The sequence below is a fragment of the Dendrobates tinctorius genome, unplaced genomic scaffold, assembly GCF_039654945.1.
Source record: "Dendrobates tinctorius isolate UK_male_01 unplaced genomic scaffold, ASM3965494v1 ptg000233l, whole genome shotgun sequence".
In the NCBI taxonomy this organism is placed as follows: domain Eukaryota; kingdom Metazoa; phylum Chordata; class Amphibia; order Anura; family Dendrobatidae; genus Dendrobates; species Dendrobates tinctorius.
The window spans coordinates 5,370,965-5,443,053 of NW_027361900.1; the positions used below are offsets into that span (position 1 = coordinate 5,370,965).

Below are 72,089 nucleotides of genomic sequence, written 5' to 3' on the forward strand. Positions count from 1 at the left end.
AGTGTATAGGGGAGCATCATACAGTGTATAGGGGAGCATCATACTGTGTATAGGAGAGCATCATACAGTGTATAGGGGAGCATCATACAGTGTATAGGGGGGCATCATACTGTGTATAGGGGAGCATCATACTGTGTATAGGGGAGCATCATACAGTGTATAGGGGAGCATCATACTGTGTATAGGGGAGCATCATACAGTGTATAGGGGAGCATCATACAGTGTATAGGGGAGCATCATACAGTGTATAGGGGAGCATCATACTGTGTATAGGGGAGCATCATACTGTGTATAGGGGAGCATCATACAGTGTATAGGGGAGCATCATACAGTGTATAGGGGAGCATCATACAGTGTATAGGGGAGCATCATACTGTGTATAGGGGAGCATCATACAGTGTATAGGGGAGCATCATACAGTGTATAGGAGAGCATCATACAGTGTATAGGGGAGCATCATACAGTGTATATGGGAGCATCATACAGTGTATAGGGGAGCATCATACTGTGTATAGGGGAGCATCATACAGTGTATAGGGGAGCATCATACAGTGTATAGGGGAGCATCATACTGTGCATAGGGGAGCATCATACTGTGTATAGGGGAGCATCATACTGTGTATAGGGGAGCATCATACTGTGTATAGGGGAGCATCATACTGTGTATAGGGTAGCATCATACAGTGTATAGGGGAGCATCATACTGTGTATAGGGGAGCATCATACTGTGTATAGGGGAGCATCATACTGTGTATAAGGGAGCATCATACTGTGTATAGGGGAGCATCATACTGTGTATAGGGGAGCATCATACTGTGTATAGGGGAGCATCACACAGTGTATAGGGGGCATCATACTGTGTATAGGGGAGCATCATACAGTGTATAGGGGAGCATCATACTGTGTATAGGGGAGCATCATACTGTGTATAGGGGAGCATCATACAGTGTATAGGGGAGCATCATACAGTGTATAGGGGAGCATCATACAGTGTATAGGGGAGCATCATACTGTGTATAGGGGAGCATCATACAGTGTATAGGGGAGCATCATACTGTGTATAGGGGAGCATCATACAGTGTATAGGGGAGCATCATACTGTGTATAGGGGAGCATCATACAGTGTATAGGGGAGCATCATACAGTGTATAGGGGAGCATCATACAGTGTATAAGAGAGCATCATACTGTGTATAGGGGAGCATCATACAGTGTATAGGGGAGCATCATACTGTGTATAGGGGAGCATCATACTGTGTATAGGGGAGCATCATACAGTGTATAGGGGAGCATCATACTGTGTATAGGGGAGCATCATACTGTGTATAGGGGGGCATCATACTGTGTATAGGGGAGCATCATACAGTGTATAGGGGAGCATCATACTGTGTATAGGGGAGCATCATACTGTGTATAGGGGAGCATCATACAGTGTATAGGGGAGCATCATACTGTGTATAGGGGAGCATCATACAGTGTATAGGGGAGCATCATACTGTGTATAGGGGAGCATCATACAGTGTATAGGGGAGCATCATACTGTGTATAGGGGAGCATCATACAGTGTATAGGGGAGCATCATACTGTGTATAGGGGAGCATCATACAGTGTATAAGAGAGCATCATACTGTGTATAGGGGAGCATCATACAGTGTATAGGGGAGCATCATACTGTGTATAGGGGAGCATCATACTGTGTATAGGGGAGCATCATACAGTGTATAGGGGAGCATCATACTGTGTATAGGGGAGCATCATACTGTGTATAGGGGGGCATCATACTGTGTATAGGGGAGCATCATACAGTGTATAGGGGAGCATCATACTGTGTATAGGAGAGCATCATACAGTGTATAGGGGAGCATCATACAGTGTATAGGGGGCATCATACTGTGTATAGGGGAGCATCATACTGTGTATAGGGGAGCATCATACAGTGTATAGGGGAGCATCATACTGTGTATAGGGGAGCATCATACAGTGTATAGGAGAGCATCATACAGTGTATAGGAGAGCATCATACAGTGTATAGGGGAGCATCATACAGTGTATATGGGAGCATCATACAGTGTATAGGGGAGCATCATACTGTGTATAGGGGAGCATCATACAGTGTATAGGGGAGCATCATACAGTGTATAGGGGAGCATCATACTGTGCATAGGGGAGCATCATACTGTGTATAGGGGAGCATCATACTGTGTATAGGGGAGCATCATACTGTGTATAGGGGAGCATCATACAGTGTATAGGGGAGCATCATACTGTGTATAGGGGAGCATCATACTGTGTATAAGGGAGCATCATACTGTGTATAGGGGAGCATCATACTGTGTATAGGGGAGCATCATACTGTGTATAGGGGAGCATCACACAGTGTATAGGGGGCATCATACTGTGTATAGGGGAGCATCATACAGTGTATAGGGGAGCATCATACTGTGTATAGGGGAGCATCATGCTGTGTATAGGGGAGCATCATACAGTGTATAGGGGAGCATCATACAGTGTATAGGGGAGCATCATACAGTGTATAGGGGAGCATCATACTGTGTATAGGGGAGCATCATACAGTGTATAGGGGAGCATCATACTGTGTATAGGGGAGCATCATACAGTGTATAAGAGAGCATCATACTGTGTATAGGGGAGCATCATACAGTGTATAGGGGAGCATCATACTGTGTATAGGGGAGCATCATACTGTGTATAGGGGAGCATCATACAGTGTATAGGGGAGCATCATACTGTGTATAGGGGGGCATCATACTGTGTATAGGGGAGCATCATACAGTGTATAGGGGAGCATCATACTGTGTATAGGGGAGCATCATACTGTGTATAGGGGAGCATCATACAGTGTATAGGGGAGCATCATACTGTGTATAGGGGAGCATCATACTGTGTATAGGGGAGCATCATACAGTGTATAGGGGAGCATCATACTGTGTATAGGGGAGCATCATACTGTGTATAGGGGAGCATCATACAGTGTATAGGGGAGCATCATACTGTGTATAGGGGAGCATCATACTGTGTATAGGGGAGCATCATACAGTGTGTAGGGGAGCATCATACAGTGTATAGGGGAGCATCATACTGTGTATAGGGGAGCATCATACAGTGTATAGGGGAGCATCATACTGTGTATAGGGGAGCATCATACTGTGTATAGGGGAGCATCATACTGTATATAGGGAAGCATCATACTGTGTATAGGGGAGCATCATACAGTGTATAGGGGAGCATCATACTGTGTATAGGGGAGCATCATACAGTGTATAGGGGAGCATCATACTGTGTATAGGGGAGCATCATACTGTGTATAGGGGAGCATCATACAGTGTATAGGGGAGCATCATACTGTGTATAGGGGAGCATCATACTGTGTATAGGGGAGCATCATACTGTGTATAGGGGAGCATCATACTTTGTATAAGAGCATCATACAGTGTATAGGGGAGCATCCTACAGTGTATAGGGGAGCATCATACTGTGTATAGGGGAGCATCATACTGTGTATAGGGAAGCATCATACTGTGTATAGGGGAGCATCATACAGTGTATAGGGGAGCATCATACAGTGTATAGGGGAGCATCATACTGTGTATAGGGGAGCATCATACTGTGTATAGGGGAGCATCATACTGTGTATAGGGGAGCATCATACTGTGTATAGGGGAGCATCATACAGTGTATAGGGGAGCATCATACTGTGTATAGGGGAGCATCATACTGTGTATAGGGGAGCATCATACTGTGTATAAGAGCATCATACAGTGTATAGGGGAGCATTCTACAGTGTATAGGGGAGCATCATACTGTGTATAGGGGAGCATCATACTGTGTATAGGGGAGCATCATACAGTGTATAGGGGAGCATCATACTGTGTATAGGGGAGCATCATACAGTGTATAGGGGAGCATCATACTGTGTATAGGGGAGCATCATACTGTGTATAGGGGAGCATCATACTGTGTATAGGGGAGCATCATACAGTGTATAGGGGAGCATCATACTGTGTATAGGGGAGCATCATACAGTGTATAGGGGAGCATCATACTGTGTATAGGGGAGCATCATACTGTGTATAGGGGAGCATCATACTGTGTATAGGGGAGCATCATACTGTGTATAAGAGCATCATACTGTGTATAGGGGAGCATCATACTGTGTATAGGGGAGCAACATGCAGTGTATAGGGGAGCATCATACTGTGTGTAGGGGAGCATCATACTGTGTATAGGGGAGCATCATACAGTGTATAGGGGAGCATCATACTGTGTACAGGGGAGCATCATACTGTGTATAGGGGAGCATCATACAGTGTATAGGGGAGCATCATACTGTGTATAGGGGAGCATCATACTGTGTATAGGGGAGCATCATACAGTGTATAGGGGAGCATCATACAGTGTATAGGAGAGCTGTACAGGGGGGGAGACTCATGACATTATTAAATGTAAAGTGGGCACTTATTGTTATAGGGAACTCAGGTAACGCTGACTGTCAAAGGGGCACAGATGGCGCTCTTACTTTCTAGGAGATAAAATATGGGCACTGTTTTTGAGAGTTGCTTTAGAAATTAGAGGGCACAGAGAGCCACACAGCAGGTACAGTTAAAGGGACACATACAGCAGCAGCGGCTCAGCATTGGGGTATCAGCAGGGTAAGGAGTTTGTGCAGGTAGGGAGTAGTCCCATTGGTGACAGTGCTGAAAACATGAGACATGAAATGAATCTTTGTTGTAATCTCTGCAGACGAGTCCTGGCTGGAAGAAGTTGTCATGTTGGTCTGGGCCAGATGGAAAAGTGAACGATTCCATCAGAAAGAACGTCAGCTGTAAGTCACCATCTGTAGCTGTGCTGTGATCTCTTATACGGTATGTTGTGTAGGACGGGTATCTACCACTCACTATATGGCGGTAATATCAATATTGGTCTTTATTTAGAAATTATATTCAGCAACAGCGCGGTCCTCTGCTGAGGTTCTCCTCCACTATTACTGTGCGTCACCGAGCTGTAATCAAGGTTACCTGGTTGGGGGCTCACTCAGAAGTTTCGCCCCCCTTAACCAAAACCCTAGCTACGCCTCTACTCATTGATCTACTATGCTATAAATTCTCCACAATATGATAAAAAAATTGAAGTATATGTTACAGTGGGAGGAGGATCTGGGGTTTGAACAGTCAATTGATGAATGGTATCGTAGCTGTGACACCCTATCAAGAGGTAGTCACCAGACTTCCCTTGTGGAGACTTCCTTAAAACTATTGCACAGAGTCTATTATGTACAGGAAAAAACTCACAGCATTTTTCCTAAAATCTCGGGAGACTGTTTTGGGGGCTGTGGAATATCTGGTGACATGAGACATATTTGGTGGTCTGGTACGGTGGTTTCTGGGCTTTGGGAGAAGGTGAAGCGTCTGATAGCACAGATGTATGGTGGACCGGCTGATCTGGAACCTTCTACCCTTTTACTGGGAACCAGGCCTTCCCGGCTTCCAGAAAGCTTTCAGAAGCTAGTAAACTACTTATGTATGGCCACTAAATCCACTTTGCGGCAAAGTGGAAGTCGCCCTCACTGCCAATATCTATGGTGAAAGAGAAGATGAGCAACATTATGTTATTCTCATTTGTGGCCCCAGCGTTTCTTGTAGAATAAATCCCTTTCTCACACAGTCCTGTAGTAATGACTTTGTTCTCACGTTTTGTAGGAGGGTTCGTCTGACTCCATCTTATGTTTTCAGTATAAGTGCGAGAGATGAGAGACCGACGACCGCAGTTTTACCGTGTGTGTCCGGCGACAGTTCTACAGTGTGAGAGATGCGGGGTCTGTGACCGAAGCTGGGGGTATACGGGTGTATACAGTGTACATAGGGGTCTGTGACCGAAGCTGGGGGTATACGGGTGTATACAGCATACACAGAGGGGTCTGCGAACGAAGCTTGGGGTATACAGATGTATACAGCATACACAGAGGGGTCTGTGACCGAAGCTGGGGGTATACGGGTGTATACAGCATAGAGAGGGGTCTGTTACCGAAGCTGGGGATATACGGGTGTATACAGCGTACACAGAGGTGTCCACACAAACACGGCTCCGCTCCGTACACCTCGTACACACTCGGCTCCGCTCCGTACACCTCGTACACACGCGGCTCCGCTCCGTACACCTCGTACACACACGGCTCCGCTCCGTACACCTTGTACACACTCGGCTCCGCTCCGTACACCTCGTACACACACGGCTCCGCTCCGTACACCTCGTACACACGCGGCTCCGCTCCGTACACCTCGTACACACTCGGCTCCGCTCCGTACACCTCGTACACACGCGGCTCTGCTCCGTACACCTCGTACACACACGGCTCCGCTCCGTACACCTCGTACACACACGGTTCCGCTCCGTACACCTTGTACACACGCAGCTCCGCTCCGTACACCTCGTACACACACGAGCCTGCTCTGTACATCCTGTACACTCACAGCTCTGCTACATCCACCCTGTAAACTCCTGGCCGCACACATAAACTTCCCCTCATCCAGCACCATGACAACCAGCACAGCAGAGTCCTGCACACACTGAGGCCCCTGATCATGTGACCCCTGACTCCTCCCCTCCTGTGACCTCATCACAGGTCCTGTGCGCACAGAGCAGCTGTAGAAATCTCCGGCCTCGGGGGTCTCACCAGACTTCGCTCTTTTCTTGCAGGGGCCGCAGTGGATTTCATCCTGGATCCATAGAGCTGAATAGAGGAGCGATGTTCCTTCACTCTGATGGGAATTGATGGTGACGTTGATGAGTCTATGAGGAACGTGTTCAGCTGCCGACTCCGAGGAGGAAACTGCTTGTTGTCTGTGGCCTAAATATATAGGTTTTATTAGTAGATGTCAGGGAAGAAAACTAAACCCTGTAAGATAATAAATCTCCTCATATGTTTCCCTTATTATCTCCAGTAATTGTATTATTACACAGGATTCTTATGATGTTACATCGGATCATCTTCTTCTCATTCAGGTCTCTACAATATCGGATCCTCTCGGTGAAGATCTTCTACAGAAGAGAATTTTCCTGATTTACCCATCAAGGATGGATATGGACAGAGACAAGATGGCGGAGAGGATATTACACCTCACCCTAGAGATCCTCTTCCGTCTCACTGGAGAGGTGAGAGATTCTGATGACCTCACATTACATCATTCTTATCTATGGGAATAACAGATGGACAGAACTGGAGAGGTGAGGACTCTGGAAATGTCTGGAGTGAGATTTATTAATGTGTCTCTCCATAACCAGGATTACACAGTGGTGAAGAAGACCTCTAGTGATCGCTGTCAGGACCCTGTGTCTGAGGGATGGGGAAGACCCCTGAGCCCAATCACGGGGCCTCCACCTCACCCCCTGATCCATGAGGACATCAATGACCAGAAGATCCTAGAACTCACCTACAAGATGATTGAGCTGCTGACTGGAGAGGTGACACTGCTGGGAATGCTGGGACATTATACAGTAACACTATGAAGGGATCGGGGGATGACGGTATCATTGTGTGTGTCAGGTTCCTATAAGGTGTCAGGATGTCGCTGTCTATTTCTCCATGGAGGAGTGGGAGTATTTAGAAGGACACAGAGATCTGTACAAGAACGTCATAATGGAGGTTCCCCAGCCCCTCACATCTCCAGGTAATAGACAGGACTAAATACACACGGCCTATAGGTATCTGTATGTAGAGAATGAATTCAGTCCCTGTATGTGTTTCCTCCAGATCTATCCAGTAAGAGGACAACACCAGAGAGATGTCCCCGTCCTCTTCTTCCACAGGACTGTAACCAAGAAGATCCCAGAGCTCCTCAGGATCATCAGGTAGATGGAGAGAAGGTGTCAGGAGATCTCCCCTATGATGTGTAGACGGCTGTGAAGGTCTTGTGCTCAGTCTTGTTTTATCCACCAGTATTATATGTTTTATACTTGTGTAATGAGAACGGTGGAGATGGCAGGATTAGAGCTGATCATAGATGGGACTTCTCCATCTGTCTGTGACTTACAATATTTGTTTCAGGGTGAAGATCTGACCCATATTAATCCTACAGAGACATATGTGAGGGGTGATGAGTGGTGTAAAGAGGAGATTCCCACATATGACTACCCAGGTGAGTAGTAACCACTGAATGCAGAGAAGTCACAGATTCCTCTCAGTCACCGGCTGTGGCTGCTTTATCGGTGGTGTAGTCCGGCCGTATTACCATGATCACCATTTTGCCTCTAGACCACAACATTCTCCTCCACCCAAAACTGTGCAAATGACTTTGGGCAGTGAAAGCCCTTTTCTATAGAACTTACAACCAATTACATTGTTTTTGATCCTAAGGAATTCAGGATACTGCACAATCTCTCCTGAAATGGGGAGCAATATTATTTTCCATAGTGGATCCATAGTAGCTCCAATGGTCCACCATAAATGAGGGCAACTCTGGTTTACTGTTGTGTAATCTGTATTTGTAGTTTTCAGTTAATGAGATTCTCGTGCTCTGGGGCGGGGCTGTGGGTGGGGCTGTGGGCGGGGCTTTATGTGGTGCTCTGATTCCATATTCATCTGTATTGGCTTATGACAGGTCGCTGACCCCTCACTGACCTGCCCCCATTATTACATAATGCATATAATAGCATTGATATTATTGTTGATAATGCCTATAATATTGTAGCTATTGTGAGGCTTAGAAAAAAATTACATCCAGCACAATGTCACCGGCGATGGCGGCGCCTGCGCAGTAGCCTAGCCTCTATATCAACTGTATCAATTTTTTTTGTTAGGAAGTTATAAGGGTTAAAAGTTAAACAGCGATTTCTCATTTTTACAACAAAATTTACAAAACCATTTTTTAGGGACCACCTCACATTTGAAGTGAGTTTGGGGGGTCAATATGACAGAAAATACCCGAAAGTGACACCATTGTAAAAACTGCACCCCTCAAGGAGCTCAAAACCACATTCAAGAAGTTTATTAACCCTTCAGGTGCTTTACAGGAATGATTGGAATGTGGAAGGAAAAAATAAACATTTACTTTTCTTTCACACAAATTTTCCTTTAGACCTAAGTTTTTTTACTTTCGCAAGAGTAACAGGAGAAAATGGACGATACATTTTGTTTTGCAATTTCTCCTGAGCATGCCGATACCCCATATGTGGGGGAAATCTACTGTTTGGGCGCACGGCAGGGCTCGGAATGGAAGGAGCGCCATTTCACTTTTTGAATGTAAAATATGCTGGAATAATTAGCGGTTGCCATGTCGCGTTTGGAGAGCCCCTGATGTGCATAACCAGCGGAGACCACCAACAACTGACACCAATTTGGAAACTAGACCCCCCCCAAGGAAATGTGTGGTGAGCAGTTTGAACCCCCAAGTACTTTGTAGAAGTTAATTACGTAGAGCCGTGAAAATAAAAAATCATATTTTTTCAACAAAAAATGATCTTTTCACCCTCCATTTTTTTTCCAAAGGGTAACAGGAAAAATTAGACCCCAAAATTAGTTGTGTAATTTGTCCTGAGTATGCTGACACCCCATATGTGGGGGGTAAACTACTGTTTGGGCGCATGTCAGAGCTCCGAAGGGAAGGAGCGCCATATTGGAGAGCAGATTTTGCTGGAATTGTTTGTGGGTGACATGTCACATTGTCAGAGCCCCTGAGGTGCCAGAACAGCATAAGCCCCCAAAAGTGACTGCATTTTACCAAATACTTCCCTGAATGAATTCTTCTAGTGGTGCAGTGAGCATACTGACACCACAGCTGTTCCATAGAAAATTATACCATTGGGCAGTGAAGAAAAAATAATTGCTGTATTTTTCGGACTATAAGATGCACCCCAAATCTTCAAAAGGAAAATAGGGGAAAAAAATGTGCAAAATGGGGGGTCCGTCTTACAGTCCGAATTCAGCTTACTAGGGGGGATCAGCACAGGTGCAAGAGTGGTCACAGACATTGTTCGGTGGTCCAGGCTGGTGCGGTGGCCTCCGGAAAATCCCATCCCAGGCTGAGGCGGCAGGGGTGCTCTGTGCTGGGGTGGTGGCAGCGCTCTGTGTTGGGGTGGGGGTAGTGCTCTGTGCTGGGGTGGCGGCAGCGCTCTGTGCTGGGGCCACGGCAGCGCTCTGTGCTGGGGCTGTGGCGCTCTGTGCTGTCTGGGGGGCTCTACCGCTGTTTTGTCAAAGCCGGAGGCCACTGCAGCTCTATTGTTGCGATGCGGTGGCCTCCGGGAAACTGGCAGATGGGGGCGGTGAATGCTCAGATTAACAGGGGCGGACCTACCGCCCGTGCAGACCGTGCATTGCACGGGGGCCCCGGGGGAGAGGGGGCCCCTCCAGCACCGCATGGCTAGTTATGTCAAAATTCAAATTAGCCATGTGTAGTGCAATGAGGAGAGCAGCGAGCGCTGCGGGAGGCAAAGGGGCCCCTGTGAGGCAGGGGAGCCCGCGTGCCCCCAGCACCGACTCCACCCCCCTGATCCCCACATTGAAGGAGGCAATGATGGAGCCTGGAGGAGAGAGCGTCAGCTGACGCTCCCTCTCCCATCATTCCCCACTCTGCCTCTGACTCAGCGGGGGCGCGATGACGTCATCGTGCTCTCACTGTGTACCATGCAGAGAAAGAGAGGAGACAGGAGCCAGGAGCAACGCAGGCACGAGGAGAAGGGGAGGAGGGTGTTGTTTTTTGTTTTTTTTTATTAAATCAGTGTTAGTACTGGACTGTGGGGCCATATACCATGCTGGGCTGTATTATACCATGCTGGGGGGGCTATATACCATGCTGGGCTGTATTATACCATGCTGGGGGGGCTATATACCATGCTGGGCTGTATCATACCATGCTGGGGGGGGCTATATACCATGCTGGGCTGTATTATACCATGCTTAGGGGGCTATATACCATGCTGGGCTGTATCAAACCATGCTGGGGGGGCTATATACCATGCTGGGCTGTATTATACCATGCTGGGGGGGCTATATACCATGCTGGGCTGTATTATACCATGCTGAGGGGGCTATATACCATGCTGGGCTGTATTATACCATGCTGGGGGGGCTACATATCATGCTGGGCTGTATTATACCATGCTGGGGGGGCTACATACCATGCTGAGCTGTATTATACCATGCTGGGGGGGGCTATATACCATGTTGGGCTGTATTATACCATGCTGAGGGGGCTGTATACCATGCTGGGCTGTATTATACCATGCTGGGGGGCTACATATCATGCTGGGCTGTATTATACCATGCTGGGGGGGCTACATACCATGCTGAGCTGTATTATACCATGCTGGGGGGGCTATATACCATGCTCGGGGGGCTATATACCATGCTGGGCTGTATTATACCATGCTGGGGGGGCTACATACCATGCTGGGCTGTATCATACCATGCTGGGTGGCTATATACCATGCTGGGGGTGCTATATACCATGCTGGGCTGTATTATACCATGCTGGGGGGGCTATATACCATGCTGGGCTGTATTATACCATGCTGGGCTGTATTATACCATTCTGGAGGGGCTATATACCATGCTGGGCTGTATTATACCATGGTGGTCTGTAATGTACTGTAAGAATGTTTCTAGAAACTTCTAGAAGTCTCTCCTTTGCTTATCAGGACATTGCAGCCTGCCGTGTAGCTGCAAACCCCCCCTTCTCTTCCCACACACACACACCAGTGTCTTCATGTGCACAGCCTGTAAAACCTGAAACCGTCCATTTCCTGTGAGCTAGGAATGTTAATTAGCTAAGTGAAAAGATGGTCCTTTGTTTAAAACCAGAGGCTGCTTACAGGTATAGGAAATATTAAAAGACGCCTAGCTTGCACTCCGCTCATGACAGAGATATAATAGTCATATTTCCTTGATCTGAGTGGACCCAGCTTCGCTACGGTGCCTCATGCGTAGTTCTCGGACCTCCAAAACCTGAAATATGGATTGCTCCCAAATAGAGGGTCTTAGTTATGGCATGCTTGGTGTTTTCGGATTCTATTCGGTAAATCACAAACAATGATGCCATATATGTGTTTGTGCGGGCTTCCCTCGCTAAGATATGATCCTCATAAGTTTTGTAGCCAAATCATAACTTGAAGAGAGGAAGGTGGGACCTTCCCAGACCGCCCATTTCGTGAGGTCATAGACCCAAAAGGATAAGGGATTCCCTCCCCAAAACTCAGGCAGAGCAGCTTAAGTCCTCGTGCCAGAGAGACGTGCCGATGAGCGGCGACGTTTGGTTAAGTGCCCCTCCCCCCAGCCGCATGGGATGCCTAACGCCAACTGACCACATGTGAGTGTACTTTCTTCTTTCATCCATTTTGTTTTATACTTGTCTATTGTACATATTTTGTGTCTCAACTTTATAGCAACTTTTATCTGTATAACCACTGACCACATTTTGGGAATAAATCGTAAAATTATCAGTTTGTCTCCATGCTCTAAGAAACGAACTATACGCCTTCTTTAGATAATCGCTACTAATTTAAGGGGTTTGCCACGGACCCTCTTAATTTAAGACTGTGAATTAAGTAAACTGTGGATGGTGGCAGCGCGATGTGTGCGATTGATTAGGCTAGTTGGCAGTCCAGAAGGGTCTTATATTGCAGAAGGGGGGCTGTGGCCACAGCACTGATAATTCCCTCACTGCAGTAGACTAATTGCCCGTGCACAACAAGCAGCCCGTCCGGCGACTAATTAACCTAGGTGCAGTTCCCTGACTGACCTGAGGGTAAGGGGGGCGCCGGAGAGCTGCGAGTTCCAAAGTGGAACTGAGAAAGTGGGATATACATAAATCCCCGCAGTTCTTGGAAGGTTTTTAGTAGTGGTGGGGCATCCAAAATACCCCCCTGCAATAAATTGTTAGAGCGAGATTAGCTTGCTGGGTATTTTTGTCACATGGTGCCAGTGGTGGGATAACTAAGATAAGCCCCCACTGTGCCTGTGATAGCCGTGTGCCGGCAGTGTGTCGCGTCCCTCCGTCCGCTGATACACCCATGTCAGTGGTGGGATTGTGACATAGTGGTGACACAGGGTCCGCTGACCGTCATGTTTTGGTGGCAGCGGGACCACCGTTTGTCACAATTTGGTGGCAGCGGTGGACTGTTCATCACGTATTGGTGAACAGCGGTGGGCTGTTCGTCACATGGTCTATATACCATGGTGGGCTGTATACCATGGTGGGCTGGGCTATATACCATGTGGTGCTGGGCTATATACTATGCGGCTGTGTTATATACCATGGGGGTACATTTTACATTATATTCTATAAGGGGAGGCTGTGTTATATAATATGGGGGGCTACATTATATTCTATGGGGAGGTGGGCTGTATTATATTCTATTTGGGGCTACATTATTTTCTATAGGGGGGCTGTATTATATTTATTATATTCTGTGGGGGCTGCATTATATGATATGAGGAGGACTACATTGTATTCTATGGAGGGGCTACATTATGCTATATAAGGGGCTGCATTATATCCTATGAGGGGGTTGCCATATATTCTATGGAGGGGCTGCATTATACTATATGGGGGGGCTGCATTATATTCTATGGGGGGTTACATTATGTTCTATACAGATATTATATCCAGCCCTGCATAGCCTCAATATTAGATAACAACAAATAACTTTGTTGCCCTATGAAGGGTTGGGGGGGCCCGAAAAATTTATTGCACAGGGACCCACTACAGTCTGTGTCCGCCCCTGCAGATTCAGATCTTGGCAACGATATCTCGGGACGAGATCTGAATCTGAACATGCGCCGCCCACAGCGGCCATTCCATTTTTCCAGAGACCACCGCATCGCAGCAATGGAACTGCAAGGGTCTCCGGGCTTTGACAAAATGCCAGCGGAGCCTTCCACGCAGCACAGAGCGCCGCCGCAGCATTTGCAAGTATTTTCCGACTATAAGACGCACCCCCTTTTCCCCAAAAAATTTTTGGGGAAAAAGTGCGTCTTATCGTCTGAAAAATATGGTACATTTCTACCCAGATTTTACATTGGAAAATAGATAGATGGGTAAATGGTCACTACACCCATAGATGAATTCGCAGAGGGGTGTCATTTCCAATTCCCAGAGGGGTGTCATTTCCTTTTTCGGAAATGACACCCCTCTGGGAATTCATCTATGGATATAGTGACCATTTTCATTACATGGATGATTTCCAGATACACGTAGTGGAAATTTTAGAGCAAAAATTGCAAAAATGTCATTGTGGTGCCCAATATATTGTGCCCAGCTCGTGTCTCTGGAGACCTTCCCCCACCTACCCCCGGAAATTGTTAAGTCAGCTCTACTCAAATGTGTCTGTCACTAAATAAACCAAATGCTTGAATGTCAAAACGGTTCAAAAACGTGATTCTGTGTGGAAGATTGTAAAGCCGTCATGGAGGCATAAGGCTGGCAATGATGGGCATTGTGGGTAATAATAGCGGTATCATGCCTCATTCCTCTCTAGGAACATACACGACATCTTCTCTGGGGGTTCTTTCTTGTTTCAGTTACTGGGATGAGTGCAATAAAATGTCGCTCAGTGAGTCTTCTCACATCTTCAGATTCTACAGGATTGGCAGGGACAAAATTTTCAAAAACAAGATTTTCAGTGACCTTTTCCTGATAATCAAGGAAAGTATCTGCATTTCCGGCTTTTTTGTATAACACAAAAGAATTATATGTGGCCACCTGAAACAAATACATGACTAACTTTTTATACCAGATCTATGATTTTCTTGATACCTGGTATGGCTGTAGAACCTGATCTTCAAGGTCCACACCCCATATATTTGTTGTAGTCAATGACAGACACAGGTTTTGGAGTAGTGGATCCCTGTTGGTCTGCAGTGGCCCTTGCGGCATCTGTGTGGATCGAGCTCAGGATAAAAATATCATTTTTATCCTTATACTTAAGGGCAAGCAGCTCTCCATTGTGTAAAGACCCTGACTGCCCCTTTGGGAACCTTTTGCTGACCAATGATTGTGGAAACCCCTGACGGTTTTTGTGAATGGTCCCATAAGCCCCTATGTTATGTTCAGCCAGACTTTTAAATAGGGGTATGCTGGTGTAGTAGTTGTCAACATACAGATTGTAGCCTTATTGTAAAAAAAGGCTCAGAACGATTTTCCCGATGTCCCCAGATAAGTAGGGCATCCTGGTGGGTGTAGTTGGCTATCTTTCCCCTCATAAATGTGTAAAGCTGATGTGTATCTGATTGAACGCTCGCACATTTTATAGAGCTTTATTCCGAACCTTGCCCTCTTAGAAGGAATAAATGGCTTGAGGTGCAGTCTTCCTTTGAATTTTACAAGGGACTCATCAATGGAAATGTTTTCTGTTGGGGTGTAAAGCTTTAAGAACTTTTCTGTCAAGTCTTCGATGATGGGTCTGATTTTGAATAGTCTGTCATGTTCTGGGGCATTTCTGGGCAGGCACTGACTAGTGTCGTTAAAGTGCCAAAATCTCATGAGCATTTCATAACGGGTCCTAGGAAGAATGGCAGAAAACATAGTGGTGGCTTGAACAGGGCGGTTGGACCAATAGGACCGAATGCTCATTTCTTTAACAAGCCCCATAGCGAATGTGAGTCCTAAAAATGTTTTTATTTCTAGGACATTAGTTGGTTCCATAAATTTGACCTAGCATAATAGGATCGTGGATTCTGGCTGATGAATTGGGACACATATAAATTTGTAGGACAATATGCTCTAGCAAGCTATCTGTCAGAAACAAATTTAAAAAAATAATTGGTCCAAAATGTTCCACCTCCACATTTATACCAGGAATGGCATTACAATGAGGGATGAATGGAGTAGCCGAATCCGAAGCCTCCCATCTGGGAAATGCTACAGCAAGAGGCAAAGCCCCTTGGACATTGGTGTGCGCCAATTCCCGAGCACTAGGGACAGCGCTAGTACTGGGCATTGTTCCCTGAGTTGGAGACATTTCTCCAGAAGCGCTATTTGTCCTCCTTGTTGTACTGGTCCTTGTGTGTGAGGATGGACCAGAATCACTGCTCATTTCTGAGCTATCACTGTCGCTGCTACTAAAGCCCTCAAAATCCACATCGCCATCTGACACTGCACTTTCTTCACTGTCAGAGCATAAAAGTGCATAAGCCTCCTCTGCACCATAATACTGACCGGCCATTTTATTCATTATTTTTTTTCCGGAAATAGAAAACTCAGACGTGACCAAATTATTGGGGAGACAATTGAGAAAAGCCTAATTCTTTACCCTATCCCTAACTTTAGAATAAACCCTAACTTTAGCCTAACACTAACCCTAACTATAGCATTAACTGTAATCTTCCTTATCTGTTTTTCCATTGACAGATGATGGACCTGAGTGGGGACTTGTTTTTGTGAGATGAGAATTGGTATTATTTTCGCCTACATAACATTGATTGGTTTCTTTTTATTCGATATTTGGGAGGCAGAATGAACAAACAGTTGAGCACCGCACACTACTGGTTCATCCAACAAGGTTTTCTATGAGACTGTGAACTGTCATTGTCTTGGTAAATAATTAACCCCTTTCTGACATCAGACATACTATCCCGTCCATGGGACCCGGGCCCCTATGCCCATGGACGGGATAGTACGTCTAGCGCGATCAGCGGCGCTCACGTGGTGAGCGCCGCTGATCGCGGCCGGGTGTCAGCTGATTATCACAGCTGACATCCGGCACAATGCACAATGTGTCAGGGGTGGTGACAGACTGCCCCCGACACGTTAACCCCTTGCACACTGCGATCAAACACGATCGCGGTGTACAGGGGGTTAAAGGGAAGCATCGGCAGGGAGGGGGCTCCCTCCGTGCTTCCCTGAGCCCCCCACAGCAGCGCAATGTGCAGCGCTGCTGCGGGAGGCTCCTTTCCTGCAGGTCCCCGAATCCAAGATGGCGACGGGGACCTTCGGGGGCCTGCAGGAAGCTGGCTTCCTCAGTGCCTGCAAAGCGCAGGCAAGGAGGAAGCCTGCAGCACTGGCTGTGACAGATCGCTGATCTGTCACAGTGATCTGTGATGTGACAGATCAGCAATCTGTCACATGACAGTAATGTCCCCCCTGGGACAATGTAATAAAGTTAAAAAAAAAAAAATGTAAAAATAATTTAAAACAAATCGCTAAATAAATTAAAAAAAATATATATATTCCCTAATAAATTCATTTTTTGGAAATAAAAAAAACAAAACAATAAAAGTACACATATTAGGTATCGCCGCGTCCGTAAAAACCCGCCCTATAAAACTGTCCCATTAATTAACCCCTTTAGCGAACCCCTTAAAAAATAAAAATAAAAAACGAAGCAAAAAATAATGATTTGTTATCATACTGCCGAACAAAAAGTGTAATAACGCGCGATCAAAAAGACGCATATAAATATCCATGGTACCGCTGAAAACGTCATCTTGTCCCGCAAAAAACGAGCTGCCACACAGCATCATCAGCGAAAAAATAAAAAAGTTATAGCTCGCAGAATAAAGCGATGCAAAAATAATTATTTTTTATATAAAATAGTTTTCATTGCATAAAAGCGCCAAAACATAAAAAAAACCTAAATGAGGTATCGCTGTAACCGTACCGACCCGAAGAATAAAACCGCTTTATCAATTTTATCGCACGCGGAACGGTGTAAACGCACCCCCCAAAAGAAATTCATGAAACGCTGGTTTTTGTTCATTCTGCGTCCCAAAAATCGGAATAAAAAGCGATCAAAAAATGTCACGTGCCCGAAAATGGTACCAATAAAAACGTCAACTCGTCCCGCAAAAAATAAGACCTCACATGACTCGGTGGGTGAAAATATGGAAAAATTATAGCTCTCAATATGTGGTGATGCAAAAACTATTTTTACAATAAAAAGCGTCTTTTAGCGTGCGACAGCTGCCAAACATAAAAACCACCATAAATAGTAAATCAAACCCCCCGTTATCACCCCCTTAGTTAGGGAAAAATAATAAAATAAAAAAAATGTATTTATTTCCATTTTCCCATTAGGGCTAGGGTTAGGGCTGAGATTAGCGTTAGGGGTGTGTTGGGGTTGGAGTTCGAATTGGGGGTTTCCACTATTTGCGCACATCAGGGGCTCTCCAAACGCAACATGGCGTCTGATCTCAATTCCAGCCAATTCTGCGTTGAAAAAGTCAAATGGTGCTCCTTCCCTTCTGAGCCCCGACGTGTGCCAATACAGTAGTTTTCTCCCACATATGGGGTATGAGCGTACTCAGGACAAATTGGACAACAACTGTTGGGGTCCAATTTCTCCTGGTACCCTTGGGAAAATAAAAAAATTGGGGACTAAATGATCATGTTTGTGGAAAAAAATGATTTTTTTATTTCCACGCCCGGGCGTTATAAACTTCAGTGAAGCACTTGGGGGTTCAAAGTGCTCACCACACATCTAGATAAGTTCCGTGGGGGGGTCTAGTTTCCAAAATGGGGTCACTTGTGGGGATTTTCAATAGTTTAGGTAGATCAGGGGTTCTCCAAAAGCACATGACACCCGCAGACCAATCCATCAAAGTCTGCATTCCAAAACGTCACTACTTCTCTTCCGAGCCCCGACGTGTGCCCATACAGTAGTTTTCTCCCACATATGGGGTATCAGTGTACTCAGGACAAATTGGACAACAACTTTTGGGGTCCAATTTTTCCTGTTACCCTTGGGAAAATAAAAAAATTGGTGACTAAACGATCATGTTTGTTGAAAAAATAAGATTTTTTTATTTTCACGCCCGGTCGTTATAAACTTCTGTGAAGCACTGGGGGGTTCAAAGTGCTCACCACACATCTAGATAAGTTCCTTAGGGGGTCTAGTTTCCAAAATGGGGTCACTTGTGGGGGGTTTCCACTCTTTAGGTACATCAGGGGCTCTCCAAAAGCAACATGACACCCGCAGACCATTCCATCAAAGTCTGCATTCCAAAACGTCACTCCTTCCCTTCCGAGCCCCGACGTGTGCCCATACAGTAGTTTTCTCCCACATATGGGGTATCAGCGTACTCAGGACAAATTGGACAACAACTTTTGGGGTTCAATTTGTCCTGGTACCCTTGGGAAAATAAAAAAATTGGTGACTAAACGATCATGTTTGTTGAAAAAATACGATTTTTTTATTTTCACGCCCGGGCGTTACAAACTTCTGTGAAGCCCATGGGGGTTCAAAGTTCTCACCACACATCTAGATAAGTTCCTTAGGGGGTCTAGTTTCCAAAATGGTGTCATTGTGGGGGGTTTCCACTGTTTTGGTACATCAGGGGTTTTCCAATCGCGACATGGTGTCCGATCTCAATTCCACCCAAAAAAGTCAAATGGCGCTGCTTCCCTTCTGAGCTCTGCCATGCGCCCAAATAGTCGTTTACACCCACATATGGGGTATCAGCGCACTCAGGACAAATTGTACAATAACTTTTAGGGTCCTGTTACCCTTGGGAAAATAAAAATTGGGGGTGAAAAAACCTTTTTTTGGAAAAAATATGATTTTTTAATTGTACCGCTGTACGTTATAAACTTCTGTGAAGCCCTTGTGGGTTCAAAGTTCTCACCACATATCTAAATAAGTTCCGTGGGGGGTCTAGTTTCCAAAATGGGGTCACTTGTAGGAGGTTTCCACTGTTTAGGTACATCAGGGACTCTCCAAACGTGACATGGCGTCCAATCTGAATTCCAGCCAATTTTGCATTGAAAAAGTCAAACGGCGCTCCTTCCCTTCTGAGCTCTGCCATGCGCCGAAACAGTGGTTCCCCCCACATATCAGGTATCAGCGTACTCAGGACAAATTGCACAATAACTTTTGCAGTCCAATTTCTCCTGTTACACTTGGTAAAATAAGAAAAATTGAACCTGAAGTATTTTTTTTGTGAAAAAAAGTTAAATGTTCATTTTTTTTTTAAATATTCAAAAAATTCCTGTGATGCACCTGAAGGGTTAATAAACTTCTTGAATGTGGTTTTGAGCACCTTAAGGGGTGCAGATTTTAGAATGGCGTCACTTTTGGGTATTTTCTATCATATAGACCCCTCAAAGTGGCTTCAAATGTGATGTGGTCCGTAAAAATGAAATGGTGTTGCAAAAATGAGAAATCGCTGGTCAACTTTTAACCGTTATAACTTCGTAACAAAAAAAAATTTTGGTTCCAAAATTGTGCTGATGTAAAGTAAACATGTGGGAAATGTTACTTATTAAGTTTCTTGTGTGCCATATCGCTGTGATTTCAGGGCATAAAAATTCAAATTTGGAAAATTGCGAAATTTTCGCCAAATTTCCATTTTTTTAACAAATAAACGCAAGTTGTTTGAATGAAATTTTACCACTAACATGAAGAACAATATGTCACGAGAAAACAATGTCCGAATCACCGGGATCCATGGAAACGTTTCAGAGTTATTACCTCATAAAGGGACAGTGGTCAGAATTGTAAAAATTGGCCCGGTCATGAAAGTGCAAACCACCCTTGGGGGTGAATGGGTTAAAGTTTTTACATAGCTTGCCATTTTTATGGACAGTTTAAGTAGAAATGTTCAAAAATATAAAACTCAATGATATTTTATTAAAAAAATTGTTTTTTATCTTAGCAGTTGACTGTACCAGGAGATCAGAGGGACAGCTGACATCTTCAGTTTTTAAATCAGATGATCTTGAGATCCTACAAGATACAACTGAAGTGATTGATATTACTCCAGATATAGCATCATCCATTCACAGCAATGATCTGTCATCTGATCCTATGAAACAGGTCCCATCTTCTGATTCATTACTGACTAATAAGAGAAATCAAAGTCACAAAAGAGGCAATAAAAAACAAACTGCTCCTAAAGGAAAGAAGTCATTTTCATGTTCTGAATGTGAGAAATGTTTTAACCAGAAATCACAATTGGTTAATCACCATAGAACTCACACAGGGGAGAAGCCTTTTACCTGTTCAGAATGTGGGAAATGTTTTAACCAGAAATCACAATTGGTTAATCACCATAGAACTCACATGGGGGAGAAGCCTTTTTCCTGTTCAGAATGTGGGAAATGTTTTAACCAGAAATCACAATTGGTTAATCACCATAGAACTCACACAGGGGAGAAGCCTTTTTCCTGTTCAGAATGTGGAAAATGTTTTAACCGGAAAGAGCATCTTATTAGTCACCAAATAACCCACACAGGGGAGAAGCCTTTTTCCTGTTCAGAATGTGGGAAATGTTTTAACAATAAATCAGTTTGTATTAAGCACCAGAGAATCCACACAGGGGAGAAGCCTTTTTCCTGTTCAGAATGTGGGAAATGTTTTAACAATAAATCAGATTGTGTTAATCACCAGAGAATCCACACAGGGGAGAAGCCTTTTTCATGTTTAGAATGTGGGAAATGTTTTGCACACAAATCAAATTTTGTTACCCACCAGAGAACTCACACAGGGGAGAAGCCTTTTTCATGTTCAGAATGTGGGAAATGTTTTAGAAATAAATCAGATTCTGTAAAGCACCTTAGAACTCACACAGGGGAGAAGCCTTTTTCCTGTTCAGAATGTGGGAAATGTTTTAACAGGAAATCACAACTGGTTAATCACCATAGAACTCACACAGGGGAGAAGCCTTTTTCCTGTTCAGAATGTGGGAAATGTTTTAACCGGAAAGAGCATCTTATTAGTCACCAAATAACCCACACAGGGGAGAAGCCTTTTTCATGTTTAGAATGTGGGAAATGTTTTAACAATAAATCAGTTTGTATTAATCACCAGAGAACTCACACAGGGGAGAAGCCTTTTTCATGTTCAGAATGTGGGAAATGTTTTAACAATAAATCAGTTTGTATTAATCACCATAGAACTCACACAGGGGAGAAGCCTTTTTCATGTTCAGAATGTGGGAAATGTTTTAGAAATAAATCAGATTCTGTAAAGCACCAGAGAACTCACACAGGGGAGAAGCCTTTTTCCTGTTCAGAATGTGGGAAATATTTTAACCAGAAAGCGCTTCTTGATCGCCATCAGAGTAGTCACACAGAGGAGAAGCCATTTTCATTTTCTTAATGTGTGAAATATTTTACTTGGAAATCAACTGTTAATAAACATCAGAGACATCACATAGTGGGAAGCCTTTTTATGTTCATAGTGTTGGAATAGTTTTAACCAAAATTGAATCTTCTTAAATTGGTTGTCTCTTGTCATTCCTCATGTTTGCTGATGAAAGGATAAAACTAAACCTTATTAATTCCAAATGTAAAACTATACCCATAATTCACCCCCTGAAGGTTAGAAAGTGACTAATAGAAAAAACATATACCCCATGTCTCAGTATATAGGGTGTTAGGGCTGGCGGAATGCAACAAATAATAAAAGATGGTAATGAGGTGCGTTTGCAGCCCGGGGTCATCCGTGCAGAGATGGTAGACTGCTGCTCGGTAATGGCGGACAGAAACTGGCGGTATAGCGAACACACACGGGTTAACTTCACCCGGTGAATAGGAGGTGAACCCTGTAGCTTCACAGGGCCGCGATACTGCAGAGTGAACACTAGTGTTTTGGTCACAGGACCCTGCCCCAAGGACACGGGGTTAGAGTCCCTCTAGACCCACCAGTGTTCGGCGCCAACACTGCAACACCAGGGAGAGACCCTTACTGAACACTGTGCCCTGTTAACAGCCACAGGGCACAGCTGATAGATCAATACCGCACGAAGTACGTACAGCGCAGCTCTGGCGAACGCCACTAACCAGCCTAAGCTTTGGTCTGGAAAGCACATTAGTGGCGCACAGCGCCGCTCAGGCTGATGTCGCTGAACGTGCGGTACCGTAGTGCCTAATGTAGTGTGGCGCAGAGTGGCGCTAACATGTGATTGGAGCTTGGAGCACTGCGGCGCTAGGCAGTGCCACTACCCGGCGCTGACTCAAACTCTAAACCCTAACAGCATACGTATCAGAGGGAAGGGGTTTCATAATGAGTCAGTCAGCGTTTCACAAGCATCCATCATCACACATACCATTACAAATTACAGACTATACTAGCCTTTTATAGCAGCGTCCTTCCGGGACCTTCCTGATGGTCCAATTCGAGCTGGAGAAGAACCTGAGCGTGTGACCCCCGACCTCCAATGAGAGGACGTCCCACGGGCATGCTCAGAAGGCTGCAAAAAGGACTTAGCCTCTGGAGCTGCTTGCTGCTGGCTAGTGCGGATTGCCAAAGCTGACCCAGAGGTGGCAGCAGCAACCAACCTGACAGCACTAGCCTGAGCAAGACGCTGAGAACGACGTCTCTAATGAGCAGCCTCCTCTGCGGCTGGGACTGAATGGGAGACCACAGAAGGCAAAGCTCGAGATTCCCCCTGTGCAGGGGCAGGAATCCGACACCTAACATTGGGTGAGGTGACGTTTACACACTCACTCTCCAAGCCTCTCATTTCTACGGGTTTCATCGTTCTCACCAAAGGCAACTCATCAGGAGACTATTTAATATTGCCCTATATTCAAACGAGACTAGACAAAAAAAAACTAAAATCATGTATCATGGTATCCGAAACAGTCAGAAAACTAGCCCCATATTGGCAGATCCCAGACCTCAGACTATATACTGTGTAAGTTTATAAGCCCCTCCAGTGTCAGGAATAGATAGTATGAATATGAATTTACCAAATGGCTGCAATGAAACAAAGAGTGAAAAATGTAAAGGGGTCTGAATACTTTCCATACCCACTGTATCAGTAAAAATACCTCCTCTTTATTAGGTAAAGTATAAAAGAATTGCTCCATTTTCCGATACCCATCACGTCTCCATTTTTCATGATCTTGGGTTGGGTGAAGGCTTATTTTTTGTGTGCCGAGCTGATGCTATTAATGGAGACCATTTTGGTGCAGATACGATCTTTTGGTCTTTCCTTTATTGCTTTTTAATGCAATGTTGTGGCCAAAAAAAGTAATTCTGGCGTTTTGACATTTTTCTCGTTATGCCATTTAGTGATCGGGTTAATTCTTTTTTATAGTGATAGATCTGGCGATTCTGAACGCGGCTATAACAAATATGTGTGTGTTTGATTTTTTATTGTTTTATTTTGAAAGGGGCAAAAGGGGGGTGATTTGAACTTTTTTATATTTTTTTAATAGTTTTAAAAACAGATTTTTCTACTTTTGGGATTGTGAAGACATACAGCATTGTATCTTAATTAACCAGATGACTATTTTTTAGCAAATGAAGAATAATAGAATGTTATCTGTATGTTGGCTTTAAATGTAAGTGTTGATTTCTAGTTGGTCAAGAAAACAGACTTTTGTTTGTGTAAGCCGGTAATATTGACTTTTATTGTGCGCTTATCCTTGATCACTGGTGATCTTTGCTGATATGCTAATTATTCATTGTGTTATGGAGCCAGTTTGTTGACTTCTAAAGCAGAGAGGGAAAAACTATGCAAATAGTTTAAATAATCATTGCTATAATAATCTTATCTCCATTCTTACCCTTTATGTAAATACTGAATGAGGGACACTTGTTAAGTCTAAAAATAGGTGACATGCCTCTGTATAAAGAGACAGAGAAACAGCCAGAGAGATTCTGCCAAGACATCCATACATCCAAAGGACAAGAGACAGGACAACAGCCATTTTACATCATCAAAAGGGACACAGGTCTTTGATTCTATAGGAAACAACCTGGGGGTTTTCAGCCTCAGTTGGAAGAATACAAATCTGCTCCATTGACCATCACTGAACCATGACTGAACCATGGATACGTTTGGAGGCAGGTTGTGATCCTCGGATCAACTGGCCTTGTACCTTGTATGGACTCAATGGACTGTCATCTTCCTACACTTATTGTTACCTCCTCTCTGTGCGCGGTCCACAGGTGGAGTAGTCGACCCTGGAAGATGAAGCCAGGTTGTGATCCTCGGTCAACTGGCCTTGTACCTTGTATGGACTCAATGGACTGTCATCTTCCTACACTTATTGTTACCTCCTCTCTGTGTGCATGCCACAGGTGGAGTAGTCGACCCTGGAAGATGAAGCCAGGTTGTGATCCTCGGATCAACTGGCCTTGTATGGACTGTCATCTTCCTAAGCTTGTCATTACCTCCTCTCTGTGTGGGCCACAGCTGGGGTAGTGACCCTGGAAGATCTGTAGTCACAGAAGCTATTATCCCGGCAGGTCAGTGGAAGGGTGAGACTCTGACTGTTGTATTTGTTAGCATACAAAGAGATGAACTGCACCACAGGGAAATCACGGCCGCTACATGTGCTCGGTGCGATACTGCTCAGTTAGCCATGATGAGCTCATGTAACCGGACACTTCGGGTGCACACCAAGTAAAGAAAGTGTGGACTCGCAGAAGCGCAAAATGGCCGTCATCACTCGCATACTCTATCTCCCATTCTCCCTGAGGACATGCTGTGAACGGCTTGATCAATAAAGAACAGACTTTTTACACTGGTGAGTGCCACCTCATCTTTTCTTTGTGTTCTATGTGTTATTTGCCTGTTTTGTTGTACAGTAAAGCATGGCCACACTGTTTTACCCTCACCCTGTGTTGTCTGAGTAGCGTTTTGCCCATGTTAATAGGAGAGCGGGAGTTCAGCGGGATGATCACTGGTCCATGTGGTTTTGGCTAACGGGCGGCGCTCACAGCATTCTGGCAGTGACAAGCATAGAGGTCTGCTGGAGACCTCTGGTTGTCATGCCAACCCATCGGTGACCCATGATCATGTGATGGGGTCACCGATGGGCGGGATTTCCAGTGCTTGCTGGAAGTGAGCATTAAATGCCGCTGTCAGAGGTTGTTCGGGGCAAATGGCAGCTGTTCAAAACAGCTGACATGTGCCGGAAAAGATGTAAGCTCAGCACCGGAGCCCACATCAAAGGGAGGAAGTACATTTACACCCAATGTCAGAAAGGGGTTAAAGGGGATTGTTTTTACAGAGATAGAAGTGGTAATCAATCATGTATACATACAAATAATTACAGAAATACACAGCTTCTAATGGTAAATAGTATAGAGTTACCACAAGAAAATATAATTTGTGTAAACCATGTGTAGATATAAAAATTCAGGCAAATGTCAGATGTTAAACTGGGTCTGAGCAGAAAAAGTAAATTAATGTGCATGCAAAATGTAATTGCATATGAACACATGACCTTTACACAGAGAAAACCAAAAACGAAACACAAAACAAATATCCTGGAATAAAAAAGTAAAAAAATATATATTGCAAAAATTGCATGAAGGTAGTAATAATAAGGGTATTTAGTTAACATAATTTTGATCAAAATAATGTAGAAGCCATCCCGCCACGTCACAGCAACCCTTGTGGGACAGTCCTAACTCTTGTATTTAAAACCTTTCCACTTGTCAAGTGACGTAAATGTGAACAAGGACAGAGGGACTGAACCACCAGTAATAGTATTGGCCAGACAGGATGGATTTTCCAACTCAGAAGCAGGGCGGTCACACCCTTATATGCACAGAATGCACAATGAAACAAATGAGAAACTGGGTCTGAGCAGAAAAAGTAAATTAATGTGCATGCAAAATGTAATTGCATATGAACACAGACCCAGTTTCTCATTTGTTTCATTGTGCATTCTGTGCATATAAGGGTGTGACCGCCCTGCTTCTGAGTTGGAAAATCCATCCTGTCTGGCCAATACTATTACTGGTGGTTCAGTCCCTCTGTCCTTGTTCACATTTACGTCACTTGACAAGTGGAAAGGTTTTAAATACAAGAGTTAGGACTGTCCCACAAGGGTTGCTGTGACGTGGCGGGATGGCTTCTACATTATTTTGATCAAAATTATGTTAACTAAATACCCTTATTATTACTACCTTCATGCAATTTTTGCAATATATATTTTTTTACTTTTTTATTCCAGGATATTTGTTTTGTGTTTTGTTTTTGGTTTTCCAAATGTCAGATGTTGTAGCTCCATCTAGTGGCCATGTGCAGAAGTGCCATCATAGAGTAACATGTATCCTAAGAGAGCGTCACTATCAAGGTGGAGATGAGATAAGTGCACCGTATTTATTGAGTGTAAGATAAATCCATACATAGATATATGTAAACGGATTGTAGATCTGTCACTGGATATCGGTGTATAAGGGGAATAGATCCTGTGCACTTATAAATGAATAGCTTATATAATGAGAGGACACGGGGGTCGTGTCTGGATGAGGAGCTGAGTGGGCGCAGAGAACGCTAGCTCCGGGCCCCAGCAGCAACTAACGGTGGGGGAAACCCGCAATTCCACTTATCACGACCTCAGACGGGGTCCGTGCACTGATGGGGTGCACAACGAGGAGCAGGGGAGCAGCGCCGGTCAGGATAACGGTCTTTGTGCCAGCGCCTGAGAAAATCCAAGATGGCCACCGCAGCATTCACCATGCGGCCAGCGGCGGTGTGTAGCGCTCTGGGGGGGTCTGATCTCCTGACACTGGGTCAGACCTCACAGGAGAGGGGCATGAGTGAAGTGGAGCAGGCAAAGGAGAGATCGGGCAGCTCTTCATCCAGGAGCCCGGAGAAGCAGAGCAACAAAACACAAGTATATGCACCTGACACAGGGCACCCCTCCACCCCCATCACTGAGGCCACACTGAAGTCCCTGCTAGGAGATATAAAGCAGGCTATACATAGTGACATTACCTCAGCCCTCACTGCACTACAGAAAGACATCGGGCACATAGGGGACAGAACAGCCCATACTGAGGAGAAGCTGGAGGAATTCACAGCCCACAACCACTTAGTGGACACTCATTATGAGGCAGATGAGGAGATCACCACCCTAAAACTAAAGCTGGCGGATTTGGAGGACCGCTCCATGCGCAACAATCTGCGCTTCAGGTGGATACCAGAAAGCGTTGCTGCGGGCGCGTTGAAGGAGTTCCTAACAGATTTCTTTACCGCACTAGTCCCTGAGGCGGAGCAGCGAGACCTCATAATAGAGCGCACAGGATCCCCAAACCCAAAAGTGCCCCCGCCTCTGTGCTCGGATGTAATTGCCAGGCTTTATTTTTATCATTAAAGAAGCCATTATAAAAGCTGCAGCGGGCGGACCGGAGCTCCCAGAGGTTCAAGAGAATCATGGTGTTCACTGACCTATCCGCCGTGACCCTGAACAGAAGGCGGGAGTTCTCCACAGCCACCAAGATCCTACAGGACAACGGGATCATGTACAAGTGGGGCTACCCGGTGATCGTCACCAAGAATGGGGTCACACAGGTCCTGACTTCCCCCCGAGAGGCCATGTCTCTGCTGCAGAAGTGGTCGCTGGTGACGGTGGACGAGGATACCAGCTCCCCACTGAAGAAGATGCCGTCCACCCTGATGAAGGTGTGGACATGAACAAGAGAAGAGAATACAAGACTATTTTTCACCATGGTCTGCGGAGGCACGAGAGGAGAGGTTTTTCTTTCTCTTCACCCCCCACTATATACTGGATAGAGGAGCATATCAACCCCCAATGCCCCCCATTATATACTGGATAGAGGAGCATATCAGCCCCCAATACCCCCCATTATATACTGGATAGAGGAGAATACCAGCCCCCAATGGCCCACTATATACTGGATAGAGGAGAATATCAGCCCCCAATGCCCCCACTATATACTGGATAGAGGAGCATATCAGCCCCCAATACCCCCCACTATATACTGGATAGAGGAGCATATCAGCCCCCAATATCCCCACTATATACTGGATAGAGGAGCATATCAGCCCCCAATACCCCCCACTATATACTGGATAAAGGAGCATATCCAGGAGGTTCACTTAGAACCAAACTCTATTTTTGAAGCTGTTACTGTTTTTTCACAAAATTAAAGTTTGTTTTTTGTTATTCCCCCATTTTTCCTAATTGTCTAGTGGTGACACACATATTTTATCTGTAATCTGTACATGGTTCTTCACATTTCTAGCATTAATGTAAAGGGACTGAATAGTCCATTCAGAAGATCCCTTCTATGGAAAGAGGCCAAATCCCTAAAAGCAGATGTATTGTGCGTTCAGGAAACCCACCTATATAGCACTGACGCCCCCAGACTGCAGAATAGAAATTTCCCAAATGTCTTTCATTCCCAAGCAATTGACAAAAAAGAGGAGTAGTAATCGCAATAAAGAACACCGTCGCCTTCCAGCTAATCACCAGCGTAGTGGACGACGAGGGCAGATATGTCATCCTAGTCTGCACCATAAATAACAAGACCTATACAATTGTCTCTATTATGCCCCTAACTCCAGGCAGATCTCATTTCTTAAAGACACCCTGGCGGAAGTAGCAAAGGTTAAAAAAGGCGCCCTGTTAGTCTGCGGGGACTTTACCATCACCCCCTGTCCTAACATTGATAAATTCGTGCCCCCTCAAAAGAAAGAAAATACCCAATCACTCTCTCAGACCCTCCTAGCGGAAGAACTCTATGATGTCTGGCGGGTTCTACACGCCTCCGAGCGGGATTACACCTTCTACTCACACTACCATAGAGGTGACTCCAGAATTGACCTAATGGTCACAGATAAATGGTTATTACAGGACGTCCAAAAGGCCGCGATAGGGAACATAACCTGGTCGGACCACGCCCCAGTCTCCGGTCAAATTACAGAGGGATACAACTATCCGACATATTCCCCATGGAGAGTAAATAACTACCGAATCACATCCCATAAAATTAGGCCCCAATTGCAGGAAGCATTATCAGAATATTTCACAATTAATAACACACCTGATGTGTCCGTATCTACAGTATGGTGCGCCCACAAGGCCGACATCCGGGGTAAAATAGCGTCCCAGAATAAAAAACCAACACTACACCAAATAGAGGAAATTAATCAAAACATAGCGCACTAGAAGAGGCACACAAACGTAGCCCCACAAACAATCCTCCAAACATTACAGAAACTAAGGTATGAACTATACCAACTGCTCCAACACAAATACGAGCACAATCTACGGAAAAGTAAAGCCAAATATTACTGGCAGGGAAACAAAGCGGGCAAAATTTTAGCATAAGTGAAGAGTCTCCGCGAGCTCAATGATCACTGGATTTTGTCCGTTGCAGCTGAAAAGAGGAAATCGGCAGACCAGGGGAAGAGTCCTGAGGAGAGAATTTGCATATTCCCAGTGCCTTCTGGGATAAGTGAAGAGTCTCTGCGAGCTCAACGATCACTGGATTTTGGCCGTTGCAGCTGAAAAGAGGAAATCAGTAAATTTTGGCTCATTTTTCATCGCTTTGAAATCTCTTTAACAATAACAATATGGAAGAGGCCAGGAGCCATTTGGTGAGCTGCATTTCTTGCTACATGTTCACAGACTTACCAGTGGAAAAGCCAAACTTCACATGCCACAAATGCAAGCTTGTGTCCCTGTTGGAGGAAAAGTTGCAAAATCTCGAGGAGAGGTTAGCTACATTGAAGATCATTAAGGAAGGTGAAGAGTTCTTAGACAGAGCAGAATTATCTCTTCATGTTACAGAAAGAGAAGAAATTCAAAGTGCACCTGAAGAAACAGAGGAATGGAGACATATGACCCAGAGAAGCAGGAGGATCAGGAGGCAGTCAGCACCCATACTGCTCAGAAACCAGTACCAGGCTCTCACGCAGGAAAACGATGAAGAAATACATCAGGATAAGACTTTGCCCACAAACAGCAACCTTGTACTCCTTCAGAATCCTCCTGGATGGAGAAAGAAAAATGTTGTGAAGAAGAAACGGAGAGTGGTGGTCATGGGGGATTCCCTTTTGAGAGTAAGAATACAAGGACTTACTTACTGTTTGGGTAAGAATACAAAGACAGAACCATGGAAAGGACACCATTGTAGGCATTTACTACAGGCCGCCTGTGCAAGCTGAAGATATGGATGAACTCTTTATGCATCAAATGGCCAAGTTCTCCAAAAATATGACATAGTTTTCATGGGAGATTTCAACTATCCAGACATTTGTTGGGAATCTCTCTCAGGCAAAACTAACAGGTCAAGGAAATTCTTATCCTCTCTTGCTAACAACTTTGTCTTCCAAAAGGTAAGGGAGAAAACAAGGGGAACTGCTACCTTGGATCTAATCCTTATAGACAGGGAGGAAATGGTTGAGGAGGTAAAAGTGGCTGGGACCCTAGGAGGTAGCGACCATGCTATTTTAGAATTTTGGATAACTAGAGGAGGAAGACCTGTGAAGACGCAGACGTCAAGGTTAGATTTCAGAAAGGCAGATTTTAAGGGATTCAGAAAGAGAATTGGAGGGATCCAATGGCTGGATATCCTTAAGGACAAAAATGTCCAGGAAGGATGGGAAATCTTGAAAAATGAAATTCTCAAAGCACAATTGTTAACAATTCCAAAAAGAGGGAAGAATAGGAAGCATTTAAGGAAACCAGGATGGATGAACACAGAACTTAAGCACATGCTAAAAAGGAAGAATGAAATGTTTATAAAAAGGAAAGAGGGAGACCTATCTAAAGAAGAATATAATGCTGTCTGCAGAACCTGCAGGGCACAAATCAGATTATTAAAGCTGACAATGAATTGAGGCTTGCAAGAGACATCAAAAGCAATAATAAAGGATTTTGGGGATATGTCAAAAGTAAAGGAAAAGTCAAAGATGCTATAGGATTTTTACCAGATGAAAATGATGAAATGGTAAGACAGGATGTTGAGAAGGCCGAACTTTTAAATTCCTATTTTGCATCTGTTTTCTCTCAGAAAGGAAATGTAACATCAACTGTTCTTCACTGTCCTATTAAGGGAATAGAGGAATCCAGGATATCTATAAACAGAAAGATAGTGAGGAAACACTTAGCTAACTTAAATGAATTCAAGTCTCCAGGTCCTGATGAACTACACCCTAGAGTACTGAAGGAGATAGCAGAAGAAATTTTTGAACCCCTCTCCATAATATTTGAAAATACTTGGAGTACAGGAGAAGTCCCAGAAGACTGGAGAAGAGCAAATGTTCCTATCTTCAAAAAGGGAAGAAGGTGGACCCAGGCAACTATAGGCCGGTGAGTCTGACGTCTATACCAGGAAAGATCTTTGAACAAATTATTAAACAACATGTATGTCAATACCTGGATAAGAATGAAGTGATTAAACAGAGTCAGCATGGGTTTGTAACTAATAAGTCATGTCAGACTAACTTAATTTCCTTCTATGACAGAATCACTGATTGGGTGGATCAGGGAAATGCTGTAGATATAGTATATCTTGACTTCAGCAAAGCATTTGACAAAGTATCTCACACAATCCTTATTGAAAACAATGACTTGGTATGGAATGGACAAGGCAACTGTTAGGTGGATTCATAACTGGCTTAGTGATTGCACCCAAAGAGTAGTCGTAAATGGCTGCACATCCAGTTGGAAGAATGTCTCAAGTGGGGTACCACAGGGCTCTGTCCTGGGCCCTGTATTGTTCAACATCTTTTTCAACAATTTAGATGAAAGAATTGAGGGTAAACTGATTAAATTTGCTGATGACACAAAGCTAGGAGGGATAACTAATAATAGAGAAGAGTGAGAAAGGATTCAAAAAGATATAAATAAACTGGAGCAGTGGGCAGCAACTAGTGGAATGGTTTTTAACAGGGAAAAATGCAAAGTACTACATCTGGGCAATAAAAATGAGAAAAGCATATACAGAATGGGAGGAATAGGGCTAAGCAACAGCACATGTGAAAAAGACTTGGGTATACTAATAGGTCAACGGTGTGATGCAGCAGCAAAAAAGGCAAATGCAATTCTAGGATGTATTAACAGAAGCATACAGTCTAGATCACGTGAAGTCATTATTGCCCTCGACTCCTCTTTGGTCATACCTCATCTGGAATACTGTGTCTAGTTTTGGGTGCCACATTTTAAAAAAGACATCAACAAACTGGAGCAAGTTCAGAAAAGAGCGACCAGAATGGTGACCGGTCTGCAAAACCTGTCTTATGAGGAAAGGTTGCAGGATTTGGGAATGTTTAGCCTATCATCCCGAGACGAACGGGTTGGTAGAGAGATCCAACCAGACCATGGTCACATACCTATGAAATTTTGTCTCGGCCAGGCAAGATGACTGGGAATCCCTGCTACCGTGGGCGGAGTTGCTTTGAACAATGCTGTGGCCGATTCCACCGGCTAGACCCCATTCCTACTTAATTATGGCCAGCTTCCGCGCGTCCCTGTCCCTATGCCCGTGTTGTCCACCTATTCCAGGGTGGCAGACTGGGTGGTGGAGGCTCGTGACATTTGGGAATGCACTCAGGATGCCATCCGGGCCTCCAAGGAGAGAATGAGGGTCTCCGCCGACATGCACCGGCATCCTGCTCCGACCTTTGCTCCGGGCGACTTAGTATGCTGGTCAGCAGCGAGCTACTCCAGGGACTAAGTCCTCTTTTCGGTCCACTAAGCATGCCCGTGGGACGATCTCTCATTGGAGATCGGAGGTCACATGCTTAGGTCCAGCTCCTGCTCTGATTCGACCATCAGGAAGGTCCCGGAAGGTCGTGGCTATAAAAGCCTTGCCGCCCCGCTATGTGCTATGATAGAGATTAATTCTTATTGTTATAGTGGTGTGTGTGATGATGGCTGTATGAGACAGGTGAATGACTCATTATGACTCCCCTCCCTCGGTTGTGTATGAGTTAGGGTCACAGAGTTAGAGTCAGCACCTAGTACTGATACTGCCTAGCGCCACAGTGCATTCAGCTCTCTCATCCGTTAGCGCCAGTGGGCGTCAGTCAGCACAGGCATCACAGTACCGCATGTGTAGCAGCGTCTGTCTGTACGGCGCCGTGCAGATAGTGTGCTTTCCAGCACCAAGCTCAGGCTGGTTAGTGGCGACCACAAGTGCAGAGGCAGTACATGCTCAGAGCGGCAGTCTAATGTGTCTTCGCCCTGTGACGGTTAACAGGGCACAGTGTTCCAGGGGGAACCTTCCCTGGCTCCGCAGTAGCGGTTCCGGGGTAATGGGTCTAGAGGGGCAGGCTCCTCGTGTCTCGGAAGCAGTGTCCTTTGCCCTCACGCTAGCGCTCCTCTAGCCATAGTACACATAGTACTGACACTATTAGTCACTGACATCTATAAATCTAATGGTTCTGCAATGGTTTATTGTATGTAAACTATGTCTCCTATCCTGTCGGGTTCTGTCATGATTTTACAGAATTATCGGCGATTCTGCCATCTATATCTGTATGAACTATAAAGACCTATAATATTTCAGGCCATGGATCGGTCAAATGTCCATTTTTCAGTAAAATCTCACCACACGGACACTTTGATGTGAGGAGATCGCATCCTCGCTCTGCACACGGAGGACACACGGATCACTGAACAGGGAACATCTCTGCCATTCTCGGCCCTGAAACACGGACCGATTTCTTATACGTTATGTGTGACCCCGGCCTCAGTCGGACTCTGGAAGGAGGAAATAACCGAGATTTGGGCATTTTAGCTCCTGGTGTGGAGTCGATAGCACAATCATATGCCGCCATATAGTAGACGGCCGGTAACTGGTGAGAATTCCCTCATGTGTGGGGTCTGTTTCCCTCCAGAGAAACCACACGTTACATTCCACACATAACACTGTGTAGAGAAGGCGGCGCGGGGTAATTGTGCCAGTAGTGAGGGGCGAATAATGGCGGGAATGTCACTGACTGAGGAGAAGCCTCCATGGAGGTCTGCACTCCGGAGATCATGTGACCCCTGACTCCTCCCCTCCTGTGACCTCATCACAGGTCCTGTGCACAGAGCAGCCATATATGTGGAGTGCGGCTCTGCAGGTGGAGGTATGTGGAGATTCCCCCCATTACTGAGCACGGGGGACATTAACCCCTTCTGCACTGAGACTCTTTATAAGAATCATCACGTTTCTGTGCTGTTTCCTGTAATAGATACATACGACCCCACTATGGAGGACAGACGGAGTGTTCCCATAGTACAGGGCCCCTTTCTTGGCCCCACACAGTGTAATGCCCCCATTATGCCCCTGTAAGCAGAGTTCTGCCCCACAACCAGCTGCCTCGGGCACTTTACCATGGCCGGTACCTCAGATTCCTCCCCGCACCCCTTTCCTTTGCTTGGCACCAAATCTGTGTCATGCTGCCGCCATCTGCCCCTGTCACACCTCTCTATATAGTATAATGCACCCCCATAGGCAGACTCTATAGTGTAATGCACCCCCATAGGCAGCCTCTATAGTATAATGCGCCCCCATAGCAAGACTATATAGTATAATGCACCCTCATAGGCAGCCTTTATAGTGTAATGCTTCCCCATAGGAAGACTATATAGTATAATGCATCCCCATAGGCAGTCTCTATAGTATAATGCACCCCCACAGGCAGCCTCTATAATGTAATGCACCCCCATAGGAAGACTATATAGTCTAATGCACCCCCATAGGCAGTCTCTATAGTATAATGCACCCCTACAGGCAGCCTCTATAATGTAATGCATCCCCATAGGCAGCCTCTATAATGTAATGCACCCCCATAGGAAGACTCTATAGTATCATGCACCCCCATAGGCAGCCTCTATAATGTAATGCACTCCCCATAGGAAGACTATATAGTATAATGCACCCCCATAGGCAGCCTCTATAATGTAATGCATCCCCATAGGCAGCCTCTATAATGTAATGCATCCCCATAGGAAGACTATATAGTATAATGCACCCCCATAGGAAGCCTTTATAGCGTAATGCACCCCCATAGGCAGCCTCTATAGTATAATGCACCCCCATAGGCAGCCTCTATAGTGTAATGCACCCCCATCGGAAGACTATATAGTATAATGCACCCCCATAGGCAGTCTCTATAGTATAATGCACCCCCACAGGCAGCCTCTATAATGTAATGCATCCCCATAGGCAGACTCTATAATGTAATGCACCCCCATAGGAAGACTCTATAGTATCATGCACCCCCATAGGCAGCCTCTATAATGTAATGCACTCCCCATAGGCAGCCTCTATAATGTAATGCATTCCCATAGGCAGCCTCTATAATGTAATGCATCCCCATAGGAAGCCTCTATAGCGTAATGCACCCCCATAGGAAGACTATATAGTATAATGCATCCCCATAGGCAGCCTCTATAGTGTAATGCACCCCCATAGACAGCCTCTATAATGTAATGCATCCCCATAGGAAGCCTCCATAGCGTAATGCACCCCCATAGGAAGACTATATAGTATAATGCACCCCCATAGGCAGCCTCTATAGCATAATGCTTCCCCATAGGCAGAGTCTATATGGAAAGCTGTAAATCTGCCCCTATTGCCTCTGCAAGGCATAAAAATGACCTCTCATTATACTCACCAATGGCGCTCACCAAGGCATAGCTGGTCTTGACTTAAGATCGCCATTCTCCATAACTGCATCATCTGGATGACACGTCCTTAGTCATCCACACAGTGTCACCCATTGTGCTCCTGTGCAGGCGCACTTTTCTCTGGGCTGCTGAAAGCAGAGCTAAGTACTGTAGTGCGTATGTGCTGGGAAAGGCTAAAGGGCGCTGATGACCTGGATGTAAAGCCGGCGCATGCGCACTACAATACTATGCTCTGACTTCAGTAGGGCAAAGATAAGTGCACCTGCACAGAAGTGCGCTAGAGGACACTGAATGCATGATGTAGGACGCATCTTCCACACGAAGCGGGACAGCGATCACAAGAAGAGGGTGAGCACCGGATTAGGACTAGAGACGCCCAGACAGCGCCGTCTGTGAGTATAATGAAAGCTCTTTTTTGTGCCTTGCATAGAGGATTGGGGACATATAGAGAGCATTCTAGAACACTGTATGTGAGGGCGATGCTGGCTGGACCTTATATGGGGGCAGCATGCTGAAAGGCTCCCTTTAATCTGTAAGACCTGTAGCCACCGCCTTTTAGCCACATTTAAAAAGCCATCCTGCAAGATTCCAGCCGCTCGCAAACTTAAGAAAATAATCATTCTCCTTCTCGTAAGCTAATCGGCAGCGTCCAGTCGGATGAGTGTCTATGGTCCCTGCTCAGCGCCTCCTCTGACCCCACAATTGCCATCCTCCTGCCTTTACTGACGTGGCTGATGCCTCCTATGTCATCCGGTCTGTTGCGCTGCGCAGCTCCTGTTCCCTCCTGTGCAGGTGCGAGAACTGGACAGACAGTGGATGACACAGGAGACGTCAGCCATGTCAATCAAGGCAGGAGAGACGGTGAATCAGGCCCATAGTGAGCAACAAAAACCGCTGTGCACATGCTGCGGAAAATTCAGCGCGGAAACACAGCGGTTTATTTTCTGCAGCATGTCAATTCTTTGTGCGGATTCTGCAGCGTTTTTACACCTATTCCATTATAGGAATCTGCAGGTGTAAAAACGCGAGAAAATCCGCACTAAATCCGCAGGAAACCCGCAGATAAAACACAGGTCGTCTTACCTGCGGATTCTGCAGAGTCCGTGCAGAAAAATCCACAATGGAATAAGCAACGTGTGCACATACCCTTAGTCTCTGTCCAGCTTGCAGGATAAACAAGACATAAAAGTTTAAAGGGGTTGTCCACTGCTTTAAATTAACCCCCAATGTATCCCCCCGGGGCCCCTAATGAATTTTGTAAATACCTCATGTTGCCTATACTGCCTGTGTGCGGCATTATCGCTGGTCGCTCACAGGCAGCACGTAACCCAGCGCTGACGTCACAAGTGAGGCGTGACTCAGCGCTGGGTCCCCGCAGTGGCTGCTGGGTTGTGGGCGGGGTTACCCCCGGGGTCACACCCAGCATCCACTGCACGCTTTCTCAATGAATGGGTGCCTAGTGGATGCCGGGTGTGACGCGGGGGGATAATTGTGCCCACAGCCTGGCAGCCAGTGTGGAAGGAGGAAGATGGACCCCCAGCTGCTGCCAGCACTTGTCGGGACGTCAACAGAAGCAAGAGCCGGCTGCAGCCAGGGGTCATGTGCTGCCTGTGAGCGGCCAGCGATAGCGACGCTCACAGGCAGTATAGGCAACATGAGGTATTTACAAAATTCATAAGGGGCGCCAGGGGGATACATTGGGGGGTTAATTTAAAGTAGTGGACAAACCCTTTAAGAACCTTAATTGCTTTATATATCTGTATGTATATATTCGACCAACAGATTAGACATATCAAATAGTAAATGACATGTGCCAAGATACTCATCAGTCCTCATGCTGTGTCCAGTGTGTCCCTGGTCCTCGGTGCTGCTCCTAGCCTCCTTGGCTGTCAGGTTCCTTCCAGGCAGAAGCAGAAGAGTGCAGACAGTGAGCTCAGCTCACAGTCAGAGGCAGAGCAAGCCCCGCTGCGTCCAGGCTTTTGGGGCTGATGACTTCTCTGCAGCAGGGAGCTTTGAAGGAGAGCGCGCTCATCCTGGATTGGGTGAGTGACCTTCCTTCCCCCTCTCCTCCACAGACTGCAGAAGAGCGGTCACATGACTCACTCTCTGCACTCTAATACATGTGCAGTACAAACGCCAGCCCTGACAGTAGCGTAGCTCCGGGTGGGCCCCCTCAGAACACAGGGCCTGGGGCAACCACCCCCTCTGCACCCCCGGTAGCTACGCTACTGCGTGTAAAAAATATCTCCTGCAGTATTGCTAATGCCAATTCCAGTGTCGGTATTGAGACCAGAATTAGCGTTATGGAAGATGAGTCTATGAGGAACGTGTTCAGCTGCCGACTCCGAGGAGGAAACTGATTGTTGTCTGTGGCCTAAATATATAGGTTTTATTAGTAGATGTCAGGGAAGAAAACTAAACCCTGTAAGATAATAAATCTCCTCATATGTTTCCTTTATTATCTCCAGTAATTGTATTATTACACAGGATTCTTATGATGTTACATCACATCATCTTCTTCTCATTCAGGTCTCTACAATATCGGATCCTCTCAGTGAAGATCTTCTACAGAAGAGAATTTTCCTGATTTACCCATCAAGGATGGATATGGGCAGAGACAAGATGGCGGAGAGGATGTTACACCTCACCCTAGAGATCCTCTTCCGTCTCACTGGAGAGGTGAGAGATTCTGATGACGTCACATTACATCATTCTTATCTATGGGAATAACAGATGGACAGAACTGGAGAGGTGAGGACTCTGGAAATGTCTGTAGTGAGATTTATCAATGTGTCTCTCCATAACCAGGATTACACAGTGGTGAAGAAGACCTCTAGTGATCGCTGTCAGGACCCTGTGTCTGAGGGATGGGGAAGACCCCTGAGCCCAATCACGGGGCCTCCACCTCACCCCCTGATCCATGAGGACATCAATGACCAGAAGATCCTAGAACTCATCTACAAGATGATTGAGCTGCTGACTGGAGAGGTGACACTGCTGGGAATGCTGGGAAATTATACAGTAACACTATGAAGGGATCGGGGGATGACGGTATCATTGTATGTGTCAGGTTCCTATAAGGTGTCAGGATGTCGCTGTCTATTTCTCCATGGAGGAATGGGAGTATTTAGAAGGACACAGACATCTGTACAAGAACGTCATAATGGAGGTTCCCCAGCCCCTCACATCACCAGGTAATAGACAGGACTAAATACACACGGCCTATAATTATCTGTATGTAGAGAATGAATTCAGTTCCTGTATGTGTTTCCTCCAGATCTATCCAGAAAGAGGACAACACCAGAGAGATGTCCCCGTCCTCTTCTTCCACAGGACTGTAACCAAGAAGATCCCAATGTTCCTCAGGATCATCAGGTAGATGGAGAGAAGGTGTCAGGAGAGCTCCCCTATGATGTGTAGACGGCTGTGAAGGTCTTGTGCTCAGTCTTATTTTATCCACCAGTATTATATGTTTTATACTTGTGTAATGAGAACGGTGGAGATGGCAGGATTAGAGCTGATCATAGATGGGACTTCTCCATCTGTCTCTGACTTTTACAATATTTGTTTCAGGGTGAAGATCTGACCCATATTAATACTACAGAGACATATGTGAGGGGTGATGAGTGGTGTAACGAGGAGATTCCTACATATGACTACCCAGGTGAGTAGTAACCACTGAATGCAGAGAAGTCGCAGATTCTTCTTAGTCACCGGCTGTGGCTGCTTTGTCGGTGGTGTAGTCCGGCCGTAATACCATGATCACCATTTTGCATCTAGACCAAAACATTCTCCTCCACCCAAAATGGTTGAAATGATATCTGGCATTGAAAGCCCTTTTCTATTGGACTTACAACCTGGTAGATCCACCTACCCCCTGGAATTAGGAGATGCTGACCGTTACCTGCCCAGATCTGTAACTATAAAGCCAAATGACAGCGTACGTAGAATCTGCTGACAAGATAGAAAATCACTTGAAGAAAAATATTATGCTGGGCCTGTAAGAGAAAGCGGAGGGTAATGATGCTGTTGGCTTCCTAGATCCCTGAGATCTTATTGGATGACTCTTCTCTCCCTTCTGTGCTGCTGAATGTCTCATGGTCCCTACAAGACCAGGTCTAGTCTTTCTGGCCAAACTTCCCTTTTATGAGCGACAACAGTAAATGTGCAGTGAGGCCAAGTGTGAATTTCTGTACAATAACAGCAGAGTTTCCCTTTTTCCTGAGTTTTTAAGTTTGTATTAAAACTACCGTATTTTTCGGACTGTGTGAAGCACTGTATTCCTTCAAAAATGTGGAGGAAAATGGGGGGTGCGTCTTATAGTCCAGATGTACCTGCTTTGGATGTGGTGGGGGGTGGGGGAACGGCATCCGCGGAGCAGCGGGTCACAGGAGGCTGAAGCTGGTGGCTGCGGCTAACTCCTGTTCCCGCTGGTAAAGAGAAATGAATATTCACTGCATTCCATGCCCATGGGCTTGGAGGGCAATGAATATTCATTTCTCTTTAATAATAGTGTCTTGATTAGCCCCCATCCTTATAATTGGCCCCCATCCCGGTATTCATGGCCCCATCAGAAAACAAAAAAAAAAAAAACCTTTACACTTACCTACCCCGCGTTCCCTCGCAGCATCCTGCTCCGGTGCCAGCAACTATATGCTTGTAAGCAGCGCATGGCAGGGACGTCATGTGCTGCTCACAAGCAGAGCACAGCTGCCAGGACTGTGCATGCAAAGATCAGTGAGTATTCATTTCTCTTCAGTAGCGCACAGTGTCAGCCACCGGCTTACTGCTGCTACCGGCGGTCACGTGTGCCGCTACTTAAGAGAAATGAATATTCATGAATACGCATGGTCCTCAGCGCTGCTTACAAGCATATAGCAGTTGCTGGCACCAGAGCAGGAGGCTGTGAAGGGAGCGTCGGGTAGGTAAGTGTAGTGATTTGGGTTTTTTATTGTTTTCTGATGGGGCCATGCATACCAGGATAGGGATGGGGGTGGGGGCTTCTTATAAGGATGGGGCCATGCATACCAGGACGAGATGGGGCCATGCATACCAGGACGAGATGGTGCCATGCATACCAGGATAGGGACGAGGGGGCCATGTTTATCAGAATGGGGATAAGGGGACCATATATACCTGGATAGGGGATATTCAGTAGAGAATTGACCACATTTTTTGCTTCAATTTTTTTCCTAATTTTCTCAACTGCCCCTATCATTGTTAATATGGAGGGAATCCAATTTAAAAAAAATATGAAATCAGAAAAACAAAGTGCTGCATTGTGGAAATGTAAAGAGTGTTATAACCATAGTGCTCTAGTGCCAAAGGTGCTATACAGAAACCAGTGCAAAATCGCTGTGTGATAAAGTGCTAATAGTGCAAACACATCATGGGGCATATAACTACAATGGACCTGTAATAAGTATCCGGTACAAAGTGCTGCAGTGCAAAAGTAAAGAAGGATGAAGTGCATGGGCTTGTATCACCGAGATAAACAGTGTGCTGCCAGGGTCCCATGTGCCTGATACTTATTACAGGCCTGCTGCTGCCCAGGGTGTCTGCTGCTGCCCGTCGCCGCTGCCCAGGGTGTCCGAGGCCACCACTGCCTGGGATTTCGGCTGCTGCTGTCCGCCGCCACTGCCCGGGATGTCCGCCGCTGCGGGGGCCTCTGTCAACATTTCTTGAAAGACCAGAGCCCCCTGGAAGTTCCATAGTTTCAGCCTGTGCATGTGGACTCCAGTAAAATGGCCGCCTACGCAGATGGAAATCTCAGCATGGAGATCTCGGAGATGAGATCTCAGCACTGAAATCTCATCTCCCGAGATTTTCGTCTGCGCTTGCGCCGCCTCCCGGCGGCCATGTTACTGGAGTCCAACGCACAGGAGGAAACCACAGAACTGCCGGGGGGTTCTGGCCATTCACAAAATGTCGGCAGAGCCCCTCGCAGCAGCGGACATCACGGGCGGAAGCGAACACCCCAGGCAGCAGCAGCGGACATCCCAGGCAGCAGCAGCGGGCAACAGCAGCGCGGCGGCAACGGACACCCCCTCATCCCAGCCTGCAGCTACTTACAGGTAAGTGGTTACCGGTATATCCGCATTGTAAGATGCACCCCCATTTCCCCCACAAATTTGGGGGGAAAAAAGTGTGTCTCGCAAAGCGAAAAATACGATAACTTGGCACTCAACTTAAGGCGTCCATGTATAGTAGAAATGTTTTTATTTGTGCAGTCCGTAAAATAACGTTTCGGCCTACATGGCCTTCCTCAGTCTGACTGCTTAAAATTATTGTGGTAAATATGGAGAACAAACGTGGATCCCCACTGTTGTAAGAAGCACAATGGTGAGCTATTCAGCTCCCAACGTTACGGCCTACATGGCCTTCCTCAGTCTGCGATAAATGATAAATAAAAGCATACAATGACTATGTCCTGCTTACAATGTATGGAAAATCAAAGATGTAGTATAATTTACAAAAAAGATAATGAAATACATTTACATAGTAAGAGATAATTGTACAGAAAAAAATAAAATAATATGTATGGAGAACCAGATGGGAAGACTGAAAGGAAAGAAAAAAATGGATAATGAACCTAATAAATAATAATAATAATTTTATTTCTATAGTGCCGACATATTCCGCAGCACTTTACATTTCGGAGGGGACTTGTACAGACTATAGACATTACAGCATAACAATAATCACATAGATTATAACAAATACCAAGAGGAGTGAGGGCCCTGCTCGCAAGCTTACAGTCTATGAGGAAAGAGGTAGACACGAAAGGTGGGTGGTAACAATTGCCCTGATTGTATGGACCAGCCATAATGTTAAGTGTGTAACAGTACAGACACAGAGGGCTAATGGATGCATAAAGCTTGTGGGAACATGATACGGGGAATCTGGTTATGGTAAAACTTTTGGCTGTGCCACACAGGGATAGATTAGGTTAATGTGTTGAGGTGGTAGGCCAGTGTGAATAAATGCATTTTCAGGGCACGTTTAAAATTGTAGGGATTGGGGACTAATCGTATTGACCTGGGAAGTGCATTCCAAAGAATTGATGCAGCACATGTATAGTCTTGGAGACGGGAGTGGAAGAATCTGATTATTGAGGATGCTAACCTCAGGTCATCAGCAGAACGGAGGGCGCGGGTAGGGTGGTAGGCTGAGACGATAGAAGAGATGTAGGGTGGTGCTGACCATGGAGAGCTTTGTGGGTGAGTGTACTAAGTTTGTACTGGATTCTGGAGTGAATGGGTAACCGGTGTACTGACTGGCACAAAGTAGAGGCATCGGTGTAACGATTGGTGAGGAATATGATCCTGGCTGCAGCATTCACGACAGATTGGAGGGGGGAGAGTTTGGTAAGAGGGAGACCGATTAGAAGAGAGTTACAATAGTTCAGACGAGAATGAATAAGAGAAACAGTAAGAGTTTTCACGGAGTCGAAGGAAAGAAAAAGGTTGAATTCTAGAAATGTTTTTGAGGTGCAGATAACAAGAGCGAGCCAGTGATCGGATGTGGGGGGCGAATGAAAGCTCGGAGTCAAGTATGACCCCAAGACAGCGGGCATGTTGCTGGGGAGTAATAGTGGAATCACAAACAGAAATGGCAATGTCGGGTATAGGTGCATTAGTGGAGGGAGGAAACACAAGGAGTTCAGTCTTTGACAGGTTCAGTTTCAGATATAGTGAGGACATGATGTTAGACACAGTGTTTAGACAATCGCTGGTGTTTTCTAAAAAGGCAGGCATGATGTCAGGAAAGGAAGCATATAATTGGGTGTCATCAGCATAGAGATGGTAATGAAAACCAAATCTACTGATTGTTTGACCAATAGGGGCAGTGTACAAGGAGAAGAGGAGGAGGCCTAGAACCAATCCTTGAGGAAGGGAAGATGAGAGGAGGAGGAACCAGCAAAAGATACAGAAAAGGAGCAATCAGAGAGATAGGAGGAGAACCAGGAGAGAACGGTGTCCTTGAGGCCAATGGAACGGAGGATAGTGAGGAGGAGCTGATGATCCACAGTGTCGAACGCTGCAGAGAGATCCAAGAGAATTAGCATGGAGGAATGACCATTAGATTTAGCTGTTAGTAGACCATTAGAGACTTTAGTGAGGGCAGTTTCAGTAGAGTGTAAAGAGCGGAAACTGGATTGGAGAGGGTCGAGAAGAGAGTTATCAGAGAGATAGTGGATAAGACGGGAGTGGACCAGGCGTTCCAGGAGTTTAGAGATGAAGGGAAGATTAGAGACAGGTCTATAGTTAGCGGCACAGTTTTGGTCGAGGGATGGTTTTTTAAGTAATGGCTGTATGATGGCATGCTTAAATGAGGAAGGAAAGATACCGGAAGAGAGAGAGAGGTTAAATATTTTAGTTAGGTGAGAGGTGACAGCAGGGGAAAGGGACTGGAGATGTGATGGAATTGGGTCACTGATGCAAGTGGTTGGGCGAGAAGATGCAAGGAGCCTGCTTACTTCGTCAAAGACTGTTTCAAAATCAGAGAGTGAGCTAGATGCAGTGGGGGAGGGAGGACAGTGCATGGTATGAGGTGATTGGGAGATAATTTCCTGTCGGATATGGTCAATTTTTTCTTTGAAGTAATTGGCCAGATCGTCAGCTCAAAGCTCTGTGGTTGGGGCCTGCACTCTTGGGTTGAGTAGAGAATGAAAAGTCTCAAAGAGACATTTAGGGTTATTGGACAGTGAGGTGATGAGGGTGTTGAAATAGGTTTGTTTGGAGAGGTGAAGGGCAGTGTTGTATGTTCTAAGCATAAAATTATAATGGATGAAATCTTCTGGTAGATTGGATTTTCTCCAGACATTCGGCGCACCTGGAGCACCGCTGCAGGAAACGTGTTTGCAGGGTGCGCCAGGGTTGTTGACGTCTGTGTCCTGTTGTTCTGTATATAGGAGGTGAAATTTCATCCAGGGCACTTTGAAGTTTTTCATTGTAATGCTTCAATGCAGAATCAGGACATGAGAGGGAGGAGATAGGGGCCAATGATGACTGCAAGTTCTTCATAAGTTTCTGGGTGTTAATGGCCTGTATGTTTCTGTAAGTATGGACAGTGGGGGTGACCTGAGCGGGATGGCAGTTCTTGATAGAGAATGAAAGAAGGTTGTGGTCAGAGAGTGGGAGAGGGGAGTTTGCGAAATCATCCACTGCAGAAAGCCGAGAGAAGACCAAGTGTTCGGAGTTTCCGGCTTCATGCATTGGAGAGTTAGTATGCTCCAAGAGGCCGAAAGAGGAGCTTAGAGATAAAAGGTGAGAAGCAGATGGGGAGAGGGGAAGAGCAATGGGGATGTTGAAATCGCCCATGATGAGGGTGGGGATGTCACAGGAGAGAAAATGTGGAAGCCAGGTGGCAAAATGATCCAGGAACTGATGGGAGGGGCCGGGAGGACGATACACCACTGCCTCTCACATGGAGAAGGGAGTGTTGAGTCTGACGGCCTGGACCTCAAAGTAAGGGAAGACAAGTGAGGGTGCTTGAGGGATAACCTGAAAGGTACATTTTGGTGATAGGAGCAGACCAATGCCTACACCTGCTCCATTGTCTGATCTTGGGGTATGAGAAAAGTCTAGTCCCCCATATGAAAGAGCAGCAGCAGCAGTAGTGTCTGCTGGATTTAAGTTTCAGTAAGAGCCAGAAGGTTAAGAGAATTAGAAAAGAAGAAGTCATGGATGAAGGAGAGTTTGTTACACAGAGAATTCCAAAGGGCACAATTAAGAGAGACAGAAGGCATGCAGGGAACATTAATAAGATTAGAGGGGTTTCTGAGTGTAGCAGTTGGGGAGTTTGACTTACTATAACATGAGGGGCTGGGGTTGGGAGAGATGTCCCCTGCGACTAGGAGGAGGATAGAAAGAGTGAGCAGATGGTTAAGTGATTTGTGAGAGCGTCTCTGATGTTGAATCGTGGGACTGACTGGATCTGTGCAATGTAGCAGTGTGAAGAGAGCATGAGTGCTATACAAAGGAAAGGACTGAGGGGCCGATATGGATGGAGTGTAAAGAGTTAGTGCCAGGTCGGTGGATGTGTATGAATGCAGCGGCCAGGATATAAATTATACAAATGCATATGGTATATATTTGTTGTAATCCAAATATACATGGATAAGATGTATATAAATGTCTTAACTGTCTCCTGCCCTGTCTAACTGCCATGTTATAACTGATTCATACTTTGATCAAATGTACTTTGATTAAATGTGCATAAATACCTCCCCCAAGCTATGTCTGAATATATAGGAGTCTGATGCTTAGATCTGGTTTTTTTGTTGTTTTTTTTTTGCTCTGCTCGTTAACAATCAAACTAATCTAGGACAGCAGGGCCCAGTAAATGTAGTGGTCAGATAAACCAGTGTCCTGGCCTACATGCATCATAAACCATGACTGCTTAAAATTATTGTGGTAAATATGGAGAACAAACGTGGATCCCCACTGGAATATAATATAAGCTCACGTAAGTATGATAAGTAAAAAATAGGATACACATAAAGGAGAAACTAGAGGTATAATAAATTACCTGTTGTAAGAAGCACAATGGTGAGCTATCCAGCTCCCTGTTATAGTAGAATGCTGTATATTAATTCAGGGTGGCATATGGCAGAACCTTGTGAGGCCAATAGTACTAAGATCAAAAAATAATTAGAGATCAGACCAGGAGGTGATTAGTTTGTGGTAATTAAAGTGGTATTATAAGGATACCTGATGTGTTAAGAGCGAGGCTTGTAGTAACGCTCCCTGTTGGGATTCTATACAGAAGACCATTATAAGGTGAGTATAGGGTTAAACACGTATATATAAAAAAGAGAATAGAGGAGCGTTTATACCTGTAATTATAGTAGATTCCGTACAATAGCTCTTTGTGAAGCTAAAGAGAAACGTATCAGAACGTTATAATTCCACTGATACATGTGTGAGACATATAGGTTATATGGACATAGTAATCTATGAAATTCTTACCATGGGTGGTCAGTGGTGACGGGCGTCAGGCTGAACACGGTTTCCACCGCTTGTCACGTCGCAATGTGGAGTCTAAATGCCGGAGGCTAAATAGGAAAGGGGCGGGACTGGAATTACATGTGTCCTGAGCAACTAAAGCGGAAGTGATGTTGGCGTGTGTTCCAAGCACCGGAAGACCCATTGTTTGCGTTCCACAGACAGCAAGTAGTTCTGTGTGCACTACACGTTTCACAAGTGAGAGGGGAGTCGAAAATAAGCTTGTATCTATTAAAATAGCCAGGTTGTGCCCACTAACACTGCGTATTGTATTAAATGAAGCAGATGATAGATGTCAGTGTAAGGTGAGCATATTAGGTTATGGTGAAATGGTATGGAATTAAGAGGATAAGTGTCCTATTTGACCAATGGTACCACACTTGTTAATGTAAAACATTTATTTTTTGCCCGAGTGTGGACTGAAAAAAGTGTTGCCTGTTGTGAGTTCATTTTCCCCTTCACCGTCGACGTCTGATGAACTCCCTCTTCTGGTGAAGGAAGGTAGTGAGGCTGATTACCAAACACCTGATCTGGTAGATGATGACTGGATAACAGGAACTTCTGACTGGATATAAGGCAGCCGACGCCCTTCTGAGTCGCTGGTGATTTCTCTGCTGGATTCTTGGAGACCAGTCTGACTCCTGCTTCCCAAAGATAAGTTTTTGCTCTGCTTTTGAACTTATCAGTTTTGTTTTGTTTACCTTGTTTTTTGGAGTTCAGCCATCCCCGGTCGGGGGTGTGCTGAGTTCCATTTTTGTCTCTGATCAGTTTATCTCTTTGCTCTGTCTTCAGAATTTACCTGAGTGCTGATATAGTCATTTTGAAGTCCTAGCGACTTCAGGGCTTGTTTTTCCTATCAGACGGTTGGGACATTTTTTGGTAGGGTTTTTTACGGATTGCAGACAGCAGCTTTTCTATCCTGTCCTGTTTAGTTAGCTTGGGCCCCATCGTTTGCTCAACCTATCTTTCTATCTGTGTTAGTGTTTTCATCTTGCTTCACCGTCATTATATGTTGGGGGCTGCCTATTGCTTTGGGGTCTGCTCTGGGGCAGTTTAGATTTCCCCTTTCTTTCTTTAGGCCTATTTAGTTCTCCGGCTGTGATCGAGGGGTCTAGGGCATCGTAGGAACCCCCCACTGCTACTGTTAGTTGTGGATAGGATCAGGGGTCTGCAATCCGATAGCTACCAACCTCTCCGGTTTTCTGGACTTAGCTTGTATTTTTGTTTTTTCCTACTTCGGTGACTCATTCATAACAGCTGCCTTTCTGAACATTATCACATTGATGGCATTGAAGACATGGGTACGTGCCTTTTTGGGGGGTTTGCAGAAACTCTAATATAACTAAATGACAGAAAACCAGGATAGTAGAAATCCCCATAAAGTGATTCCATTTTATAAATTAATTCACTGAGGGTTATAATCCTTAGGAGGAGTGAATATTTTGACTCCACAGCCACTTTCCGGAAATTAACACGCAGTGGATGTTGGAGAGTGGAAATTACACATTTGCCATTTTATTACCCAGCACATAGTGCCCAGATTGTGCTCCAGGAGACACACACCGCAAATTAAGTGGGTTCTTCTCACTATAATATTGCTCAATACAGGGATCCTAAATGTTGTTTGCGCACACTGCAAGACTCCGAAGTGAGAGCGGATTTTGCTGGATTGGTTTATAGAAACCTTGTTGCTTTTCAACAGCCTTTGATCCACTAATAGTGTGGGAACCTCTGTTTTTCCATTGACAGATGATGGACCTGAGTGGGGACTTGTTTTTTGTGAGATGAGAATTGGTATTATTTTCGCCTACATAACATTGATTGGTTTCCTTTTTATTCGATATTTGGGAGGCAGAATGTACAAACAGTAGAACACAACACACTACTGGCTCATCCAACAAGGTTTACTATTAGACTGTGAACTGTCATTGTCTTGATAAAAAAAGTTTTTTACATAGCTTGCCATTTTTATGGACAGTTTAAGTAGAAATGTTCAAAAATATAAAACTGAAGGATATTTTATTAAAAATGTTTTTTATCTTAGCAGATGACTGTACCAGGAGATCAGAAGGACAGCTGACATCTTCAATTTTTAAATCTGATGATCTTGAGATCCTACAAGATACAACGGAAATGAATGCGATTACTCCAGATATACCATCATCCATTCACAGCAAAGATCTGTCATCTGATCCTATGAAACAGGTCCCATCTTCTGATTCATTACTGACTACTAAGGAAAATCAAAGTCACAAAAGAGACATTAAAAAACAAACTGCTCCTAAAGCAAAGAAGTCATTTTCATGTTCAGAATGTGGGAAATGTTTTAACAAGAAATCACATTTTGTTACACACCAGAGAATTCACACAGGAGCCAAATATTTTTCATGTTCAGAATGTGGGAAATGTTTTAGCAATAAATCAGATTGTGTTAGGCACCAGAGAACTCACACAGGAGAGAAGCTTTTTTCATGTTCAGAATGTGGGAAATGTTTTGCACGTAAATCACAATTGGTTACGCACAAGAGCACTCACACAGGGGAGAAGCCTTTTTCCTGTTCAGAATGTGGGAAATGTTTTGCACTTAAATCACATTTTGTTAAGCACCAGAGAATTCACACAGGGGAGAAGCCTTTTTCATGTTCAGAATGTGGGAAATGTTTTAGCAGGAAATCAAATTGTGTTAAGCACCAGAGAACTCACACAGGGGAGAAGCCTTTTTCATGTTCAGAATGTGGGAAATGTTTTAGCATGAAATCAAATTGTGTTAAGCACCAGAGAACTCACACAGGGGAGAAACCTTTTTCCTGTTCAGAATGTGGGAGATGTTTTAACAATAAATCAGATTGTGTTAATCACCAGAGAATCCACACAGGGGAGAAGCCTTTCTCATGTTCAGAATGTGGGAAATGTTTTGCACGTAAGTCACATTTATTCGGACTCCCATGACAGCACCACGAGAGAGGGGATCCGCCCTTTAGGAACAGGAAACCTACAGATACAAAAGGGCGGCACATCTCCCACGCATCAGTTGGTTTCCTGTTCCTGAGGGGATGGGATCCTACAGAAGACTGGATCCCAGGCCGGCCGATACAGGTAGCGAGGGGGTCTCCTACCTCGGCCTGGTGCAGAACTCCTGGAAGACGCCACGGTGGCCCAGGATGGGTGGCATGGCGGTGGCGTATGCAGCAGGGAGCGGCGTCCGGAGGAGGTCCGTCTCCAGGGTAAGGCCGCCGCCGGTGAGTATGTCCCCCCGGGGGCTCCCGGCTCCGGCGGCGCAAGTGCGGTGGTAACGGGGGCCGGCGTGGCTGCGGGGTGCTGGGGCCAGGGAGCACTGCATTCCGGAGCGCCAGGGCGACTTCCGGTCACGTCGGGGTCGCGGTGACGTCAGGGGGCGGACGGATGATGCGCTTCCGGGTTGGCGGCGCCACTGCGCAGGCGCGAGAAACCAAGATGGCGGCGCCCATCGTAAACGCCGATAAGCGTCGGCTCTCCGGCCAGGTGCGGCGCCAGCTGAGGAAAGGGAGCCCTATTAGGGGGGGAGGGGCGCGGCAGGAATACTGCTGTCCGGAGGAGGGGTATATAGGCAAGACCCTGGCAGGGTGCCTTGCCTTGGCCACATTATTGCGAGCAGTAATGGAGAGCGATCAGGAGCAGCAGCGGCAACAGCAACGGCAGCAGCAGCGACAAGCATCACTGCCGCCCCTGGATGACCTTAGGCAGGTCAAGCAGAAAAAGAAAGAGGCCCGTGACAGTAAGGAACGTGCGGGACGAAGTGACCAATCCAGTCATAAAAGCTCCTCTAGGCAGACAGGAGCATCGACTGAGAAGAATCCCCCTCATTCTCCGGTACTTGATTGTGGCACTGGTAAGTGATCTTCGTGAAAGTTCACTCAGTGACGGGACCCCCCTTCTGTGTTTTATTCTAGGGGAAGAAGGCTACAAGTAAAACTAAACACAGGGAGTGCGCACTCTGTGCATGCCCATTACCTGATTCATGCCCAAAAAATTGTGCCCCCCCTGTATTCAGCAGACAGTGGCGGAAGAGTCGCCCGCGGTAGCGGCGAGTTTAAGGGACATAGTCAGGGCAGAGATGAAAGAAACCCTAAAGTCTTTGTCCCAGCCGGAAAGTCTAAAAGGCGGGGTCCCGGTGGAGTCCGATTCCTCGACAGAATGGAGGAGAAGTAGAGACTCCCAGGCTTCATCTCCCTTGTCTTCCTCAGGAGAAGAGGACTCTGGGCGATTTTGTCTGCCACTTGACCGAGTAGACAAGCTGGTCAAAGCAGTCAGAGGGATAATGGAAGTAGAGGAGCCTAAGCCCCAGTTATCCATGCAGGATGTCATGTTCGGGGGCTGGAGCAGAGAAAGCGTAGAGTCTTCCCATTAAATCAGAAGATCCAGGATCTGATCCACAGAGAGTGGAAAAAAACGGATAAAAGAGGGTTGCTACCACCAGCCCTCAAACGCAGATATCCCTTCGATGATCCGGCAGTGAATACTTGGGACAAGGCCCCCAAATTAGATGCAGCCATTTCGAAGGCATCGAAAAAATCCTCGCTACCCTTTGAGGACATGGGATCCCTTAAAGATCCCCTAGACAGGAAGGCAGATACCTTCCTTAAGAATACCTGGGAAATGGCTGCCGGGTCCTTAAGACCAGCAGTGGCATCAACATGCACTGCCAGGTCCATGATGGTCTGGTTGGACCAGTTGGAGTCGCAATTAAAACGGTACGTCGAGACAAACAATTCTTGGGGCCCTACCAACAATCCAAGAGGGAGCAGCCTTCCTAGCAGATGCCTCGGCGGATGCAGTAAGAATGGCCGCCAGGGCAGCAGGTCTCTCTAATGCGGCTCGTAGAGCCCTGTGGTTAAAGTGCTGGCAGGGAGACATTCAGTCCAGGGCGAAGCTCTGTACTATTCCGTATGAGGGTGAATATTTGTTCGGCGCAGTCCTGGACGAATTGCTTGAGAAGGCTGGGGACGACAAGAAAAAATTCCCAAATCTCTGGTCTGCGTCCTACGGACGTCCATTTGGTAGAAGGAGATTCGATCAGAGGAGAAGGCGCAATTCTTCGCCTATTAGAGACCGTCCCAGATGGGAAGATAGAAGGAGAAGAGGTACGGGCTACATGTTCAGACGCTCGTCGAGAGATCAAAAGAGACAGAATCAATGACTAGTAATTCCCATGGGGGATAGACTATCATCCTTCCTCCCGGCATGGTTACAGATTACAAATAGTGACTGGGTGCGCAAGGTAATATCCACCGGGCTTAGGTTGGAGTTTAACCAGGTCCCGCGGGATACCTTTAGACCAACTCCTTTAAGATCTTCACCCCTCGAACAAGCAGCTTTAGAAGCGGAAGTCTTGAGCCTATGCCAGAAAAACGTCCTGATAGAGGTTCCAGAATCTGAGAGAGGAAGAGGGTTCTACTCTCCCTTATTCCTAATCCAAAAACCTGACAAAACATTTAGAACGATTATTAATTTACGTTTCCTTAATGAGTTTTTGGTTAATCGTACTTTTAAGATGGAATCCATCAATACAACAATAAAAATATTGTTTAAAGGGTGTTTTATGGCAGTCATAGAATTGAAAGATGCGTACTATCATGTACCTATCCATACAGATTTCCAGCAGTTCCTGAGAGTGGCGGTTTCAGTTGACGGCACAATCCGTCATTATCAGTATAGAGCCCTTCCCTTTGGTCTCTCTGCAGCGCCCCGGGTATTTACAAAGGTAGTGGCAGAAGTTATGGCTCATTTACGGGAAGTTGACATCTTGATCGTTCCATATTTAGATGATTTTTTGATTGTGGGAAAATCGGTGGGCCATTGTATATCCCAGATAGAAAGAGCTAAGTCCAGGTTAGAAAACCTCGGATGGATATTAAACTACGAGAAATACCGACTCCAGCACTTAAAGATACAGAAGTTTCTAGGCTTACTATTACATTCAGAAACTCAGCAGTGTCTGTTGCCATTGGATAAATTGCAAAAGATACAGCAGCAGGTTCTTCGGGCGATTGATAATCCTTCTATGACCCTCAGACAGGCCATGTCCCTGTTAGGCTCTTTAACCTCATGCATCTCAGCAGTCAGGTGGGCACAATTCCATACTAGAGCCCTTCAGAAAGACGTCCTGGTCAATAGCAGGGCCTTGGAAGGCTCCTTACAGGGTCGAGTGTTGCTAAGCCCCTCAGCTGTTAGATCGCTTAGATGGTGGCTCGATGACGAGAACCTAGCCTCAGGGGTGCCCTGGATAACGCAGATAACCCGTATTATAACCACAGACACTAGTCCCTTTGGTTGGGGGGCCCATATGGGGGACATAGTGGTACAGGGACACTGGGATTCTGATGCTGAGATCTCATCCAACCAGAGAGAGCTATTGGCGATAGAGCGGGCAGTCAAAAAACTCATTATGTACCTACAGGGCCATCACGTGAGGATACTCTCGGACAACCAGGTAGCAGTAGCATATGTCAACCACCAAGGTGGAACCCGCTCGGACGCCCTGATGCGGATAACAGAACATCTCCTTCACATAGCAGAGGAAAGTTTTGTATCTTTAACGGCGCTCCACATCAGAGGAAAGGACAACGTGAAGGCAGACTTTCTAAGCCGCAAGGCTCTAAAGCAAGGAGAATGGGCTTTGAACAGGGATATTTACCACCAGATTGTCCGCAGATGGGGTCAGCCAGAGGTAGACCTCTTTGCCACCAGAGAAAACAGGAAAGAAAAATCGTTCTGCTCTCTGAATCCCAGGGAAAATCCACTGGCAGTGGATGCCCTCCTGATAAGATGGAACTTTTCTCTGGCATACGCCTTCCCGTCATTAAATCTTCTACCTCTGGTAGTAAGGAAGATCAGGGAAGATCGGGCAAGAGTCATATTAATTGCCCCCTTTTGGCCCAGGAGGACCTGGTTCGCATGGTTGAGGACCATGTCGGTATGCGATCCCTGGGTACTGCCGAACCTTCCAGATCTCCTCTACCAGGGGCAGTCAGCCACCCGCATGTAGCGGGACTCCATTTGACGGCGTGGTGTTTGAGAGGACACTATTAAAGGATAGAGGGTTCTCCAAGAATTTAATTGATACCCTCCTAAAAAGCATGAAACAAACTACCACTAACATCTATGCTAGGACCTGGAAGCGATTCCTGTCCACCTTTCAGTTTGATGTCAGAGACGGAATTCCCACGAAACATATTCTGGAATTTCTCCAGAAGGGTCTCGAATTGGGTCTCTCCACAAGTACATTAAAAGTACATGTTTCAGCCTTAGGAGCCTTGTTTGCATGTGACATTGCCAATAACTATTGGGTAGCAAGGTTCATTAAAGCGGCGGCTAGATCGAGACCCATACACAAGGACAGATGTGTGCCTTGGGACTTAAACTTAGTCCTTACAGCCATGACAGAAAGTCCGTTTGAACCTTTGGATTCTGCCTCACTAAAGATTATATCTCTTAAGGCAGCATTTCTGGTAGCGATAACATCCGCACGTAGAGTGAGCGACATACAGGCACTTTCCAGATTGCCCCCTTACACAGAGTTCTTACAGGATAGAGTAATCCTAAGGCCAGATCCAGCATACCTTCCCAAGGTAGCATCACAATTTCACAGGACACAAGAGATAGTTCTGCCTTCCTTCCTCCCTAATCCGACCAACCCTAAGGAGCAAAAACTTCAGGCATTAGATATTAGGAGATGCTTACTTAAATATTTAGCAGCCACGGATCCTTGGAAGAAGGAGAATGCATTATTCCTATCCTTCCAAGGTCCCAGGAAAGGTTGTAGGGTATCGAAACGCACATTAGCAAGGTGGATTAGGGAGGCTATCTCTCTTGCCTACACAGCAGGTGGAGGTCCGGCTCCGCAGAACCTGAGGGCGCATTCCACTCGTGCCATGGCATCATCTTGGGCAGAAAGATCTGGAGTGTCAATTGATCAGATATGTAAGGCGGCCACCTGGTCATCTCCTTCCACCTTTTTTAACCACTATCGGTTAGACATGGGTGCCTCCTCAGATCTCACCTTTGGGCTAAGGGTGCTGCAGGCTGTAGTCCCTCCCTAAGTTAGTTTACATCTCTGTAATTCTCTCGTGGTGCTGTCATGGGAGTCCGAATAAAGTATTAAGTTACGTACCGGTAACGGTATTTTTCGGAAGCCCATGACAGCACCCTTAGTTCCCTCCCTTGTTCACATATAGGGGTGCACTCCTTTAGAAGATTGTCCACAATTTACTGTATATGGGAGATGGTATAAAAATATTTCTGATAAATAGGGTAGATAGGTTGTATATATTATATGTTGTGTACTAACCATGGTAGCCTCTCAAGCTCTGTAATCCAACTGATGCGTGGGAGAGGTGCCGCCCTTTTGTATCTGTAGGTTTCCTGTTCCTAAAGGGCGGATCCCCTCTCTCGTGGTGCTGTCATGGGCTTCCGAAAAATACCGTTACCGGTACGTAACTTAATACTTTTGTTACCCACCAAAGAACTCACACAGGAGAGAAGCCTTTTTCCTGTTCAGAATGTGGGAAATGTTTCACCAATAAATCAAATTGTGTTAAGCACCAGAGAACTCACACAGGAGAGAAGCCTTTTTCATGTTTAGAATGTGGGAAATGTTTTAGCAATAAATCAGGCTGTGTTAAGCACAAGAGAACTCACACAGGGGAGAAGCCTTTTTCATGTTTAGAATGTGGGAAATGTTTTAGCAAGAAATCATATTGTGTTAAGCACCAGAAAACTCACCCAGGGGAGAAGCCTTTTTCCTGTTAATGTGGGAAATATTTTAACCAGAAAGCGCTTCTTGATCTCCATCAGAGCTGTTACACAGAGAAGCTGCCTTTTTCATTTTCTTAATGTGGGAAATAATTTACTTGGAAATTAACAGTTAATAAACATCAGAGACGTCACATAGGGGAGAAGCCTTTTTATGTTCATAATGTTGGAATAATTTTAACCAAAATTAAATCTTCTTAAATGGGTTGTCTCTTGTCATTCCTCATGTTTGCTGACAAAAGGATAAAACTAAACTTTATGAATTCCAAATGTAAAACAATACCCATAATTCACCCCCTGAAGGTTAGTTGGAAAGTGATTAATAGAAAAAACATGTACCCCACATCTCAGTATATAGGGTGAGGTGATGTTTACACACTCTCCAAGCGTCTCATTTCTACGGGTTTCATCATCCTCACCAAAGGCGAGACTATTCAGGAGACTATTTAATATTGACCTACTGTATATTCAAGCGAGACTAGACAAAAAAACTAAAATCATGTATCGTGTTATCCGAAACAGTCAGAAAACTAGCCACATATTGGCAGATCCCAGACCTCAAACTATATACTTCGGTTGTTTATAAGCCACTCCAGTGTCAAGAACAGATAGTATGAATTTGAATTTACCAAATGGCTGCAATGAAACAAACAGTGAAAAATTTAAAGGGGTCTGAATACTTTCCATACCCACTGTATCAGTAAAAATAACTCCTCTCTATTAGGTAAAGTGTAAAAGAATTGCACCATTTTCCGATACCCGTCACGTCTCCATTTTTCATGATCTTGGGTTGGGTTTGGGATTATTTTTTGTGTGCCGAGCTGAGGTTTTTAATGGAAACCATTTTGGTGCAGATAGGATCTTTTGATCGCCCTTTATTGCATTTTAATGTAATGTTGCAGCGACCAAAAAAAGTAATTCTGCCGTTTTGACATTTTTTCTCGTTACGCCATTTAGCGATCAGGTTAATTCTTTTTTTATATTGATAGATCGGGAGATTCTGAACGCGGCTATAACAAATATGTGTATGTTTGATTTTTTTTTTGTTTTATTTTGAAAGGAGCGAAAGAGGGGTGACTTGAACTTTTACATTTTTTTATATTTTTAATAACTTTTTTTTACTTTTGGCATTGTGAAGACATACAGCATTGTATGTTAATTAACCAGACAACTATTTTTTTTAGCAACGAAGAATAATAGAATGTTTTCTGTATGGTGGCTTTCAAAGTTAAGTGTTGATATCTAGTTGGTCAAGAAAACAGACTTTTGTTCGTGTAAGCCTGGAATATTGACTTTTATTGTGTGCTTATTCTTAAATCACTACTGATGTTTGCTGATATGCTAATTATGCATTGGGTTATGGAGCCAGTTTGTTGACTTCTAAAGCAGAGAGGGAAAAACTATGTAAATAGTTTAAATAATCAAATAATGCTATAATAATCTCATCTGCATTCTTACCCTTCATGTAAATACTGAGTGAGGGACACTTGTTAAGTCTAAAAATAGGTTACAGGCCTCTGTATAAAGAGACTGAGAGAAACAGCCAGAGAGAGTCTGCCAAGACATCTATACATCCAAAGGACAAGAGACAGGACAGCAGCCACAACATCATCACAAGGGACACGGATCTATCATTCTATAGGAAACATCCTAGGGGTTTTCAGCCTTGGTTGGAAGAATACAGATCTGCTCCATTGACCATCACTGAACCATGGCTACATTTGGAGAAGCCAGGTTGTGATCCTCGGATCAACTGGCCTTGTACCTTGTATGGACTCAATGGACTGTCATCTTCCAGCACTTATTGTTACCTCCTCTTTGTGTGCGGGCCACAGGTGTGGTAGCGACCCTGGAAGATGAAGCCAGGTTGTGATCCTCTGATCAACTGGCCTTGTATGGACAGTCATTTTCCTACGCTTGTCATCACCCCCTGTGTGTGTGGGTGCCACAGCTGGTGTAGTGACCCTGGAAGATCTGAAGTCACAGCAGCTATTATCCCAGTGGGTCAGTGGAAGGGGGAGTGTTGTGAACTCATTTTGTGGTCTGCCTCTGGTGAGGGAGCTGGTTGTGCTGACAGAGGAGTTGTGAGTTCTCTTTCCGGGCTCCCTCTGGTGGTGGCAGGAGGTAATGAAGGTGATCTAATTAACAGACACATGCCACCTGATAATGAGGATAGGACATCTGGAGTCTCGGACTGGATTTAAGACAGCCGACTCCCTATTCCCATGCTGGTGATTTTTTCCTGCCTCCTGAGGTCTTGGTTTCCAGTTCAGTTCCTGCCTTCTCAAGCTAAGTGTTCTCTGCTAATGTTCACATTTGTTTTGGTTTGGTCTATTCAGTTTTTTGTGTGGTCAGCCAGCCCCGGCTGGGGCTGTGCTGAATTTCCATTCTTATGTCACTGTATGTGCCAGTTTGCTTTTTGTCCCTTATTAGATTGGCCTCTTTTTGCTCTGTTCTCAGAATATGCCAGAGTGCTGAAATAGTGTGAGAAGTCTAGTGACTTCAGGGTTTTTTTTGCTGTCAGAAGTGATGGACATTTTTGCAGTGTTTTTTTGGCTTGATTGCAGACAGTATCTTTCCTTTCCTGTCCTTTCTAGTTAGTGTGGGCCCCATCGTTTGCTCAGTCTATTTTCCTACCTGTGTTTGTGCTTTCATCTTGTCTCACCATCAATACATGTGTGGGGGCTGTCTATTCCTTTGGGGTCTGCTCTGGGGCAGTTTAGATTTCCCCTTTCTTGCTTTAGGCTTATTTAGTCCTCCGGCTGTGACGAGGCATCAAGAATCATCGTAGGTACGCTCCAGGGCTACTGCTAGTTGTGTAGATAGGATCAGGGGTCTGCAATCTGCTTAGTTACCAAACGCTCTGGTTTTCTGTGACTTAGCTTAGTCTTGTTTTCCTCCTCAGTGACCCATTCATAACAGGGGAGACTGTTATGAATGAGTCACCGGAGGAGGAAAAAACAAAAAGGCAAGCTAAGTCCAGAAAACCGGAGAGGTTGGTAGCTAGCGGATTGCAGACCCCGGATCCTGTTCACATCAACTAACAGTAGCCGTGGAGCGTGCCTACGGTGGTCCTAGACACCTCGTCACAGCCGGAGAGCTAAATAAGCCTAAAGAAAGAAAGGGGAAATCTAAACTGCCCCAGAGCAGACCCCAAAGCAATAGACAGCCCCCAACATGTATTGTTGGTGAAAAAAGATGAAAACACAAACACAGACAGAAAGATAGGCAGAGCAAACGATGGGGCCCAACTAACTAGATAGGACAGGACAGAAAAGATGCTGGCTGCAATCCGCAAAAGCCCTACCAAAAATGTCCCAACACGTCTGATAGGAAAAACGGCCCTGAAGTTGCTAGACTTCAAAATCCCTATATCAGCACTCCGATATATTCTGAGGACAGAGCAAAAGAAATTAAACCGATCAGGGACAAAAATGGAAATTCAGCATAGCCTCAGCCGGGGCTGGCTGAACAAAAAACTAAGTAAATCAGACAAAATCTCATGGAACAATAGCAGAGCAAAACTTAGCTTTAGAAGGCAGGAACTGGACTGGAGGCCAGACCTCAGAGCAGGAGAAATCACCAGCAACCCTACAGGGCGTCGGCTGCCTTATATCCACTCAGAGATTCCAGATGTCCAATCGCAAGCCACCTGTTCAGGTGACAGGTCTCTCCCATCCAAATCAGTTTCACCACCTCCTTTCATCAGCAGAGGGAGTTCATCGGACACCAAAGGTGAACGAGAAAATGAGCTCATAACAATACTCCCTCTTCTTCACATTCTAGAATGCTGCTTGGCTGGCCCCCTGTTTCCAAGCCAAGAGATTCAGAGAAGAGAAGTAGAGATGTCTCCTATCCAGGGCTCTCTGACTGCCTGGGCAATTTGGCAGGTGGTGAAGAGACAGATGGTTGCTCTTCAGTGCCTGGCCCTGAGAGGATGTGGAAGTAATTGAAGTCGATGCGTTAGCTGCCATCCATCCGACAACGGCTTCAATTTGTTCATCCCGCAGCAGTGGGGTACGGCGAGGTCCTACAAAGCTGCGCATAAAGGACTGTTCCCTGGTAAAACTGGGGGATGCTGAGTCACTGGTGCCCGCAGCAGGCACAGAATCCCCACGTCCTCTCCCTGCTGAAACTCCACGCCCACGTGCCTTACTCCCTGCCTTCTTCATCTTGGTAGACTGATAAAGAAAGGCAGAAAAATACAAGGGAGGGGCTTAGTGTGCTTATTCCTGAACAGCTGCTAACAGGTATAAGAAACACTAATATTATAAAGTGTGCGGACTACACTTTAATATGAGCTAATGTGGCCTAAACAACTGTCAAGTGGAGTGTTTAGTGAACTTTATTTACGTGTTTTTTTTTTCAAAAAGGATGTGACCAAAGATGTGAAAGCGATAGTATCACAAACTTTTTGGAGCTATTACAATGCAGGAAGGTAACCTACAATGCAATAGATGAGGCTCCAAAAAATAGGCTAATACTAATCTGGCTGGGGCCGCAGGGCACAAGCCAGCAAAAAGGCTCCTCTATCTACTCCTATATAGTGTTTGCAACCAATCTAGCTGGATACGGATGGAAGCACACTAATAGGAGAAATTCAGGAAAAATAAGCAGCACTACAGCAAAAAAGGACTATGTATGAGGCAGTGACGCACACTAAGCGGACTACAACCAGAGGTGACTGCAGAACACACTACAGCGTGAGCTGCACTCACACAGAGACCTCACAGACAGCCGTGAACAGTGCAGAGAACTGGGCACTAGCACTGAAAGGCTCCGCTGTCTACTCCTATATAGTGTTTGCAACCAATGTAGATGGATATGGATGGAAGCACACTAATAGGAGAAATCAGGAAAAATGAGCAGCAATAAAACAAAAAAAGGACTATGTATGAGGCAGTGACGCACGCTGAGCGGACTACAACCAGAGGTGGCTGCAGAACACACTGCAGCGTGAGCTGCACTCACACACACAGACCTTGCAGACAGCTGTGAACAGCACTGCAAGGCAAAAGAAAGCTTCACACAGCTGTTGCTAAAGTAGCCTGGGTAAAGCACAGTATAGCAAATCGCTATCTCTAACTGTCCCTCAGAACAACAGCGTCCTGTCCCTAACTGAATTCACAGCAGAGTGAACCCAAAATGGCGGCAGCTTTTATAGTGCATCATGACATCATTTCAGCAGCCAATCACAGCCATGCCATTAGTTAACATGCCTACATACCTAACAGGATGTGCCCACACTTCTTAGGATTCCTCATTGGCTGAATCAAATCAAACTGCCTCATAGCATTATGGGAACTTCCGATTCCGGTATTCGATATGCAAAAAGTATCGGAACTCAGTATCGGAATTTCGTTACCGCGAATATCGGCCGATGCCCGATATTTGCAGTATCGGAATGCTCAACACTAGTCATCAGTGAAAAAATAAAAAAGTTATAGCTCGCAGAATAAAGCGATGCAAAAATAATTATTTTTTATATAAAATTGTTTTCATTGCATAAAAGCGCCAAAAACATAAAAAAGACATAAATGAGGTATCGCTGTAATCGTACTGACCCGAAGAATAAAACCGCTTTATCAATTTTACTGCACGTGGAACGGTGTAAAAGCACCCCCCAAAAAAAATTCTTGAAATGCTGGTTTTTGTTTTTGTTCATTCTGCATCCCAAAAATCGGAATAAAAAGCGATCAAAAATGTCACGTGCCTGAAAATGGTACCAATAAAAACGTCAACTCGTCCCGCAAAAATTAAGACCTCACATGACTCAATGGGTCAAATTATGGAAAAGTTATAGGTCTCAAAATGTGGTGATGCAAAAACTATTTTTACAATAAAAAGCATCTTTTAGCGTGCGACAGCTGCCAAACATAAAAACCGCCATAAATAGTAAATCAAACCCCCCATTATCACCCCCTTAGTTAGGGAAAAATAATAAAATAAAAAAAGTATTTAACTACTAATATTAGTGTGCGCTTGGAACACTCAAAGAAGAGGGAAATCTAAATTGGGTGGTTGTAAAAAAAAACAAACCTCTTATAAGTGCTCTTTATGTAGCTGGATAATAGCGAGAAAATAGCAATTAGTAATAGTCAATTGTAAGACCTCAGAAGAAGTGCTTAAGGGAAAAAGAATATTTATAGATGCTGGTGGCAATCTTAGTTCCAACCTGAACAATCATTAAAAACTAAAAAGGCATGAGTGAGGGTAAAAACCTGAAATCATTGAACAGGTTATATACTGCAGGGTAATTCTCCTTAATAGCAGCTTAAAAAAAAAAAAAAAAAATCAAAGTCAAATTGCAGCCTGTGAACGCCTGTGCAGAGTAGCCTCAATAGTAAATGCACAAGTCAGAGAGTGGTACCTGTAAAGATAATGCGATGCGAAGTCTTCACTCCAGTAAGCGGTGCAGGTTAAAATAGCGCTTTTTGCTCCAGCTCTTGGAAAAAGAGGGGGGGGGTTTGTACACTGGGGTATAGACGAGTTACAGGGCCTGCCCCGGCCGGTGGCAGCCTCCTGTCAGTGTACCTCCAGCTGTGGAGCAGACGTGAGCGGCCTCTCGTGCTCCCGGCGTCTCAGGGAGGAAGAAGACAGTTAGTCTTTGAAACATGTTGGAAAGTCCATTGGTCCCCGCCGCAACCACCAGCAAGTGAAACCGACGTGGTCATGTGTTGACTCACATCACAAAGGTCCTGTACACCTGGAGCAGCTCACAGACGCCGGGAGCACGAGAGGCCGCTTACGTCTGCTCCACAGCTGGAGGTACATACGCACATGACACCCGCAGACCATTCCATCAAAGTCTGCATTCCAAAATGTCACTACTTCCCTTCCGAGCCCCGACGTGTGCCCATACAGTAGTTTTCTCCCACATATGGGGTATCAGCATACTCAGAACAAATTGGACAACAACTTTTGGGGTCCAATTTCTCCTGGTACCCTTGGGAAAATAAAAAAATTGGGGACTGAAAGATCATGTTTGTGGAAAAAATATGATTTTTTTATTTTCACGCCCGGGTGTTATAAACTTCTGTGAAGCACTGGGGGGTTCAAAGTGCTCACCACACATCTAGATAAGTTCCTTATGGGGTCTGGTTTCCAAAATGGGGTCATTTGTCAGGGGTTTCCACTGTTTAGGCACATCAGGGGCTTTCCAAACGCGGCATGGCGTCCAATCCCAATCCCAGCCAAAAAGTCAAATGGCGCTGATTCCTTTCCGAGCTCTGCCATGCGCCCAAATAGTGGTTTACTCCCACATATGGGATATCAGCGTACTCAGGACAAATTGCACAATAACTTCTGGGGTCCTGTTACCCTTGGAAAAATAAAAATTGAGGGTGAAAAGATCATTTTTGTGGAAAAAATGTGATTTTTTAATTGTACGGCTGTACATTATAAATTTCTGTGAAGCCCTTGTGAGTTCAAAGTTCTCACCACACATCTAGATAAGTTCCTTGGGGGTCTAGTTTCCAAAATGGGGGTCACTTGTGGGGGGTTTCCACTGTTTAGGTACATCAGGGGCTCTCCAAACGTGACATGGCGTCCAATCAATTCCAGCCAATTTTGCAATGAAAAAGTCAAACAGCGCTCCTTCCCTTCTGAGCTCTGCCATGCGCCGAAACAGTGGTTCCTCCCCACATATCAGGTATCAGCGTACTCAGGACAAATTGCACAATAACTTTTACATCTAATTTCTCCTGTTACCCTTGGTAAAATAAAAAAAATTGGACCTGAAGTTATTTTTTTTGTGAAAAAAAGTTAAATGTTCATTTTTTTTTAAACATTCAAAAAATTGCTGTGAAGCACCTGAAGGGTTAATAAACTTCTTGAATATGGTTTTGAGCACCTTGAGGGGGGCAGTTTTTAGAATGGTGTCACTTTTGGGTATTTTCTATCATATAGATCCCTCAAAGTGACTTCAAATGTGATGTGGTCCGTAAAAATAAAATGGTGTTGCAAAAATGAGAAATCGCTGGTCAACTTTTAACCCTTATAACTTCCTAACAAAAAAAAATTTTGGTTCCAAAATTGTGCTGATGTAAAGTAAACATATGGGAAATGTTACATATTAAGCTTTTGTGTGCTGTATCTCTGTGATTTAAGGGCATAAAAATTCAAAGTTGGAAAATAGCGACATTTTCAAAATTTTCACCAAATTTCCATTTTTTTCACAAATAAACGCAAGTTATATGAATGAAATTTTACCACTAACATGAAGTACAATATGTCACGAGAAAACAATGTCAGAATCACCGGGATCCATGGAAGCATTTCAGAGTTATTACCTCATAAAGGGACAGTGGTCAGGATGGTAAAAATTGGCCCAATCATGAAAGTGCAAACCACCCTTGGGGGTAAAGGGGTTAATCTGGGAGTGGTCTGTAATCTTTTTCCCATATGTGAAGGTAGCCATACTTTGAATATCTTATTTTTTTGTTCATCATTAAGATTGAATTTGTCTGTGTTTGATTCAAAAATGTCCGCATTATAAAAGGCGTCTATCTGTTCGTTGTAATTTGGAATGTCTTTTACAATTTTCATTAACTGATCGTGTATTTTCAGATTAATGCGTGCTGCTCTGTCATGTAATTTTTTCCGTTGTAATTCTACTGCCTCTACTGAAACACCTGGATCTTGTGTGTCTGGTACAAATGATGAGGCAGCAGCACTGTCCTCCTGTTTACCTGCTGATCTTGTGTTAGCAGAAACCCTTTTTATGTCTGGTCGCAATTTGGACAATAACTCTGTCCGAGTATCAATCTGATCCTCCAATTGTTCAATATGTTCTGACAATATCAAGAAAAAACAAAAATGGAAAGCGCACATAGGGTGTATTGTCAGTTAGACTCACCTGCTGAAGTTGTGTGAGTCACAACAAACTGGGAATCACTCATAAAGGTCCGGTCGTCGCTGGTATCCCGCTGGTAGTAAATGAAACAAATCCAAAGTGGAAAAAAGAGCCGGGCTGAATAAACCGCGCTGACCAGAAAAAAGCGCACCTTCGGCAGTCCATATAATAAAAAACTTCTTTAATAAGCCTACGCGTTTCGTGGCAAAACCAGCCACTTCAAGCGTCTTTTCCTCTCCTGGGTTGATCCAATGGATGATCTTCTGTGTCTTTACTGAAATCCTCAGCCCTCCGTTTGGATGGGACACATGCAGCTTTCTATGGTCGAAGACACGGATCCTCTCTCGTAGTCTGTAGATTCTGTCTGATCCTTGTGACGTGAAATAGTGGAATTCCTGAGGCTTTGTACAGCAGATGTTTTTAGCAGAGTTCTCCCCTTGTACAAACGAAGGAGTATAAATATAGCACAAAGATCAGCCTGGCCTTGGCTCGCCAAAATGAAGAAAAAATATCTCTTTCTTATTTTTTTCCTTAAGTAAGAGCAGGGTGAGGATACAAAGGAAAACAATGTTGAATTGTGTGGATAAAATTAAATCTTGTTTAATGTTCATTCAAAAAGTGATTACAAAAATGAAGAAAAGTGAGTTCATAGCACACAGAAATAAGTATTAGATTAAAAGAAGAGAAAACAAGCATTCATTGGTTCTTACATATGGTCTTGAGGCATGATGTGGTCCGTGTTGGAGATTCTCCAGATATGGGAGATCTCCCTGTACAGGAGTTAGGTCGGCTTTTATACTATTTTGACCCATAGACTTGCATTAGTGTCTATTTTTCCTGTCTCATAACCACATATGGTTATCTGCCGCTATGTTCGTAGCTTCTACCATATTAGAACGCTAGTATCTTATGGAATATGCATATTAGGTATTCATGCATTACGCTTGAAAAACTTAAGCTTATGGCCTTTGACCTTTGGAGCCATTTACAACCTCCAAATAGCCACATATTGACAGTTCTGACAAATGCCCTATAGTTCTGACAAGCAGGGAGCAGATGTATGAGCCAAAGTCCTCAGAATAACGCACTCACCCACTAAACAGAGCTGGCTAGCTAGACTCTGCATCCATATTTTTTATTATTGAAATACTGATATTTTACAGGTGACAACTATCAGCTCTTAATAAAGTGTTACCACTGACTGGTTTACGGAAAATAGTGCTATGTATGCACTTCCTATCACAATCACCTAAAAGGGTCAGATCCAAAAAATCCATTTTATTGTTTGAAAACGAAAAAGTAAACCACAAATTGATGGAGTTTTTCTTAAGATATTGCACAAAGAGTGGCACGGTCGCCACATCACCCCTCCATGTGAGTAGGAGATCGTCCACATAGCGGCCGTACCACTCAATGCAGCCTGCAAAAACATTTGATTCTGAAAAAATAAAAAACTCCTCCCAACAAGCAACAAACAAAATTGCTAGGGATGGTGAGAATCGCGATCCCATCGGGGCTCCAGTTACTTGAAAATAGAATTCAGAATTAAACATAAAGAAATTATACTTTACAAGATATGCTGTGCCTCTAATAATAAATTCCTTCAGTGAATCACTGTAGGAGCTATACTTATTTAGATGGTATGTAATTGCTGTTATAGCCTGTTCATGAGGAATACATGAGGATAAATTCATTATGTCACAAGACACAAAACAATTACACTCTGACCATTCAAAAGTTTTTAGTTGATTTAACACTGAAGTACTATTCTTTAAATAGCCAGGTGTGCGGGAAACTAGGGTTTGTAGATGTCTGTCAATCCAAACACTTAAACTTTTTGTTAAGTGATCCTATACTCGATATAATTGGACATAATGGAGGGGGAAAAATTTGTTTGTGCATTTTCGGGAGACTGTAAAACACCAGGGTGACAGGAAAATATTCAAAAAAGTTTTAGTTTTTTTATTAATTACCCCTAAATTTTCTTCCTCCATTACTAAAGATTCCAATACATTTTTACAAACACTAGTAGGGTAATTTGCTACTTTCCTATAAGTATCAACATCATTAAGAATGTCCATAGCCAAATTGCTATATAATCACCCTATATATTGAAACGTGGGGTACATGTTTTTTCTATTAGTCATCTTCTGACTGACCTTCAGGGGGTGAATTATGGGTATAGTTTTATATTTTGAGTTAATAAAGTTTAGTTTTATCCTTTTGTCAGCAAACATGAGGAATCACAAGAGACAACCTTTTCAAGAAAATCCAATTTTGGTTAAAACGATTCCAACATTATGAACATAAAAAAGACTTCTCCCCTATGTGATGTCTCTGATGTTTATTAACAGTTGATTTCAAGGTAAAATATTTCCCACATTAAAAAAATGAAAAAGGCTTCTCCTCTGTGTGACTGCTCTGATGGTGATCAAGAAGCGCCTTCCGGTTAAAATATTTCCCACATTTTGAACAAGAAAAAAGCTTCTCACCTGTGTGGGATCTCTGGTGCCTATCAAGATTTTTTTTCCATTTAAAACATTTCCCACATTTTGAACATGAAAAAGGCTTCTCCCCTGTGTGGGTTCTTTGGTGGCTATCAAGAACTGATTTCCGGGTAAAACATTTCCCACATTCTGAACAGGAAAAAGGTTTCTCCCCAGTGTGGGTTCTCTGGTGTCTATCACGAACTGATTTCCGGGTAAAACATTTCCCACATTCTGAACAGGAAAAAGGCTTCTCCCCTGTGTGAACTCTCTGATGGTTAACAAAATGTGATTTATGTGCAAAACATTTCTGACATTCTGGACATGAAAAAGATTTCTCTGTGTGAGTTTTCTGGTGGCTGTCAAGAACCGATTTCCGGTTAAAACATTTCCCACATTCTGAACAGGAAAAAGGCTTCTCCCCTGTGTGAGTTCTCTGGTGCTTAACAAGAAACGATTTACATTTGAAACATTTCCCACATTCTGAACAGGAAAAAGGCTTCTTCGCTGTGTGGGTTCTTTGGTGCTTAACCAGAATCAATTTCCGGTTAAAACATTTCCCACATTCTGAACAGGAAAAAGGCTTCTCCCCTGTGTGAGTTCTCTGGTGGGTAACAAAATTTGATTTCTGTGCAAAACATTTATCACATTCTGAACATGAAAAAGGTTTTGTTCCTGTGTGAATTCTCTGGTGAATAACAAGGTCTGATTTCTGTTTAAAATATTTCCCACATTTTAAACATGAAAAAGGCTTCAAGATTTCACCTGTGTGAGTTCTTTGGTGTTTAACAAGATTTCCTTTCTGGATAAAACCTTTCCCGCATTCTGAACATGAAAAAGGCTTCTCCCCTGTGTGAGTTCTCTGGTGGTTAACAAAATGTGATTTTTGTGCAAAACATTTCTCACATTCTGGACATGAAAAAGATTTCTCCTCTGTATGAGTTCTCTGGTGGCTATCAAGAACTGATTTCCGGTTAAAACATTTCCCACATTCTGAACAGGAAAAAGGCTTTTCCCCTGTGTGAGTTCTCTGGTGCCTAACAAGAAACGATTTCCATTTAAAACATTTCCCACATTCTGAACAGGAAAAAGGCTTCTCCCCCGAGTGAGTTCTTTGGTGTATAACAAGATTACATTTCTGGATAAAATATTTCCCACATTCTGAACATGAAAATGACTTCTTTGCTTTAGGAGCAGTTTGTTTTTTAATGCCTCTTTTGTGACTTTGATTTTCCTTAGTAGTCGGTAATGAATCAGAAGATGGGACCTGTTTCATAGGATCAGATGACAGATCTTTGCTGTGAATGGATGATGGTATATCTGGAGTAATAGCAATCACTTCAGTTGTATCTTGTAGGATCTCAAGATCATCAGATTTAAAATTTGAAGATGTCAGCTGTCCCTCTGATCTCCTGTCCCTCTTATCTGCTAAGATAAAAAATAATTATTTTTTAATAAAATATCCTTGAGTTTTATATTTTTGAACATTTCTATTTAAACTGTCCATAAAAATGGCAAGCTATGTAAAAAACTTTACTTGTTTACCAAGACAATGACAGTTCACAGTCTAATAAAAAACCTTGTTGGATGAACCAATAGTGTCTGGTGTTCAACTGTTTGTTCATTCTGCCTCCCAAATATCCAATAAAAAGAAACCAATCAACGTTATGAAGGCAAAAATAATAACAATTCTCATCTCACAAAAAACAAGTCGCCACTCAGGTCCATCATCTGTCAATGGAAAAACAGAGGTTCCCACACTATTAGTGGCTCAAAGGCTTTTGGAAAGCAACAAGGTTTCCATAAACCAGTCCAGCAAAATCCGCTCTCACTTCTGAGTCTTGCAGTGTGCGCAAACAACATTTAGGCTGAGTTCACACGTGGCGTTTTTTTCGCGTTTCCGTGGCGGTTTTAACCACGTGATTTTGCTGCGAAAACAAGAAAAATAAGCATCACATGCATTCCTATGGGATTCCTCAATGCTGTGCTAATGCTGCGGTTTTTACCGCGGCAGAATCACTTTGCGGTAAAAAACGCAGCATGCTCATTAATTTTGCGGAATCGCGGCGATCACGCACCCATAGGAATGCATTGTTCTGCTTACTTTCTGCATGTGGCTGTGCACACCATGCGAAAAGTAAGCAGAACAATTGCGGATGGTACCCATGGTCCGGAGGAGAGGAGACTGTCCTCCGGGCTTTGGGTACCATATCCCTGTAAAAAATAGAACTTAAAATAAAAAATATTGTTATTCTCACCTTCCGACATCCCACGCTGCCTTCCCGTCTCTCTCCACGCTCCCGTTCCCAGTAAGCCTTTGCGAAAATGCCCATGATGGCGTCCGTTCTCGTGGGATCGCGAAGTCTCGCGGTCATTCGCGCGACATCATCGCGAATGACTGCGAGACGTCGCGATCCCGCGAGAATGTACGTCATCACGGGCATTTTCGCAAAGGATTACTGGGAATGGGAGCGTGGAGAGAGGCGGCAAGGCTGCGCGGGACGTCGGAAGGTAAGAATAACACCATTTTTAATTTTTTAAAATATTTTTTACATTTTATCTTTTACTACTGAAGCCGCATAGGCGGCCTCAGTAGTAAAAAGTTGGTCACACTTGTCAAACACTATGTTTGACAAGTGTGACCAACCTGTCAATCAGTTCTCCAAGCAATGCTACAGATCGCTTGGAAAACGCTAGCATTTTGCAAGCTAATTACGCATGCAAAATGCTAGTTTTTCCGCGGGAATTTAAAATTCGATTTTCCCGCGGATTGGAATTCCGGAACTCTCGCGGTAATTTCCGCGAGAGTTCCGCCACGTGTGAACCCAGCCTTAGAATCCCTGTATTTAGCAATATTATAGTGAGAAGAATCCACTTAATTTGCGGTGTCTCCTGGAGCACAATCTGGGCACTATGTGCTGGGTAATAAAATGGCAAATGTGTAATTTTCACTCTCCAACATCCACTGCGTGTTAATTTCTGGAAAGAGGCTGTGGAGTCACAATATTCAGTCCTCCTAAGGATTATAACCCTCAGTGAATTAATTTATAAAATGTAATCACTTTATGGGGATTTCGACTATTCTGGTTTTCTGTCATTTAGTTATACAGTTGTGGCCAAAAGTATTGACACCCCTGCAATTCTGTCAGATAATACTCAGTTTCTTCCTGAAAATGATTGCAAACACAAATTCTTTGGTATTATTATCTTCATTTAATTTGTCTTAAATGAAAAAACACAAAAATAATTGTCCTAAAGCCAAATTGGATATAATTCCACACCAAACATAAAAAAGAGCGTGGACAAAAGTATTGGCACTGTTCGGAAAATCATGTGATGCTTCTCTAATTTGTGTAATTAACAGCACCTGTGACTTACCTGTGGCACCTAACAGGCGTTGGCAATAACTAAATCACACTTGCAGCCAGTTGACATGGATTAAAGTTGACTCAACCTCTGTCCTGTGACCTTGTGTGTACCACATTGAGCATGGAGAAAAGAAAGAAGACCAAAGAACTGTCTGAGGACTTGAGAAACCAAATTGTGAAGAAGCATGAGCAATCTCAAGGCTACAAGACCATCTCCAAAGACCTGAATGTTCCTGTGTCTACCGTGTGCAGTGTCATCAAGACGTTTAAAACCCATGGCACTGTGGCTAACCTCCCTAGATGTGGACGGAAAAGAAAAATTGACAAGAGATTTCAACGCAAGATTGTGCGATTGTTGGATAAAGAACCTCGACTAACATCCAAACAAGTTCAAGGTGCCCTGCAGTCCGAGGGTACAACAGTGTCAACCCATTCTATCCATCGGCGTCTGAATGAAAAGGGACTGTATGGTAGGAGACGAGACCCAGGAAGACCCCACTTCTTACCCCGAGACATGAAAAAGCCAGGCTGGAGTTTGCCAAAACTTACCTGAAAAAGCCTAAAACGTTTTGGAAGAATGTTCTCTGGTCAGATGAGACAAAAGTAGAGCTTTTTGAGCAAAGGCATCAACATAGAATTTACAGGAGAAAAAAAGAGGCATTCAAAGAAAAGAACACGGTCCCTACAGTCAAACATGGCGGAAGTTCCCTGATGTTTTGGGGTTGCTTTGCTGCCTCTGGCACTGGACTGCTTGACAGTGTGCATGGCATTATGTAGTCTGAAGACTACCAACAAATTTTGCAGCATAATGTAGGGCCCAGTGTGAGAAAGCTGGGTCTCCCTCAGAGGTCATGGGTCTTTCAGCAGGACAATGACCCAAAACACACTTCAAAAAGCGCTAGAAAATGGTTTGAGAGAAAGCACTGGAGACTTCTAAGGTGGCCAGCAATGAGTCCAGACCTGAATCCCATAGAACACCTATGGAGAGATATAAAAATGGCAGTTTGGAGAAGGCACCCTTCAAATATCAGGGACCTGGAGCAGTTTGCCAAAGAAGAATGGTCTAAAATTCCAGCAGAGCATTGTAAGAATCTCATTGATGGTTACCAGAAGCGGTTGGTCGCAGTTATTTTGGCTAAAGGTTGTGCAACCAAGTATAAGGCTGAGGGTGCCAATACTTTTGTCTGGCCCATTTTTGGAGCTTTGTGTGAAATGATCAATGTTTTGCTTTTTGCTTCATTCTCTTTTGTGTTTTTTCATTTAAGACAAATTAAATGAAGATAATAATACCAAAGA

At 44.6% G+C, this 72,089-nt stretch overlaps 1 pseudogene; it reads left to right on the forward strand.

Annotated features, from left to right (window-relative positions):
• The first annotated feature begins 8,063 nt into the window (after nucleotides 1–8,063).
• LOC141060220 (uncharacterized) lies at nucleotides 8,064–50,259 on the forward strand (annotated as a pseudogene).
• The last annotated feature ends 21,830 nt before the right edge of the window (nucleotides 50,260–72,089 follow it).